The sequence below is a fragment of the Schistocerca gregaria genome, chromosome 10 (genome assembly GCF_023897955.1).
Source record: "Schistocerca gregaria isolate iqSchGreg1 chromosome 10, iqSchGreg1.2, whole genome shotgun sequence".
In the NCBI taxonomy this organism is placed as follows: domain Eukaryota; kingdom Metazoa; phylum Arthropoda; class Insecta; order Orthoptera; family Acrididae; genus Schistocerca; species Schistocerca gregaria.
The window spans coordinates 4,223,339-4,295,427 of record NC_064929.1 but is presented as its reverse complement, the minus strand read 5'-3'; positions in this window follow the sequence as shown (position 1 = coordinate 4,295,427).

The following is a 72,089-nucleotide window of genomic DNA, read 5'->3' as shown; positions in this document are numbered from 1 at the left end:
AAACACAGAAATTGCATCGGGATTGAATACAACAGTCACCATGCGCACTTTCCTCCATGGGAGTAGTGTCTCAAACAGTCTACGCTTTGATCGTTCCCTGGAAGACCACAAGTAGTTTCCGATGCACATCTGGAGGCATTCTGTAATCTGTGGACTATCAGAGTGTTGATGAAACACAGAAATTGTATCGGGATAGAATACAACAGTCACCATGCGCACTTTCCTCCATGTTAGTAATGTTTCAAACAGTCTACGCTTTGATCGTTCCCTGGAAGACCAGTAGTAGTTTCCGATGCACATCTGGAGGCATTCTGTAATCTGTGGACTATCATAGTGTTGATGAAACACAGAAATTGCATCGGGATTGAATACAACAGTCACCATGCGCACTTTCCTCCATGGGAGTAAAGTCTCAATTAGTCTACGCTTTGATCGTTCCCTGGAAGACCAGTAGTAGTTTCCGATGCACATCGGTAGGCATCCTGTAATCTGTGGACTATCAAAGTGTTGATGAAACACAGAAATTGCATCGGGATAGAATACAACAGTCTCCATGCGGACTTTCCTCCATGGGAGTAATGTCTCAAACAGTCTACGCTTTAATCGTTCCCTGGAAGACCAGTAGTAGTTTCCGATGCACATCGGGAGGCATTCTGTAATCTGTGGACTATCCGAATGTTGATGAAACACAGAAATTGCATCGGGATTGAATACAACACTCACCATGAGCACATTCCTCCATGGGAGTAATGTCTCAAACAGTCTACGCTTTGATCGTTCCCTGGAAGACCAGAAGTAGTTTCCGATGCACATCGGTAGGCATCCTGTAATCTGTGGACTATCAAAGTGTTGATGAAACACAGAAATTGCATCGGGATAGAATACAACAGTCTCCATGCGGACTTTCCTCCATGGGAGTAATGTCTCAAACAGTCTACGCTTTAGTCGTTCCCAGGAAGACCAGTAGTAGTTTCCGATGTACATCTGGTGGCATTCTGTAAACTGTGGACTATCGGAGAGTTCATAAAACACAGATATTGCATCGGGATTGAATACAACAGTCACCATGCGCACTTTCCCCTGTGGGAGTAATGTCTCAAACAGGCTACGCTTTGATCGTTCCCTGGAAGACCAGTAGTATTTTCCGATGCACGTCTGGCGGCATTCTGTAATCTGTGGACTATCAGAGAGTAGATGAAACACAGAAATTGCATCGGGATTGAATACAACAGTCACCATGCGCACTTTCCCCTATGGGAGTAATGTCTCAAACAGTCTACGCTTTGATCGTTCCCTGGAAGACCATAAGTAGTTTCTGATGCACATCTGGAGGCATTCTGTAATCTGTGGACTATCAGAGTGTTGATGAAACAAAGAAATTGCATCGGGATTGAATACAACAGTCACCATGCGCAATTTCCTCTATGACAGTAGTATCTGAAACAGTCTACGCTTTGATCGTTCCCTGGAAGACCAGAAGTAGTTTCCGATGCACATCTGGAGGCATCCTGTAATCTGTGGACTATCAGAGTGTTGATGAAACACAGAAATTGCATCGGGATAGAATACAACAGTCTCCATGCGCACTTTCCTCCATGGGAGTAATGTCTCAAACAGTCTACGCTTTAGTCGTTCCCAGGAAGACCAGTTGTAGTTTCCGATGTACATCTGGTGGCATTCTGTAAACTGTGGACTATCGGAGAGTTCATAAAACACAGAAATTGCATCGGGATTGAATACAACAGTCACCATGCGCACTTTCCCCTATGGGAGTAATGTCTCAAACAGGCTACGCTTTGATCGTTCCCTGGAAGACCAGAAGTAGTTTCCGATGCACATCAGGAAGCATCCTGTAATCTGTGGACTGTCAGAGTGTTGATGATACACAGAAATTGCATCGGGATAGGATACAACAGTCACCATGCGCACTTTCCTCCATGTTAGTAATGTCTCAAAGAGTCTACGCTTTGATCGTTCCCTGGAAGACCAGTAGTAGTTTCCGATGCACATCTGGAGGCATTCTGTAATCTGTGGACTATCATAGTGTTGATGAAACACAGAAATTGCATCGGGATTGAATACAACAGTCACCATGCGCAATTTCCTCCATGGGAGTAGTGTGTCAAACAGTCTACGATTTGATCGTTCCCTGGAAGACCAGAAGTAGTTTCCGATGCACATCTGGAGGCATTCTGTAATCTGTGGACTATCAGAGTGTTGATGAAACACAGAAATTGCATCGGGATAGAATACAACAGTCACCATGCGCACTTTCCTCCATGGGAGTAATGTATCAAACAGTCTACGCTTTGATCGTTCCCTGGAAGACCAGAAGTAGTTTCCGATGCACATCTGGAGGCATTCTGTAATCTGTGGACTATCATAGTGTTGATGAAAGACAGAAATTGCATCGGGATTGAATACAACAGTCACCATGCGCAATTTCCTCCATGGGAGTAGTGTGTCCAACAGTCTACGCTTTGATCGTTCCCTGGAAGACCAGAAGTAGTTTCCGATGCACATCTGGAGGCATTCTGTAATCTGAGGACCGTCAGAGTGTTGATGAAATACACAAATTGCATCGGGATTGAATACAACAGTCACCACGCGCACTTTTCTCCACAGGAGTAATGTCTCAAACAGTCTACGCTTTGATCGTTCCCTGGAAGACCAGAAGTAGTTTCCGATGCACGTCTGGTGGCATTCTGTAATCTGTGGACTATCAGAGTGTTGATGAAACACAGAAATTGCATCGGGATTGAATAAAACAGTCACCATGTACTCTTTCCTCCATGGGAGTAATGTCTCAAACATTCTACGCTTTGATTGTTCCCTGGAAGACCAGTAACAGATTCCGATGCACATATGGAGCCATTATGAAATCCGTGGACTAACTGAGTGTTGATGAAACACAGAAATTGCATCGGGATTAAATACAACAGTCACCATGCGCACTTTCCTCCACGGGAGTAATGTCTCAAACAGTCTACGCTTTGATTATTCCCTGGAAGACCAGTAGTAGTTTCCGTTGCACATCTGGTGGCATTCTGTAATCTGTGGACTATCAGAGTGTTGATGAAACACAGAATTTGCATCGGGATTGAATACAACAGTCACCATGCGCACTTTCCTCCACAGGAGTAATGTCTCAAACAGTCGACGCTTTGATCGTTCCCTGGAAGACCAGTAGTAGTTTCCGATGCACATCTGGTGGCATTCTGTAATCTGTGGACTATCAGAGTGTTGCTGAAACACAGAAATTGCATCGGGATTGAATACAACAGTCTCCATGCGCACTTTCCTAAATGGGAGTAATGTCTCAAATAGTCTACGCTTTGATCGTTCCCTGGAAGACCAGTAGTAGTTTCCGATGCACATCTGGATGCATTCTGTAATCTGTGGACCTTCAAAGTGTTGATGAAACACAGAAATTGCATCGGGATTTAATACAACAGTCACCATGCGCACTTGCCTCCATGTTAGTAATGTCTCAAACAGTCTACGCTTTGATCGCTCCCTGGAAGACCAGTGGTAGTTTCCGATGCACGTCTGGAGGCATTTTGTAATCTGTGGACTATCAGAGTGTTGATGAAACACAGAAATTGCATCGGGATAGAATACAACAATCTCCATGCGCACTTTCCTCCATGGGGGTAATGTCTCAAACAGTCTACGCTTTAGTCGTTCCCAGGAAGACCAGTAGTAGTTTCCGATGTACATCTGGTGGCATTCTGTAAACTGTGGACTATCGGAGAGTTCATAAAACACAGAAATTGCATCGGGATTGAATACAACAGTCACCATGCGCACTTTCCCCTATGGGAGTAATGTCTCAAACAGGCTACGCTTTGATCGTTCCCTGGAAGACCAGAAGTAGTTTCCGATGCACATCAGGAAGCATCCTGTAATCTGTGGACTGTCAGAGTGTTGATGAAACACAGAAATTGCATCGGGATTGAATACAACAGTCACCATGCGCACTTTCCTCTATGACAGTAGTATCTGAAACAGTCTACGCTTTGATCGTTCCCTGGAAGACCAGAAGTAGTTTCCGATGCACATCTGGAGGCATTCTGTAATCTGTGGACTATCAGAGTGTTGATGAAACAAAGAAATTGCATCGGGATTGAATACAACAGTCACCATGCGCAATTTCCTCTATGACAGTAGTATCTGAAACAGTCTACGCTTTGATCGTTCCCTGGAAGACCAGAAGTAGTTTCCGATGCACATCTGGAGGCATCCTGTAATCTGTGGACTATCAGAGTGTTGATGAAACACAGAAATTGCATCAGGATAGAATACAACAGTCTCCATGCGCACTTTCCTCCATGGGAGTAATGTCTCAAACAGTCTACGCTTTAGTCGTTCCCAGGAAGACCAGTAGTAGTTTCCGATGTACATCTGGTGGCATTCTGTAAACTGTGGACTATCGGAGAGTTCATAAAACACAGAAATTGCATCGGGATTGAATACAACAGTCACCATGCGCACTTTCCCCTATGGGAGTAATGTCTCAAACAGGCTACGCTTTGATCGTTCCCTGGAAGACCAGAAGTAGTTTCCGATGCACATCAGGAAGCATCCTGTAATCTGTGGACTGTCAGAGTGTTGATGAAACACAGAAATTGCATCGGGATTGAATACAACAGTCACCATGCGCACTTTCCTCCATGGGAGTAGTGTCTCAAACAGTCTACGCTTTGATCGTTCCCTGGAAGACCACAAGTAGTTTCCGATGCACATCTGGAGGCATTCTGTAATCTGTGGACTATCAGAGTGTTGATGAAACACAGAAATTGTATCGGGATAGAATACAACAGTCACCATGCGCACTTTCCTCCATGTTAGTAATGTCTCAAACAGTCTACGCTTTGATCGTTCCCTGGAAGACCAGTAGTAGTTTCCGATGCACATCTGGAGGCATTCTGTAATCTGTGGACTATCATAGTGTTGATGAAACACAGAAATTGCATCGGGATTGAATACAACAGTCACCATGCGCACTTTCCTCCATGGGAGTAAAGTCTCAATTAGTCTACGCTTTGATCGTTCCCTGGAAGACCAGTAGTAGTTTCCGATGCACATCGGTAGGCATCCTGTAATCTGTGGACTATCAAAGTGTTGATGAAACACAGAAATTGCATCGGGATAGAATACAACAGTCTCCATGCGGACTTTCCTCCATGGGAGTAATGTCTCAAACAGTCTACGCTTTAATCGTTCCCTGGAAGACCAGTAGTAGTTTCCGATGCACATCGGGAGGCATTCTGTAATCTGTGGACTATCCGAATGTTGATGAAACACAGAAATTGCATCGGGATTGAATACAACACTCACCATGAGCACATTCCTCCATGGGAGTAATGTCTCAAACAGTCTACGCTTTGATCGTTCCCTGGAAGACCAGAAGTAGTTTCCGATGCACATCGGTAGGCATCCTGTAATCTGTGGACTATCAAAGTGTTGATGAAACACAGAAATTGCATCGGGATAGAATACAACAGTCTCCATGCGGACTTTCCTCCATGGGAGTAATGTCTCAAACAGTCTACGCTTTAGTCGTTCCCAGGAAGACCAGTAGTAGTTTCCGATGTACATCTGGTGGCATTCTGTAAACTGTGGACTATCGGAGAGTTCATAAAACACAGATATTGCATCGGGATTGAATACAACAGTCACCATGCGCACTTTCCCCTGTGGGAGTAATGTCTCAAACAGGCTACGCTTTGATCGTTCCCTGGAAGACCAGTAGTATTTTCCGATGCACGTCTGGCGGCATTCTGTAATCTGTGGACTATCAGAGAGTAGATGAAACACAGAAATTGCATCGGGATTGAATACAACAGTCACCATGCGCACTTTCCCCTATGGGAGTAATGTCTCAAACAGTCTACGCTTTGATCGTTCCCTGGAAGACCATAAGTAGTTTCTGATGCACATCTGGAGGCATTCTGTAATCTGTGGACTATCAGAGTGTTGATGAAACAAAGAAATTGCATCGGGATTGAATACAACAGTCACCATGCGCAATTTCCTCTATGACAGTAGTATCTGAAACAGTCTACGCTTTGATCGTTCCCTGGAAGACCAGAAGTAGTTTCCGATGCACATCTGGAGGCATCCTGTAATCTGTCGACTATCAGAGTGTTGATGAAACACAGAAATGGCATCGGGATAGAATACAACAGTCTCCATGCGCACTTTCCTCCATGGGAGTAATGTCTCAAACAGTCTACGCTTTAGTCGTTCCCAGGAAGACCAGTTGTAGTTTCCGATGTACATCTGGTGGCATTCTGTAAACTGTGGACTATCGGAGAGTTCATAAAACACAGAAATTGCATCGGGATTGAATACAACAGTCACCATGCGCACTTTCCCCTATGGGAGTAATGTCTCAAACAGGCTACGCTTTGATCGTTCCCTGGAAGACCAGAAGTAGTTTCCGATGCACATCAGGAAGCATCCTGTAATCTGTGGACTGTCAGAGTGTTGATGAAACACAGAAATTGCATCGGGATTGAATACAACAGTCACCATGCGCACTTTCCTCCATGGGAGTAGTGTCTCAAACAGTCTACGCTTTGATCGTTCCCTGGAAGACCACAAGTAGTTTCCGATGCACATCTGGAGGCATTCTGTAATCTGTGGACTATCAGAGTGTTGATGAAACACAGAAATTGCATCGGGATAGAATACAACAGTCACCATGCGCACTTTCCTCCATGTTAGTAATGTCTCAAAGAGTCTACGCTTTGATCGTTCCCTGGAAGACCAGTAGTAGTTTCCGATGCACATCTGGAGGCATTCTGTAATCTGTGGACTATCATAGTGTTGATGAAACACAGAAATTGCATCGGGATTGAATACAACAGTCACCATGCGCAATTTCCTCCATGGGAGTAGTGTGTCAAACAGTCTACGATTTGATCGTTCCCTGGAAGACCAGAAGTAGTTTCCGATGCACATCTGGAGGCATTCTGTAATCTGAGGACCGTCAGAGTGTTGATGAAATACACAAATATCATCGGGATTGAATACAACAGTCACCATGCGCACTTTTCTCCACAGAAGTAATGTCTCAAAAAGTCTACGGATTGATCGTTCCCTGGAAGACCAGAAGTAGTTTCCGATGCCCGTCTGGAGGCATTCTGTAATCTGTGGACTATCAGAGTGTTGATGAAACACAGAAATTGCATCGGGATTGAATAAAACAGTCACCATGTACTCTTCCCTCCATGGGGGTAATGTCTCAAACATTCTACGCTTTGATTGTTCCCTGGAAGACCAGTAACAGATTCCGATGCACATATGGAGCCATTATGAAATCCGTGGACTAACTGAGTGTTGATGAAACACAGAAATTGCATCGGGATTAAATACAACAGTCACCATGCGCACTTTCCTCCACGGGAGTAAAGTCTCAAACAGTCTACGCTTTGATTATTCCCTGGAAGACCAGTAGTAGTTTCCGTTGCACATCTGGTGGCATTCTGTAATCTGTGGACTATCAGAGTGTTGATGAAACACAGAATTTGCATCGGGATTGAATACAACAGTCATCATGGGCACTTTCCTCCACAGGAGTAATGTCTCAAACAGTCGACGCTTTGATCGTTCCCTGGAAGACCAGTAGTAGTTTCCGATGCACATCTGGTGGCATTCTGTAATCTGTGGACTATCAGAGTGTTGCTGAAACACAGAAATTGCATCGGGATTGAATACAACAGTCACCATGCGCACTTTCCTAAATGGGAGTAATGTCTCAAATAGTCTACGCTTTGATCGTTCCCTGGAAGACCAGTAGTAGTTTCCGATGCACATCTGGATGCATTCTGTAATCTGTGGACCTTCAAAGTGTTGATGAAACACAGAAATTGCATCGGGATTTAATACAACAGTCACCATGCGCACTTGCCTCCATGTTAGTAATGTCTCAAACAGTCAACGCTTTTACCGCTCCCTGGAACACCAGTGGTAGTTTCCGATGCACATCTGGAGGCATTCTGTAATCTGTGGACTATCAGAGTGCTGATGAAACACAGAATTTGCATCGGGATTGAATACAACAGTCACCATGCGTACCTTCCTCCATGGGAGTAATGTCTCATACAGTCAACGCTTTGATCGTTCCCTGGAAGACCAGTAGTAGTTTCCGATGCACGTCTGGGGGGATTCTGTAATCTGTGGACTATCAGAGTGCTGATGAAACACAGAAATTGCATCGGGATTGAATACAACAGTCACCATTCGCACCTTCCTCCATGGGAGTAATGTCTCATACAGTCAACGCTTTGATCGTTCCCTGGAAGATCAGTAGTAGTTACCGATGCGCATCTCGATGCATTCTTTAATCTGTTGACCTTCAAAGTGTTGATGAGACACAGAAATTGCATCGGGATTGAATACAAGAGTCATCATGCGCACTTTCCTCAGTGGGAGTAATGTCTCTAACAGTCTACGCTTTGATCGTTCCCTGGAAGCCCATAAGTAGTTTCTGATGCACATCTGGAGGCATTCTGTAATCTGTGGACTATCAGAGTGTTGATGAAACACAGAAATTGCATCGGGATTTAATACAACAATCACCATGAGCAGTTTCCTCCATGGGAGTAATGTCTCAAACAGTCTACGCTTTGATCGTTCCCTGGAAGACCAGAAGTAGTTTCCGATGCACGTCTGGAGGCATTCTGTAATCTGTGGGCTATCGGAGTGTTGATGAAAAACAGAAATTGCATCGGGATTGAATAAAACAGTCACCATGTACACTTTCCTCCATGGGAGTAATGTCTCAAACATTCTACGCTTTGATTGTTCCCTGGAAGACCAGTAGTAGTTTCCGTTGCACATCTGGTGGCATTCTGTAATCTGTGGACTATCAGAGTGTTGATGAAACACAGAATTTGCATCGGGATTGAATACAACAGTCACCATGCGCACTTTCCTCCACAGGAGTAATGTCTCAAACAGTCGACGATTTAATCGTTCCCTGGAAGACCAGTAGTAGTTTCCGATGCACATCTGGTGGCATTCTGTAATCTGTGGACTATCAGAGTGTTGATGAAATACAGAAATTGCATCGGGATTGAATACAACAGTCACCATGCGCACTTGCCTCCATGTTAGTAATGTCTCAAACAGTCTACGCTTTTAGCGCTCCCTGGAAGACCAGTGGTAGTTTACGATGCACATCTGGAGGCATTCTGCAATCTGTGGACTATCAGAGTGTTGATGAAACACAGAAATTGCATCGGGATAGAATACAACAGTCACCATGCGCACTTACCTCCATGGGAGTAATGTCTCAAACAGTCTACGCTTTAATCGTTCCCTGGAAGACCAGTAGTAGTTTCCGATGCACATCGGGAGGCGTTCTGTAATCTGTGGACTATCGGAGAGTTCATGAAACACAGAAATTGCATCGGGATTGAATACAACAGTCACCATGAGCACATTCCTCCATAAGAGTCATGTCTCAAACAGTCTACGCTTTGATTGTTCATTGGAAGACCAGTAACAGATTCCGATGCACATATGGAGCCATTATGAAATCTGTGGACTAACTGAATGTTGATGAAACACAGATATTGCATCGGGATTAAATACAACAGTCACCATGCGCACTTTCCTCCACGGGAGTAATGTCTCAAACAGTCTACGCTTTGATCATTCCCTGGAAGACCAGTAGTAGTTTCTGATGCACATCGGGAGGCATTCTGTAATCTGTGGACAATCAGAGTGTTGATGAAACACAGAAATTGCATCGGGATTGAATACAACAGTCACCATGAGCAGTTTAATCCATGGGAGTAATGTCTCAAACTGTCTACGCTTTGATCGTTCCCTGGAAGACCGGAAGAGGTTTCCGATGCACGTCTGGAGGCATTCTGTAATCTGTGAACTATCAGAGTGTTGATGAAACACAGAAATTCCATCAGGATTGAATACAACAGTCACCATGCGTACCTTCCTCCATGGGAGTAATGTCTCATACAGTCAACGCTTTGATCGTTCCCTGGAAGACCAGTAGTAGTTTCCGATTCACGTCTGGGGGCATTCTGTAATCTGTGGACTATCAGAGTGCTGATGAAACACAGAAATTGCATCGGGATTGAATACAACAGTCACCATTCGCACCTTCCTCCATGGGAGTAATGTCTCATACAGTCAACGCTTTGATCGTTCCCTGGAAGATCAGTAGTAGTTACCGATGCGCATCTCGATGCATTCTTTAATCTGTTGACCTTCAAAGTGTTGATGAGACACAGAAATTGCATCGGGATTGAATACAAGAGTCATCATGCGCACTTTCCTCAGTGGGAGTAATGTCTCTAACAGTCTACGCTTTGATCGTTCCCTGGAAGACCAGTAGTAGTTTCCGATGCACATCGGGAGGCATTCTGTAATCTGTGGACAATCAGAGTGTTGATGAAACACAGAAATTGCATCGGGATTGAATACAACAGTCACCATGCGCCCTCTCCTCCATGGGAGTAATGTTTCAAACAGTCTACGCTTTAATCGTTCCCTGGAGGACCAGTAGTAGTTTCCGATGCACATCGGGAGGCATTCCGTAATCTGTCGACTATCCGAGTGTTGATGAAACACAGAAATTGCATCGGGATTGAATACAACAGTCACCATGAGCACATTCCTCCATGGGAGTAATGTCTCAAACAGTCTACGCTTTGATCGTTCCCTGGAAGACCAGAAGTAGTTTCCGATGCACATCTAGAGGCATCCTGTAATCTGTGGACTATCAGGGTGTTGATGAAACACAAAAATTGCATCGGGATAGAATACAACAGTCTCCATGCGCACTTTCCTCCATTGGAGTAATGTCTCAAACAGTCTACGCTTTAATCGTTCCCAGGAAGACCAGTAGTAGTTTCCGATGTACATCTGGTGGCATTCTGTAATCTGTGGACTATCGGAGAGTTCATGAAACACAGAAATTGCATCGGGATTGAATACAAGAGTCATCATGCGCACTTTTCTCCATGTTAGTAATGTCTCAAACAGTCTACGCTTTGATCGTTCCCTGGAAGAACAGTAGTAATTTCCGATGCACATCTAGAGGCATTCTGTAATCTGTGGACTATCAGAGTGTTGATGAAACACAGAAATATCATCGTGATTAAATACAACAGTCACCATGTGCACTTTCCTCTATGGGAGTAATGTCTCTAACAGCCTACGCTTTAATCGTTCCCTGGAAGACCATAAGTAGTTTCTGATGCACATCTGGAGGCATTCTGTAACCTGTGGACTGTCAGAGTGTTGATGAAACACAGAAATTGCATCGGGATTGAATACAACATTCACCATGAGCAGTTTCCTCCATGGGACTAATGTCTCAAACAGTCAACGCTTTGATCGTTTCCTGGAAAACCAGTAGTAGTTTCCGATGCACGTCTGGGGGCATTCTGTAATCTGTGGATTATCAGAGTGTTGATGAAACACAGAAATTGCATCGGGATTGAATACAACAGTCACCATGCGCACTTTCCTCCTTAAGAGTAATGTCTCAAACAGTCTACGATTTGATCGTTCCCTGGAAGACCAGTAGTAGTTACCGATGCACATCTCGATGCACTCTTTAATCTGTTGACCTTCAAAGTGTTGATGAGACACAGAAATTGCATCGGGATTGAACACAAGAGTCATCATGCGCTCTTTTCTCCATGTTAGTAATGTCTCAAACAGTCTACGCTTTGATCGTTCCCTGGAAGACCAGTGGTAATTTCCGATGCACATCTGGAGGCGCTCTGTAATCTGTGGACCATCAAAGTGATGATGAAACACAGAAATTTCATCGTGATTAAATACAACAGTCACCATGCGCACTTTCCTCTATGGGAGTAATGTCTCTAACAGTCTACGCTTTGATTGTTCCCTGGAAGACCTTAAGTAGTTTCTGATGCACATCTGGAGGCATTCTGTAATCTGTGGACTATCAGAGTGTTGATGAAACACAGAAATTGCATCGGGATTGAATACAACAGTCACCATGCGCATTTTCCTCCACAGGAGTAATGTCTCAAACAGTCGACGCTTTGATCGTTCCCTGGAAGACCAGTAGTAGTTTCCGACGCACATATGGTGGCATTCTGTAATCTGTGGACCTTCAAAGTGTTGATGAAACACAGAAATTGCATCGGGATTGAATACAACAGTCACCATGCGCACTTTCCTCCATGGGATTAGTGTCTCAATTAGTCTACGCTTTGATCGTTCCCTGGAAGACCAGTAGTAGTTTCCGATGCACATCTGGAGGTATTCTGTAATCTGTGGACTATCATAGTGTTGATGAAACACAGAAATTGCTTCGGGATTGAATACAACAGTCACCATGCGCAATTTCCTCCATGGGAGTAATGTGTCAAACAGTCTACGCTTTGATCGCTCCCTGGAAGACCAGAAGTAGTTTCCGAAGCACATCTGGAGGCATTCTGTAATCTGTGGACTGTCAGAGTGTTGATGAAATACAGAAATTGCATCGGGATTGAATACAACAGTCACCATGCGCACTTTCCTCCACGGGAGTAATGTCTCAAACAGTCTACGCTTTGATCATTCCCTGGAAGACCAGTAGTAGTTTCCGTTGCACATCTGGTGGCATTCTGTAATCTGTGGACAATCAGAGTGTTGATGAAACACAGAAATTGCATCGGGATTGAATACAACAGTCACCATGCGCCCTTTCCTCCATGAGAGTAATGTCTCAAACAGTCTACGCTTTAATCGTTCCCTGGAAGACCAGTAGTAGTTTCCGATGCACATCGGGAGGCATTCTGTAATCTGTAGACTATCCGAGTGTTGATGAAACACAGAAATTGCATCGGGATTGAATACAACACTCACCATGAGCACATTCCTCCATAGGAGTAATGTCTCAAACAGTCTACGCTTTGATCGTTCCCTGGAAGACCAGAAGTAGTTTCCGATGCACATCTGGAGGCATCCTGTAATCTGTGGACTATCAGAGTGTTGATGAAACACAGAAATTGCATCGGGATAGAATACAACAGTCTCCATGCGCACTTTCCTCCATGGGAGTAATGTCTCAAACAGTCTACGCTTTAGTCGTTCCCAGGAAGACCAGTAGTAGTTTCCGATGTACATCTGGTGGCATTCTGTAAACTGTGGACTATCGGAGAGTTCATAAAACACAGAAATTGCATCGGGATTGAATACAACAGTCACCATGCGCACTTTCCCCTATGGGAGTAATGTCTCAGACAGGCTACGCTTTGATCGTTCCCTGGAAGACCAGTAGTATTTTCCGATGCACGTCTGGGGGCATTCTGTAATCTGTGGACTATCAGAGAGTAGATGAAACACAGAAATTGCATCGGGATTGAATACAACAGTCACCATGCGCACTTTCCCCTATGGGAGTAATGTCTCAAACAGTCTACGCTTTGATCGTTCCCTGGAAGACCATAAGTAGTTTCTGATGCACATCTGGAGGCATTCTGTAATCTGTGGACTATCAGAGTGTTGATGAAACAAAGAAATTGCATTGGGATTGAATACAACAGTCACCATGAGCAGTTTAATCCATGGGAGTAATGTCTCAAACAGTCTACACTTTGATCGTTCCCTGGACGACCGGAAGAGGTTTCCGATGCACGTCTGGAGGCATTCTGTAATCTGTGAACTATCAGAGTGTTGATGAAACACAGAAATTCCATCAGGATTGAATACAACAGTCACCATGCGCACCTTCCTCCATGGGAGTAATGTCTCATACAGTCAACGCTTTGATCGTTCCCTGGAAGACCAGTAGTAGTTTCCGATGCACGTCTGGGGGCATTCTGTAATCTGTGTACTATCAGAGTGCTGATGAAACACAGAAATTGCATCGGTATTGAATACAACAGTCACCATGCGCACTTTCCTCCTTGGGAGTAATGTCTCAAACAGTCTACGATTTGATCGTTCCCTGGAAGATCAGTAGTAGTTACCGATGCGCATCTCGATGCATTCTTTAATCTGTTGACCTTCAAAGTGTTGATGAGACACAGAAATTGCATCGGGATTGAATACAAGTGTCATCATGCGCACTTTCCTCAGTGGGAGTAATGTCTCTAACAGTCTACGCTTTGATCGTTCCCTGGGAGCCCATAAGTAGTTTCTGATGCACATCTGGAGGCATTCTGTAATCTGTGGACTATCAGAGTGTTGCTGAAACACAGAAATTGCATCGGGATTGAATATAACAGTCACCATGTGCACTTTCCTAAATGGGAGTAATGTCTCAAATAGTCTACGCTTTGATCGTTCCCTGGAAGACCAGTAGTAGTTTCCGATGCACATCTGGATGCATTCTGTAATCTGTGGACCTTCAAAGTGTTGATGAAACACAGAAATTGCATCGGGATTTAATACAACAGTCACTATGCGCACTTGCCTCCATGTTAGTAATGTCTCAAACAGTCTACGCTTTGATCGCTCCCTGGAAGACCAGTGGTAGTTTGCGATGCACGTCTGGAGGCATTTTGTAATCTGTGGACTATCAGAGTGTTGATGAAACACAGAAATTGCATCGGGATAGAATACGACAGTCTCCATGCGCACATTCCTCCATGGGAGTAATGTCTCAAACAGTCTACGCTTTAATCGTTCCCAGGAAGACCAGTAGTAGTTTCCGATGCTCGTCAGGAGGCATTCTGTAATCTGTGGACTATCAGAGTGTTTATGAAACACAGAAATTGCATCGGGATTGAATAAAACAGTCACCATGTACTCTTTCCTCCATGGGAGTAATGTCTCAAACATTCTACGCTTTGATTGTTCCCTGGAAGACCAGTAACAGATTCCGATGCACATATGGAGCCATTATGAAATTCGTGGACTATCTGAGTGTTGATGAAACACAGAAATTCATCCGGATTAAATACAACAGTCACCATGCGCACTTTCCTCCACGGGATTAATGTCTCAAACAGTCTACGCTTTGATCATTCCCTGGAAGACCAGTAGTAGTTTCCGTTGCACATCTGGTGGCATTCTGTAATCTGTGGACTATCAGAGTGTTGATGAAACACAGAATTTGCATCGGGATTGAATACAACAGTCACCATGCGCATTTTCCTCCACAGGAGTAATGTCTCAAACAGTCGACGCTTTGATCGTTCCCTGGAAGACCAGTAGTAGTTTCCGACGCACATATGGTGGCATTCTGTAATCTGTGGACTATCAGAGTGTTGATGAAACACAGAATTTGCATCGGGATTGAATACAACAGTCACCATGCGCATTTTCCTCCACAGGAGTAATGTCTCAAACAGTCGACGCTTTGATCGTTCCCTGGAAGAACAGTAGTAGTTTCCGACGCACATATGGTGGCATTCTGTAATCTGTGGACTATCAGAGTGTTGATGAAACACAGAAATTGCATCGGGATAGAATACGACAGTCTCCATGCGCACTTTCCTCCATGGGAGTAATGTCTCAAACAGTCTACGCTTTAATCGTTCCCAGGAAGACCAGTAGTAGTTTCCGATGCTCGTCAGGAGGCATTCTGTAATCTGTGGACTATCAGAGTGTTTATGAAACACAGTAATTGCATCGGGATTGAATAAAACAGTCACCATGTACTCTTTCCTCCATGGGAGTAATGTCTCAAACATTCTACGCTTTGATTGTTCCCTGGAAGACCAGTAACAGATTCCGATGCACATATGGAGCCATTATGAAATTCGTGGACTATCTGAGTGTTGATGAAACACAGAAATTCATCCGGATTAAATACAACAGTCACCATGCGCACTTTCCTCCACGGTAGTAATGTCTCAAACAGTCTACGCTTTGATCATTCCCTGGAAGACCAGTAGTAGTTTCCGTTGCACATCTCGTGGCATTCTGTAATCTGTGGACTATCAGAGTGTTGATGAAACACAGAATTTGCATCGGGATTGAATACAACAGTCACCATGCGCATTTTCCTCCACAGGAGTAATGTCTCAAACAGTCGACGCTTTGATCGTTCCCTGGAAGACCAGTAGTAGTTTCCGACGCACATATGGTGGCATTCTGTAATCTGTGGACTATCAGAGTGTTGATGAAACACAGAATTTGCATCGGGATTGAATACAACAGTCACCATGCGCATTTTCCTCCACAGGAGTAATGTCTCAAACAGTCGACGCTTTGATCGTTCCCTGGAAGACCAGTTGTAGTTTCCGACGCACATATGGTGGCATTCTGTAATCTGTGGACTATCAGAGTGTTGATGAAAAACAGAATTTGCATCGGGATTGAATAAAACAGTCACCATGTACTCTTTCCTCCATGGGAGTAATGTCTCAAACATTCTACGCTTTGATTGTTCCCTGGAAGACCAGTAACAGATTCCGATGCACATATGGAGCGATTATGAAATTCGTGGACTATCTGAGTGTTGATGAAACACAGAAATTCATCCGGATTAAATACAACAGTCACCATGCGCACTTTCCTCCACGGGAGTAATGTCTCAAACAGTCTACGCTTTGATCATTCCCTGGAAGACCAGTAGTAGTTTCCGTTGCACATCTGGTGGCATTCTGTAATCTGTGGACTATCAGAGTGTTGATGAAACACAGAATTTGCATCGGGATTGAATACAACAGTCACCATGCGCATTTTCCTCCACAGGAGTAATGTCTCAAACAGTCGACGCTTTGATCGTTCCCTGGAAGACCAGTAGTAGTTTCCGACGCACATATGGTGGCATTCTGTAATCTGTGGACTATCAGAGTGTTGATGAAACACAGAATTTGCATCGGGATTGAATACAACAGTCACCATGCGCATTTTCCTCCACAGGAGTAATGTCTCAAACAGTCGACGCTTTGATCGTTCCCTGGAAGACCAGTAGTAGTTTCCGACGCACATATGGTGGCATTCTGTAATCTGTGGACCTTCAAAGTGTTGATGAAACACAGAAATTGCATCGGGATTGAATACAACAGTCACCATGCGCACTTTCCTCCATGGGAGTAGTGTCTCAATTAGTCAACGCTTTGACCGTTCCCTGGAAGACCAGTAGTAGTTTCCGATGCACATCTGGAGGTATTCTGTAATCTGTGGACTATCATAGTGTTGATGAAACACAGAAATTGCTTCGGGATTGAATACAACAGTCACCATGCGCAATTTCCTCCATGGGAGTAATGTGTCAAACAGTCTACGCTTTGATCGTTCCCTGGAAGACCAGAAGTAGTTTCCGATGCACATCTGGAGGCATTCTGTAATCTGTGGACTGTCAGAGTGTTGATGAAAAACACAAATTGCATCGGGATTCAATACAACAGTCACCATGCGCACTTTCCTCCACGGGAGTAATGTCTCAAACAGTCTACGCTTTGATCATTCCCTGGAAGACCAGTAGTAGTTTCCGTTGCACATCTGGTGGCATTCTGTAATCTGTGGACAATCAGAGTGTTGATGAAACACAGAAATTGCATCGGGATTGAATACAACAGTCACCATGCGCCCTTTCCTCCATGAGAGTAATGTCTCAAACAGTCTACGCTTTAATCGTTCCCTGGAAGACCAGTAGTAGTTTCCGATGCACATCGGGAGGCATTCTGTAATCTGTGGACTATCCGAGTGTTAATGAAACACAGAAATTGCATCGGGATTGAATACAACACTCACCATGAGCACATTCCTCCATAGTTGAATGTCTCAAACAGTCTACGCTTTGATCGTTCCCTGGAAGACCAGAAGTAGTTTCCGATGCACATCTGGAGGCATCCTGTAATCTGTGGAATATCAGAGTGTTGATGAAACACAGAAATTGCATCGGGATAGAATACAACAGTCTCCATGCGCACTTTCCTCCATGGGAGTAATGTCTCAAACAGTCTACGCTTTAGTCGTTCCCAGGAAGACCAGTAGTAGTTTCCGATGTACATCTGGTGGCATTCTGTAAACTGTGGACTATCGGAGAGTTCATAAAACACAGAAATTGCATCGGGATTGAATACAACAGTCACCATGCGCACTTTCCCCTATGTGAGTAATGTCTCAAACAGGCTACGCTTTGATCGTTCCCTGGAAGACCAGTAGTATTTTCCGATGCACGTCTGGGGGCATTCTGTAATCTGTGGACTATCAGAGAGTAGATGAAACACAGAAATTGCATGGGGATTGAATACAACAGTCACCATGCGCACTTTCCCCTATGGGAGTAATGTCTCAAACAGTCTACGCTTTGATCGTTCCCTGGAAGACCATAAGTAGTTTCTGATGCACATCTGGAGGCATTCTGTAATCTGTGGACTATCAGAGTGTTGATGAAACAAAGAAATTGCATCGGGATTGAATACAACAGTCACCATGAGCAGTTTAATCCATGGGAGTAATGTCTCAAACAGTCTACGCTTTGATCGTTCCCTGGAAGACTGGAAGAGGTTTCCGATGCACGTCTGGAGGCATTCTGTAATCTGTGAACTATCAGAGTGTTGATGAAACACAGAAATTCCATCAGGATTGAATACAACAGTCACCATGCGCACCTTCCTCCATGGGAGTAATGTCTCATACAGTCAACGCTTTGATCGTTCCCTGGAAGACCAGTAGTAGTTTCCGATGCACGTCTGGGGGCATTCTGTAATCTGTGGACTATCAGAGTGCTGATGAAACACAGAAATTGCATCGGGATTGAATACAACAGTCACCATGCGCACTTTCCACCTTGGGAGTAATGTCTCAAACAGTCTACGATTTGATCGTTCCCTGAAAGATCAGTAGTAGTTACCGATGCGCATCTCGATGCATTCTTTAATCTGTTGACCTTCAAAGTGTTGATGAGACACAGAAATTGCATCGGGATTGAATACAAGAGTCATCATGCGCACTTTCCTCAGTGGGAGTAATGTCTCTAACAGTCTACGCTTTGATCGTTCCCTGGAAGCCCATAAGTAGTTTCTGATGCACATCTGGAGGCATTCTGTAATCTGTGGACTATCAGAGTGTTGATGAAACACAGAAATTGCATCGGGATTTAATACAACAATCACCATGAGCAGTTTCCTCCATGGGAGTAATGTCTCAAACAGTCTACGCTTTGATTGTTCCCTGGAAGACCAGTAACAGATTCCGATGCACATATGGAGCGATTATGAAATTCGTGGACTATCTGAGTGTTGATGAAACACAGAAATTCATCCGGATTAAATACAACAGTCACCATGCGCACTTTCCTCCACGGGAGTAATGTCTCAAACAGTCTACGCTTTGATCATTCCCTGGAAGACCAGTAGTAGTTTCCGTTGCACATCTGGTGGCATTCTGTAATCTGTGGACTATCAGAGTGTTGATGAAACACAGAATTTGCATCGGGATTGAATACAACAGTCACCATGCGCATTTTCCTCCACAGGAGTAATGTCTCAAACAGTCGACGCTTTGATCGTTCCCTGGAAGACCAGTAGTAGTTTCCGACGCACATATGGTGGCATTCTGTAATCTGTGGACTATCAGAGTGTTGATGAAACACAGAATTTGCATCGGGATTGAATACAACAGTCACCATGCGCATTTTCCTCCACAGGAGTAATGTCTCAAACAGTCGACGCTTTGATCGTTCCCTGGAAGACCAGTAGTAGTTTCCGACGCACATATGGTGGCATTCTGTAATCTGTGGACCTTCAAAGTGTTGATGAAACACAGAAATTGCATCGGGATTGAATACAACAGTCACCATGCGCACTTTCCTCCATGGGAGTAGTGTCTCAATTAGTCAACGCTTTGACCGTTCCCTGGAAGACCAGTAGTAGTTTCCGATGCACATCTGGAGGTATTCTGTAATCTGTGGACTATCATAGTGTTGATGAAACACAGAAATTGCTTCGGGATTGAATACAACAGTCACCATGCGCAATTTCCTCCATGGGAGTAATGTGTCAAACAGTCTACGCTTTGATCGTTCCCTGGAAGACCAGAAGTAGTTTCCGATGCACATCTGGAGGCATTCTGTAATCTGTGGACTGTCAGAGTGTTGATGAAAAACACAAATTGCATCGGGATTCAATACAACAGTCACCATGCGCACTTTCCTCCACGGGAGTAATGTCTCAAACAGTCTACGCTTTGATCATTCCCTGGAAGACCAGTAGTAGTTTCCGTTGCACATCTGGTGGCATTCTGTAATCTGTGGACAATCAGAGTGTTGATGAAACACAGAAATTGCATCGGGATTGAATACAACAGTCACCATGCGCCCTTTCCTCCATGAGAGTAATGTCTCAAACAGTCTACGCTTTAATCGTTCCCTGGAAGACCAGTAGTAGTTTCCGATGCACATCGGGAGGCATTCTGTAATCTGTGGACTATCCGAGTGTTAATGAAACACAGAAATTGCATCGGGATTGAATACAACACTCACCATGAGCACATTCCTCCATAGTTGTAATGTCTCAAACAGTCTACGCTTTGATCGTTCCCTGGAAGACCAGAAGTAGTTTCCGATGCACATCTGGAGGCATCCTGTAATCTGTGGACTATCAGAGTGTTGATGAAACACAGAAATTGCATCGGGATAGAATACAACAGTCTCCATGCGCACTTTCCTCCATGGGAGTAATGTCTCAAACAGTCTACGCTTTAGTCGTTCCCAGGAAGACCAGTAGTAGTTTCCGATGTACATCTGGTGGCATTCTGTAAACTGTGGACTATCGGAGAGTTCATAAAACACAGAAATTGCATCGGGATTGAATACAACAGTCACCATGCGCACTTTCCCCTATGTGAGTAATGTCTCAAACAGGCTACGCTTTGATCGTTCCCTGGAAGACCAGTAGTATTTTCCGATGCACGTCTGGGGGCATTCTGTAATCTGTGGACTATCAGAGAGTAGATGAAACACAGAAATTGCATGGGGATTGAATACAACAGTCACCATGCGCACTTTCCCCTATGGGAGTAATGTCTCAAACAGTCTACGCTTTGATCGTTCCCTGGAAGACCATAAGTAGTTTCTGATGCACATCTGGAGGCATTCTGTAATCTGTGGACTATCAGAGTGTTGATGAAACAAAGAAATTGCATCGGGATTGAATACAACAGTCACCATGAGCAGTTTAATCCATGGGAGTAATGTCTCAAACAGTCTACGCTTTGATCGTTCCCTGGAAGACCGGAAGAGGTTTCCGATGCACGTCTGGAGGCATTCTGTAATCTGTGAACTATCAGAGTGTTGATGAAACACAGAAATTCCATCAGGATTGAATACAACAGTCACCATGCGCACCTTCCTCCATGGGAGTAATGTCTCATACAGTCAACGCTTTGATCGTTTCCTGGAAGACCAGTAGTAGTTTCCGATGCACGTCTGGGGGCATTCTGTAATCTGTGGACTATCAGAGTGCTGATGAAACACAGAAATTGCATCGGGATTGAATACAACAGTCACCATGCGCAGTTTCCACCTTGGGAGTAATGTCTCAAACAGTCTACGATTTGATCGTTCCCTGAAAGATCAGTAGTAGTTACCGATGCGCATCTCGATGCATTCTTTAATCTGTTGACCTTCAAAGTGTTGATGAGACACAGAAATTGCATCGGGATTGAATACAAGAGTCATCATGCGCACTTTCCTCAGTGGGAGTAATGTCTCTAACAGTCTACGCTTTGATCGTTCCCTGGAAGCCCATAAGTAGTTTCTGATGCACATCTGGAGGCATTCTGTAATCTGTGGACTATCAGAGTGTTGATGAAACACAGAAATTGCATCGGGATTTAATACAACAATCACCATGAGCAGTTTCCTCCATGGGAGTAATGTCTCAAACAGTCTACGCTTTGATCGTTCCCTGGAAGACCAGAAGTAGTTTCCGATGCACGTCTGGAGGCATTCTGTAATCTGTGGACTATCGGAGTGTTGATGAAAAACAGAAATTGCAACGGGATTGAATAAAACAGTCACCATGTACACTTTCCTCCATGGGAGTAATGTCTCAAACATTCTACGCTTTGATTGTTCCCTGGAAGACCAGTAGTAGTTTCCGTTGCACATCTGGTGGCATTCTGTAATCTGTGGACTATCAGAGTGTTGATGAAACACAGAATTTGCATCGGGATTGAATACAACAGTCACCATGCGCACTTTCCTCCACAGGAGTAATGTCTCAAACAGTCGACGATTTAATCGTTCCCTGGAAGACCAGTAGTAGTTTCCGATGCACATCTGGTGGCATTCTGTAATCTGTGGACTATCAGAGTGTTGATGAAACACAGAAATTGCATCGGGATTGAATACAACAGTCACCATGCGCACTTGCCTCCATGTTAGTAATGTCTCAAACAGTCTACGCTTTTATCGCTCCCTGGAAGACCAGTGGTAGTTTCCGATGCACATCTGGAGGCATTCTGCAATCTGTGGACTATCAGAGTGTTGATGAAACACAGAAATTGCATCGGGATAGAATACAACAGTCACCATGCGCACTTACCTCCATGGGAGTAATGTCTCAAACAGTCTACGCTTTAATCGTTCCCTGGAAGACCAGTAGTAGTTTCCGATGCACATCGGGAGGCGTTCTGTAATCTGTGGACTATCGGAGAGTTCATGAAACACAGAAATTGCATCGGGATTGAATACAACAGTCACCATGAGCACATTCGTCCATGGGAGTCATGTCTCAAACAGTCTACGCTTTGATTGTTCATTGGAAGACCAGTAACAGATTCCGATGCACATATGGAGCCATTATGAAATCTGTGGACTAACTGAATGTTGATGAAACACAGAAATTGCATCGGGATTAAATACAACAGTCACCATGCGCACTTTCCTCCACGGGAGTAATGTCTCAAACAGTCTAAGCTTTGATCATTCCCTGGAAGACCAGTAGTAGTTTCCGATGCACATCGGGAGGCATTCCGTAATCTGTCGACTATCCGAGTGTTGATGAAACACAGAAATTGCATCGGGATTGAATACAACAGTCACCATGAGCACATTCCTCCATGGGAGTAATGTCTCAAACAGTCTACGCTTTGATCGTTCCCTGGAAGACCAGAAGTAGTTTCCGATGCACATCTAGAGGCATCCTGTAATCTGTGGACTATCAGAGTGTTGATGAAACACAAAAATTGCATCGGGATAGAATACAACAGTCTCCATGCGCACTTTCCTCCATGAGAGTAATGTCTCAAACAGTCTACGCTTTAATCGTTCCCAGGAAGACCAGTAGTAGTTTCCGATGTACATCTGGTGGCATTCTGTAATCTGTGGACTATCGGAGAGTTCATGAAACACAGAAATTGCATCGGGATTGAATACAAGGGTCATCTTGCGCACTTTTCTCCATGTTAGTAATGTCTCAAACTGTCTACGCTTTGATCGTTCCCTGGAAGAACAGTAGTAATTTCCGATGCACATCTAGAGGCATTCTGTAATCTGTGGACTATCAGAGTGTTGATGAAACACAGAAATTTCATCGTGATTAAATACAACAGTCACCATGCGCACTTTCCTCTATGGGAGTAATGTCTCTAAGAGCCTACGCTTTAATCGTTCCCTGGAAGACCATAAGTAGTTTCTGATGCACATCTTGAAGCATTCTGTAATCTGTGGACTGTCAGAGTGTTGATGAAACACAGAAATTGCATCGGGATTGAATACAACAGTCACCATGAGCAGTTTCCTCCATGGGACTAATGTCTCAAACAGTCTACGCTTTGATCGTTCCCTGGAAGACCAGAAGTAGTTTCCGATGCACGTCTGGAGGCATTCTGTAATCTGTGGACTATCAGACTGTTGATGAAACACAGAAATTCCTTCGGGATTGAATACAACAGTCACCATGCGCACTTTCCTCCTTAAGAGTAATGTCTCAAACAGTCTACGATTTGATCGTTCCCTGGAAGACCAGTAGTAGTTACCGATGCACATCTCGATGTACTCTTTAATCTGTTGACCTTCAAAGTGTTGATGAGACACAGATATTGCATCGGGATTGAATACAAGAGTCGTCATGCGCACTTTTCTCCATGTTAGTAATGTCTCATACAGTCTACGCTTTGATAGTTCCCTGGAAGACCAGTGGTAATTTCCGTTGCACATCTGGAGGCGCTCTGTAATCTGTGGACTATCAGAGTGTTGATGAAACACAGAAATTTCATCGTGATTAAATACAACAGTCACCAAGCGCACTTTCCTCTATGGGAGTAATGTCTCTAACAGTCTACGCTTTGATTGTTCCCTGGAAGACCTTAAGTAGTTTCTGATGCACATCTGGAGGTATTCTGTAATCTGTGGACTATCAGAGTGTTGATGAAACACAGAAATTGCATCGGGATTTAATACAACAATCACCATGAGCAGTTTCCTCCACAGGAGTAATGTCTCAAACAGTCTACGCTTTGATCGTTCCCTGGAAGACCAGAAGTAGTTTCCGATGCACGTCTGGAGGCATTCTGTAATCTGTGGACTATCGGAGTGTTGATGAAAAACAGAAATTGCATCGGGATTGAATAAAACAGTCACCATGTACACTTTCCTCCATGGGAGTAATGTCTCAACACTCTACGCTTTGAATGTTCCCTGGAAGATCAGTAACAGATTCCGATGCACATATGGAGTCATTATGAAATCTGTGGACTAACTGAGTGTTGATGAAACACAGAAACTGCATCGGGATTAAATACAACAGTCACCATGCGCACTTTCCTCCACGGGAGTAATGTCTCAAACAGTCTACGGTTTGATCATTCCTTGGAAGACCAGTAGTAGTTTCCGTTGCACATCTGGTGGCATTCTGTAATCTGTGGACTATCAGAGTGTTGATGAAACACAGACTTTGCATCGGGATTGAATACAACAGTCACCATGCGCACTTTCCTCCACAGGAGTAATGTCTCAAACAGTCGATGCCTTGATCGTTACCTGGAATACCATTAGTAGTTTCCGATGCACATCTGGTGGCATTCTGTAATCTGTGGACTATCAGAGTGTTGATGAAACACAGAAATTGCATCGGGATTGAATACAACAGTCACCATGCGCACTTCCCTCCATGGGAGTAATGTCTCAAATAGTCTACGCTTTTATCGCTCCCTGGAAGACCAGTAGTAGTTTCCGATGCACATCTGGATGCATTCTGTAATCTGTGGACCTTCAAAGTGTTGATGAAACACAGAAATTGCATCGGGATTGAATACAACAGTCACCATGTGCACTTGCCTCCATGGGAATAATGTCTCAAACAGTCTACGCTTTTATCGCTCCCTGGAAGACCAGTGGTAGTTTCCGATGCACATCTGGAGGCATTCTGTAATCTGTGGACTATCAGAGTGTTGATGAAACACAGAAATTACATCGGGATTGAATACAACAGTCACCATGCGCCCTTTCCACCATGGGAGTAATGTCTCAAACAGTCTACGTTTTAATCGTTCCCTGGAAGACCAGTAGTAGTTTCCGATGCACATCGGGAGGCATTTTGTAATCTGTGGACTATCCGAGTGTTGATGAAACACAGAAATTGCATCGGGATTGAATACAACAGTCACCATGAGCACATTCCTCCATAGGAGTAATGTCTCAAACAGTCTACGCTTTGATCGTTCCCTGGAAGACCAGAAGTAGTTTCCGATGCACATCTGGAGGCATCCTGTAATCTGTGGACTATCAGAGTATTGACGAAACACAGAAATTGCATCGGGATAGAATTCAACAGTCTCCATGCGCACTTTCCTCCATGGGAGTAATGTCTCAAACAATCTACGCTTTAATCGTTCCCAGGAAGACCAGTAGTAGTTTCCGACGTACATCTGGTGGCATTCTGTAATCTGTGGACTGTCGGAGAGTTCATGAAACACAGAAATTGCATCGGGATTGAATACAACAGTCACCATGCGCACTTTCCTCTATGGGAGTAATGTCTCAAACAGGCTACGTTTTGATCGTTCCCTGGAAGACCAGTAGTAGTTTCCGATGCACGTCTGGGGGCATTCTGTAATCTGTGGACTATCAGAGTGTTGATGAAACACAGAAATTGCATCGGGATTGAATACAACTGTCACCATGAGCACTTTCCTCCTCGGGAGTAATGTCTCAAACAGTCTACGATTTGATCGTTCCCTGGAAGACCAGTAGTAGTTACCGATGCACATCTCGATGCAATCTTTAATCTGTTGACCTTCAAAGTGTTGATGAGACACAGAAATTGCATCGGGATTGAATACAAGAGTCATCATGCGCACTTTTCTCCATGTTAGTAATGTCTCAAACAGTCTACGCTTTGATCGTTCCCTGGAAGACCAGTGGTAATTTCCGATGCACATCTGGTGGCATTCTGTAATCCGTGGACTATCAGAGTGTTGATGAATCACAGAAATTGCATCGGGATTGAATACAACAGTCACCATGCGCACTTGCCTCCATGTTAGTAATGTCTCGAACAGTCTACGCTTTTATCGCTCCCTGGAAGACCAGTGGTGGTTTCCGATGCACCTCAGGAGGCATTCTGTAATCTGTGGACTATCAGAGTGTTGATGAAACACAGAAATTTCATCGTGACTAAATACAACAGTCACCATGCGCACTTTCCTCTATGGGAGTAATGTCTCTAACAGTCTACGCTTTGATCGTTCCCTGGAAGACCATAAGTTGTTTCTGATGCACATCTGGATGGATTCTGTAATCTGTGGACTATCAGAGTGTTGATGAAACACAGAAATTGCATCGGGATTGAATACAACAGTCACCATGCGCACTTTCCTCCACAGGAGTAATGTCTCAAACAGTCGACGATTTGATCGTTCCCTGGAAGACCAGTAGTAGTTTCCGATGCACATCTGGTGGCATTCTGTAATCCGTGGACTATCAGAGTGTTGATGAATAACAGAAATTGCATCGGTATTGAATACAACAATCACCATGCGCACTTGCCTCCATGTTAGTAATGTCTCGAACAGTCTACGCTTTTATCGCTCCCTGGAAGACCAGTGGTAGTTTCCGATGCACATCTGGAGGCATTCTGTAATCTGTGGACTATCAGAGTGTTGATGAAACACAGAAATTGCATCGGGATAGAATACAACAGTCACCATGCGCACTTTCTTCGTTGGGAGTAATGTCTCAAACAGTCTACGCTTTAATCGTTCCCTGGAAGACCAGTAGTAGTTTCCGATGCACATCGGGAGGCATTCTGTAATCTGTCGACTATCCGAGTGTTGATGAAACACAGAAATTGCATCGGGATTGAATACAACAGTCACCATGAGCACATTCCTCCATGGAAGTAATGTCTAAAACAGTCTACGTTTTGATTGTTCCCTTTAAGACCACTAACAGATTCCGATGCACATATGGAGCCATTATGAAATCTGTGGACTAACTGAATGTTGATGAAACACAGAAATTGCATCGGGATTAAGTACAACAGTCACCATGCGCACTTTCCTCCACGGGAGTAATGTCTCAAACAGTCTACGCTTTGATCATTCCCTGGAAGACCAGTAGTAGTTTCCGATGCACATCGGGAGGCATTCTGTAATCTGTGGACAATCAGAGTGTTGATGAAACACAGAAATTGGATCGGGATTGAATACAACAGTAACCATGCGCCCTTTCCTCCATGGGAGTAATGTTTCAAACAGTCTACGCTTTAATCGTTCCCTGGAAGACCAGTAGTAGTTTCCGATGCACAGCGGGAGGCATTCCGTAATCTGTGGACTATCCGAGTGTTGATGAAACACAGAAATTGCATCGGGATTGAATACAACAGTCACCATGAGCACATTCCTCCATGGGAGTAATGTCTCAAACAGTCTACGCTTTGATCGTTCCCTGGAAGACCAGAAGTAGTTTCCGATGCACATCTGGAGGCATCCTGTAATCTGTGGACTATCAGAGTGTTGATGAAACACAAAAATAGCATCGGGATAGAATACAACCGTCTCCATGCGCACTTTCCTCCATGGGAATAATGTCTCAAACAGTCTACGCTTTAATCGTTCCCAGGAAGACCAGTAGTAGTTTGCGATGTACATCTGGTGGCACTCTGTAATCTGTGGACTATCGGAGAGTTCATTAAACACAGAAATTGCATCGGGATTGAATACAAGGGTCATCTTGCGCACTTTTCTCCATGTTAGTAATGTCTCAAACTGTCTACGCTTTGATCGTTCCCTGGAAGAACAGTAGTAATTTCCGATGCACATCTAGAGGCATTCTGTAATCTGTGGACTATCAGAGTGTTGCTGAAACACAGAAATTTCACCGTGATTAAATACAACAGTCACCATGCGCACTTTCCTCTATGGGAGTAATGTCTCTAAGAGCCTACGCTTTAATCGTTCCCTGGAAGACCATAAGTAGTTTCTGATGCACATCTGGAAGCATTCAGTAATCTGTGGACTGTCAGAGTGTTGATGAAACACAGAAATTGCATCGGGATTGAATACAACAGTCACCATGAGCAGTTTCCTCCATGGGACTAATGTCTCAAACAGTCTACGCTTTGATCGTTCCCTGGAAGACCAGAAGTAGTTTCCGATGCACGTCTGGAGGCATTCTGTAATCTGTGGACTATCAGACTGTTGATGAAACACAGAAATTCCTTCGGGATTGAATACAACAGTCACCATGCGCACTTTCCTCCTTAAGAGTAATGTCTCAGACAGTCTACGATTTGATCGTTCCCTTTAAGACCAGTAGTAGTTACCGATGCACATCTCGATGCACTCTTTAATCTGTTGACCTTCAAAGTGTTGATGAGACACAGAAATTGCATCGGGATTGAATAGAAGAGTCATCATGCGCACTTTTCTCCATGTTAGTAATGTCTCAAACAGTCTACGCTTTTATCGTTCCCTGGAAGACCAGTGGTAATTTCCGATGCACATCTGGAGGCATCTGTAATCTGTAGACTATCAGAGTGTTGATGAAACACAGAATTTGCATCGGGATTGAATACAACAGTCACCATGCGCACTTTCCTCCACAGGAGTAATGTCTCAAACAGTCGACGCTTTGATCGTTCCCTGGAAGACCAGTAGTAGTTTCCGATGAACATCTGGTGGCATTCTGTAATCTGTGGACAATCAGAGTGTTGATGAAACACAGAAATTGCATCGGGATTGAATACAACAGTCACCATGCGCACTTCCCTCCATGGGAGTAATGTCTCAAACAGTCTACGGTTTGATCATTCCCTGGAAGACCAGTAGTAGTTTCCGTTGCACATCTGGTGGCATTCTGTAATCTGTGGACTATCAGAGTGTTGATGAAACACAGAATTTGCATCGGGATTGAATACAACAGTTACCATGCGCACTTTCCTCCACAGGAGTAATGTCTCAAACAGTCGACGCTTTGATCGTTCCCTGGAAGACCAGTAGTAGTTTCCGATGAACATCTGGTGGCATTCTGTAATCTGTGGACTATCAGAGTGTGGATGAAACACAGAAATTGCATCGGGATTGAATACAACAGTCACCATGCGCACTTCCCTCCATGGGAGTAATGTCTCAAATAGTCTACGCTTTGATCGTTCCCTGGAAGACCAGTAGTAGTTTCCGATGCACATCTGGATGCATTCTGTAATCTGTGGACCTTCAAAGTGTTGATGAAACACAGAAATTGCATCGGGATTGAATACAAAAGTCACCATGTGCACTTGCCTCCATGTTAGTAATGTCTCAAACAGTCAACGCTTTTACCGCTCCCTGGAACACCAGTGGTAGTTTCCGATGCACATATGGAGGCATTCTGTAATCTGTGGACTATCAGAGTGTTGATGAAACACAGAAATTGCATCGGGATTGAATACAACAGTCACCATGAGCACATTCCTCCATGGAAGTAATGTCTAAAACAGTCTACGTTTTGATTGTTCCCTTTAAGACCACTAACAGATTCCGATGCACATATGGAGCCATTATGAAATCTGTGGACTAACTGAATGTTGATGAAACACAGAAATTGCATCGGGATTAAGTACAACAGTCACCATGCGCACTTTCCTCCACGGGAGTAATGTCTCAAACAGTCTACGCTTTGATCATTCCCTGGAAGACCAGTAGTAGTTTCCGATGCACATCGGGAGGCATTCTGTAATCTGTGGACAATCAGAGTGTTGATGAAACACAGAAATTGGATCGGGATTGAATACAACAGTAACCATGCGCCCTTTCCTCCATGGGAGTAATGTTTCAAACAGTCTACGCTTTAATCGTTCCCTGGAAGACCAGTAGTAGTTTCCGATGCACAGCGGGAGGCATTCCGTAATCTGTGGACTATCCGAGTGTTGATGAAACACAGAAATTGCATCGGGATTGAATACAACAGTCACCATGAGCACATTCCTCCATGGGAGTAATGTCTCAAACAGTCTACGCTTTGATCGTTCCCTGGAAGACCAGAAGTAGTTTCCGATGCACATCTGGAGGCATCCTGTAATCTGTGGACTATCAGAGTGTTGATGAAACACAAAAATAGCATCGGGATAGAATACAACCGTCTCCATGCGCACTTTCCTCCATGGGAATAATGTCTCAAACAGTCTACGCTTTAATCGTTCCCAGGAAGACCAGTAGTAGTTTGCGATGTACATCTGGTGGCACTCTGTAATCTGTGGACTATCGGAGAGTTCATTAAACACAGAAATTGCATCGGGATTGAATACAAGGGTCATCTTGCGCACTTTTCTCCATGTTAGTAATGTCTCAAACTGTCTACGCTTTGATCGTTCCCTGGAAGAACAGTAGTAATTTCCGATGCACATCTAGAGGCATTCTGTAATCTGTGGACTATCAGAGTGTTGCTGAAACACAGAAATTTCACCGTGATTAAATACAACAGTCACCATGCGCACTTTCCTCTATGGGAGTAATGTCTCTAAGAGCCTACGCTTTAATCGTTCCCTGGAAGACCATAAGTAGTTTCTGATGCACATCTGGAAGCATTCAGTAATCTGTGGACTGTCAGAGTGTTGATGAAACACAGAAATTGCATCGGGATTGAATACAACAGTCACCATGAGCAGTTTCCTCCATGGGACTAATGTCTCAAACAGTCTACGCTTTGATCGTTCCCTGGAAGACCAGAAGTAGTTTCCGATGCACGTCTGGAGGCATTCTGTAATCTGTGGACTATCAGACTGTTGATGAAACACAGAAATTCCTTCGGGATTGAATACAACAGTCACCATGCGCACTTTCCTCCTTAAGAGTAATGTCTCAGACAGTCTACGATTTGATCGTTCCCTTTAAGACCAGTAGTAGTTACCGATGCACATCTCGATGCACTCTTTAATCTGTTGACCTTCAAAGTGTTGATGAGACACAGAAATTGCATCGGGATTGAATAGAAGAGTCATCATGCGCACTTTTCTCCATGTTAGTAATGTCTCAAACAGTCTACGCTTTTATCGTTCCCTGGAAGACCAGTGGTAATTTCCGATGCACATCTGGAGGCATCTGTAATCTGTAGACTATCAGAGTGTTGATGAAACACAGAATTTGCATCGGGATTGAATACAACAGTCACCATGCGCACTTTCCTCCACAGGAGTAATGTCTCAAACAGTCGACGCTTTGATCGTTCCCTGGAAGACCAGTAGTAGTTTCCGATGAACATCTGGTGGCATTCTGTAATCTGTGGACAATCAGAGTGTTGATGAAACACAGAAATTGCATCGGGATTGAATACAACAGTCACCATGCGCACTTCCCTCCATGGGAGTAATGTCTCAAACAGTCTACGGTTTGATCATTCCCTGGAAGACCAGTAGTAGTTTCCGTTGCACATCTGGTGGCATTCTGTAATCTGTGGACTATCAGAGTGTTGATGAAACACAGAATTTGCATCGGGATTGAATACAACAGTTACCATGCGCACTTTCCTCCACAGGAGTAATGTCTCAAACAGTCGACGCTTTGATCGTTCCCTGGAAGACCAGTAGTAGTTTCCGATGAACATCTGGTGGCATTCTGTAATCTGTGGACTATCAGAGTGTGGATGAAACACAGAAATTGCATCGGGATTGAATACAACAGTCACCATGCGCACTTCCCTCCATGGGAGTAATGTCTCAAATAGTCTACGCTTTGATCGTTCCCTGGAAGACCAGTAGTAGTTTCCGATGCACATCTGGATGCATTCTGTAATCTGTGGACCTTCAAAGTGTTGATGAAACACAGAAATTGCATCGGGATTGAATACAAAAGTCACCATGTGCACTTGCCTCCATGTTAGTAATGTCTCAAACAGTCAACGCTTTTACCGCTCCCTGGAACACCAGTGGTAGTTTCCGATGCACATATGGAGGCATTCTGTAATCTGTGGACTATCAGAGTGTTGATGAAACACAGAAATTGCATCGGGATTGAATACAACAGTCACCATGCGCCCTTTCCTCCATGGGAGTAATGTTTCAAACAGTCTACGCTTTAATCGTTCCCTGGAAGACCAGTAGTAGTTTCCGATGCACATCGGGAGGCATTACGTAATCTGTGGACTATCCGAGTGTTGATGAAACACAGAAATTGCATCGGGATTGAATACAACAGTCACCATGAGCACATTCCTCCATGGGAGTAATGTCTCAAACAGTCTACGCTTTGATCGTTCCCTGGAAGACCAGAAGTAGTTTCCGATGCACATCTGGAGGCATCCTGTAATCTGTGGACTATCAGAGTGTTGATGAAACACAAAAATAGCATCGGGATAGAATACAACAGTCTCCATGCGCACTTTCCTCCATGGGAATAATGTCTCAAAGAGTCTACGCTTTGATCGTTCCCTGGAAGAACAGTAGTAATTTCCGATGCACATCTAGAGGCATTCTGTAATCTGTCGACTATCAGAGTGTTGATGAAACACAGAAATTTCATCGTGATTAAATACAACAGTCACCATGCGCACTTTCCTCTATGGGAGTAATGTCTCTAAGAGCCTACGCTTTAATCGTTCCCTGGAAGACCATAAGTAGTTTCTGATGCACATCTAGGAGCATTCTGTAATCTGTGGACTGTCAGAGTGTTGATGAAACACAGAAATTGCATCGGGATTGAATACAACAGTCACCATGAGCAGTTTCCTCCATGGGACTAATGTCTCAAACAGTCTACGCTTTGATCGTTCCCTGGAAGACCAGAAGTAGTTTCCGATGCACGTCTGGAGGCATTCTGTAATCTGTGGACTATCAGACTGTTGATGAAACACAGAAATTCCTTCGGGATTGAATACAACAGTCACCATCCGCACCTTCCTTCATGGGAGTAATGTCTCACACAGTCAACTCTTTGATCGTTTCCTGGAAAACCAGTAGTAGTTTCCGATGCACGTCTGGGGGCATTCTGTAATCTGTGGACTATCAGAGTGTTGATGAAACACAGAAATTGCATCGGGATTGAATACAACAGTCACCATGCGCACTTTCCTCCTTAAGAGTAATGTCTCAAACAGTCTAGTATTTGATCGTTCCCTGGAAGACCAGTAGTAGTTACCGATGCACATCTCGATGCACTCTTTAATCTGTTGACCTTCAAAGTGTTGATGAGACACAGAAATTGCATCGGGATTGAATAGAAGAGTCATCATGCGCACTTTTCTCCATGTTAGTAATGTCTCAAACAGTCTACGCTTTTATCGTTCCCTGGAAGACCAGTGGTAATTTCCGATGCACATCTGGAGGCATTCTGTAATCTGTGGACTATCAGAGTGTTAATGAAACACCGAAATTTCATCGTGATTAAATACAACAGTCACCATGCGCACTTTCCTCTATGGGAGTAATGTCTCAAACAGTCTACGGTTTGATCATTCCCTGGAAGACCAGTAGTAGTTTCCGTTGCACATCTGGTGGCATTCTGTAATCTGTGGACTATCAGAGTGTTGATGAAACACAGAATTTGCATCGGGATTGAATACAACAGTCACCATGCGCACTTTCCTCCACAGGAGTAATGTCTCAAACAGTCGACGCTTTGATCGTTCCCTGGAAGACCAGTAGTAGTTTCCGATGCACATCTGGTGGCATTCTGTAATCTGTGGACAATCAGAGTGTTGATGAAACACAGATATTGCATCGGGATTGAATACAACAGTCACCATGCGCACTTCCCTCCATGGGAGTAATGTCTCGAATAGTCTACGCTTTGATCGTTCCCTGGAAGACCAGTAGTAGTTTCCGATGCACATCTGGATGCATTCTGTAATCTGTGGACCTTCAAAGTGTTGTTGAAACACAGAAATTGCATAGGGATTGAATACAAAAGTCACCATGTGCACTTGCCTCCATGTTAGTAATGTCTCAAACAGTCAACGCTTTTACCGCTCCCTGGAACACCAGTGGTAGTTTCCGATGCACATCGGGAGGCATTCTGTAATCTGTGGACTATCAGAGTGTTGATGAAACACAGAAATTGCATCGGGATTGAATACAACAGTCACCATGCGCCCTTTCCTCCATGGGAGTAATGTCTCAAACAGTCTACGCTTTGATCGTTCCCTGGAAGACCAGAAGTAGTTTCCGATGCACATCTGGAGGCATCCTGTAATCTGTGGACTATCAGAGTGTTGATGAAACACAAAGATAGCATCGGGATAGAATACAACAGTCTCCATGCGCACTTTCCTCCATGGGAATAATGTCTCAAACAGTCTACGCTTTAATCGTTCCCAGGAAGACCAGTAGTAGTTTGCGATGTACATCTGGTGGCATTCTGTAATCTGTGGACTATCGGAGAGTTCATGAAACACAGAAATTGCATCGGGATTGAATACAAGGGTCATATAGCGCACTTTTCTCCATGTTAGTAATGTCTCAAACTGTCTACGCTTTGATCGTTCCCTGGAAGAACAGTAGTAATTTCCGATGCACATCTAGAGGCATTCTGTAATCTGTGGACTATCAGAGTGTTGATGAAACACAGAAATTTCATCGTGATTAAATACAACAGTCACCATGCGCACTTTCCTCTATGGGAGTAATGTCTCTAAGAGCCTACGCTTTAATCTTTCCCTGGAAGACCATAAATAGTATCTGATGCACATCTGGAAGCATTCTGTAATCTGTGGACTGTCAGAGTGTTGATGAAACACAGAGATTGCATCGGGATTGAATACAACAGTCACCATGAGCAGTTTCCTCCATGGGGCTAATGTCTCAAACAGTCTACGCTTTGATCGTTGCCTGGAAGACCAGAAGTAGTTTCCGATGCACGTCTGGAGGCATCCTGTAATCTGTGGACTATCAGACTGTTGTTGAAACACAGAAATTCCTTCGGGATTGAATACAACAGTCACCATGCGCACCTTCCTTCATGGGAGTAATGTCTCACACAGTCAACTCTTTGATCGTTTCCTGGAAAACCAGTAGTAGTTTCCGATGCACGTCTGGGGGCATTCTGTAATCTGTGGACTATCAGAGTGTTGATGAAACACAGAAATTGCATCGGGATTGAATACAACAGTCACCATGCGCACTTTCCTCCTTAAGAGTAATGTCTCAAACTGTCTACGATTTGATCGTTCCCTGGAAGACCAGTAGTAGTTACCGATGCACATCTCGATGCACTTTTTAACCTGTTGACCGTCAAAGTGTTGATGAGACACAGAATTTGCATCGGGATTGAATAGAAGAGTCATCATGCGCACTTTTCTCCATGTTAGTAATGTCTCAAACAGTCTACGCTTTTATCGTTCCCTGGAAGACCAGTGGTAATTTCCGATGCACATCTGGAGGCATTCTGTAATCTGTGGACTATCAGAGTGTTGATGAAACACAGAAATTTCATCGTGATTAAATACAACAGTCAGCATGCGCACTTTCCTCTATGGGAGTAATGTCTCAAACAGTCTACGGTTTGATCATTCCCTGGAAGACCAGTAGTAGTTTCCGTTGCACATCTGGTGGCATTCTGTAATCTGTGGACTATCAGAGTGTTGATTTAACACAGAATTTGCATCGGGATTGAATACAACAGTCACCATGCGCACTTTCCTCCACAGGAGTAATGTCTCAAACAGTCGACGATTTGATCGTTCCCTGGAAGACCAGTAGTAGTTTCCGATGCACATCTGGTGGCATTCTGTAATCTGTGGACTATCCGAGTGTTGATGAAACACAGATATTGCATCGGGATTGAATACAACAGTCACCATGAGCACATTCCTACATTCCTCCATGGGAGTAATGTCTCAAACAGTATACGCTTTGATTGTTCCCTGGAAGACCAGTAACAGATTCCGATGCACATATGGAGCCATTATGAAATCTTTGGACTAACTGAGTGTTGATGAAACACAGAAATTGCAGCGGGATTAAATACAACAGCGCACCATGCGCACTTTCCTCCACGGGAGTAATGTCTCAAACAGTCTACGGTTTGATCATTCCCTGGAAGACCAGTAGTAGTTTCCGATGCACATCGGGAGGCATTCTGTAATCTGTGGACAATCAGAGTGTTGATGAAACACAGAAATTGCATCGGGATTGAATACAACAGTCACCATGCGCACTTTCCTCCATGGGAGTAGTGTCTCAAACAGTCTACGATTTTATCGTTCCCTGGAAGACCACAAGTAGTTTCCGCTGCACATCGGGAGGCATTTTGTAATCTGTGGACTATCCGAGTGTTGATGAAACACAAAAATTGCATCGGGATTTTAATACAACAGTCACCATGAGCACATTCCTCCATAGGAGTAATGTCTCAAACAGTCTACGCTTTGATCGTTCCCAGGGAGACCAGAAGTAGTTTCCGATGCACATCTGGGGGCATCCTGTAATCTGTGGACTACCAGAGTGTTGATGAAACACAGAAATTGCATCGGGATTGAATTCAACAGTCACCATGCGCACTTCCCTCCATAGAAGTAATGTCTCAAATTGACTACGCTATGATCGTTCCCTGGAAGACCAGTAGTAGTTTCCGATGCACATCTGGATGCATTCTGTAATCTGTGGACCTTCAAAGTGTTGATGAAACACAGATATTGCATCGGGATTGAATACAACAGTCACCATGCGCACTTGCCTCCATGTTAGTAATGTCTCAAACAGTCTACGCTTTGATCGCTCCCTGGAAGACCAGTGGTAGTTTCCGATGCACATCTGGTGGCATTCTGTAATCTGTGGACTATCAGAGTGTTGATGAAACACAGAAATGGCATCGGGATTGAATACAACAGTCACCATGCGCACTTCCCTTAATGGGAGTAATGTCCCAAATAGTCTACGCTTTGATCGTTCCCTGGAAGATCAGTAGCAGTTTCCGATGCACGTCTGGTGGCATTCTGTAATCTGTGGACTCTCAGAGTGTTGATGACAGACCGAAATTGCATCGGGATTGAATACAACAGTCACCATGCGCACTTTCCTCCATGGGAGTAATGTCTCAAACACTCTTCGCTTTGATCGTTCCCTGGAAGACCAGTAGTAGTTTCCGATGCACATCTGAAGGCATTCTGTAATCTGTGGACTATCAGAGTGTTGATGAAACAGATCAATTGTATCGGGATTGAATACAACAGTCACCATGCGCACTTTAATCCATGAGAGTAGTGTCTCAAACAGTCTACGCTTTGATCGTTCCCTGGAAGACCAGTAGTAGTTTCTGATGTACATCTGGTGGCATTCTGTAATCTGTGGACTGTCAGAGTGTTGATGAAACACGGAAATTGCATCGGGATTAAACACAACAGTCACTATGCGCACTTTCCTCCATGGGAGTAATGTCTCTAACAGTCTACACTGTGATCGTTCCCTGGAAGACCAGTAGTAGTTTCCGATGCACATCGGGAGGCATTCTGTAATCTGTGGACTATCCGAGTGTTGATGAAACACAGAAATTGCATCGGGATTGAATACAACAGTCACCATGAGCACATTCCTCCATGGGAGTAATGTCTCAAACAGTCTACGCTTTGATTGTTCCCTGGAAGACCAGTAACAGATTCCGATGCACATATGTAGCCATTATGAAATCTGTGGACTAACTGAGTGTTGATGAAACACAGAAATTGCATCGGGATTAAATACAACAGTCACCATGCGCACTTTCCTCCACGGGAGTAATGTCTCAAACAGTCTACGCTTTGATCATTCCCTGGAAGACCAGTAGTAGTTTCCGATGCACATCGGGAGGCATTCTGTAATCTGTGGACAATCAGAGTGTTGATGAAGCACAGAAATTGCATCGGGATTGAATACAACAGTCACCATGCGCCCTTTCCTCCATGGGAGTAATGTCTCAAACAGTCTACGCTTTGATCGTTCCCTGGAAGACCAGAAGTAGTTTCCGATGCACGTCTGGAGGCATTCTTTAATCTGTGGACTATCGGAGTGATGATGACAAACAAAAATTGCATCGGGATTGAATAAAACAGTCACCATGTACACTTTCCTCCATGGGAGTAATGTTTCAATCATTCTACACTTTGATTGTTCCCTGGAAGACCAGTAACAGATTCCGATGCACATATGGAGCCATTATGAAAACTGTGGACTAACTGAGTGTTGATGAAACACAGAAATTGCATCGGGATTCAATACAACAGTCATCATGCGCACTTTTCTCCACGGGAGTAATGTCTCAAACAGTCTACTTTTTGATCGTTCCCTGGTAGACCAGTAGTAGTTTCCGATGCACATCTGGTGGCATTCTGTAATCTGTGGACTATCAGTGTGTTGATGAAACACAGAAATTGCATCGGGATGGAATACAACAGTCACCATGCGCACTTTCCTCCACGGGAGTAATGTCTCAAACAGTCTACGCTTTGATCATTCCCTGGAAGACCAGTAGTAGTTTCCGATGCACATCTGGTGGCATTCTGTAATCTGTGGACTATCAGAGTGTTGATGAAACACAGAAATTTCATCGTGATTAAATACAATAGTCACCATGCGCACCTTCCTCCATGGGAGTAATGTCTCATACAGTCAACGCTTTGATCGTTCAGTAAAAGACCAGCAGTAGTTTCCGATGCACGTCTGGGGGCATTATGTAATCTATGGACCAACAGAGTGTTGATGAAACACAGAAATTGCATCGGGATTGAATACAACAGTCACCATGTGCACTTCCCTCCATGGGAGTAATGTCTCAAACACTCTACGCTTTGATTGTTCTCTGGAAGACCAGTAACAGATTCCGATGTACATATGGAGGCATTATGAAATCTGTGGACTAACTGAGTGTTGATGAAACACAGAAATTGCATCGGTATGGAATACAACAGTCACCATGCGCACTTTCCTACACGGGAGTAATGTCTCAAACAGTCTACGCTTTGATCATTCCTTGGAAGACCAGTAGTAGTTTCCGATGCACATCTGGTGGCATTCTGTTATCTGTGGACTATCAGAGTGTTGATGAAACACAGAAATTTCATCGTGATTAAATACAACAGTCACCATGCGCACCTTCCTCCATGGGAGTAATGTCTCATACAGTCAACGCTTTGATCGTTCCCTTGAAGACCAGTAGTAGTTTCCGATGCACGTCTGGGGGCATTCTGTAATCTGTGGACTAACGGAGTGTTGATGAAACACAGAAATTGCATCGGGATTGAATACAACAGTCACCATGCGCACTTTCCTCCTTGGGAGTAATGTCTCAAACAGTCTACGATTTGATCGTTCCCTGGAAGACCAGTAGTAGTTACCGATGCACATCTCGATGCATTCTTTAATCTGTTGACCTTCAAAGTGTTGATGAGACACAGAAATTGCATCGGGATTGAATACAAGAGTCATCATGCGCACTTTTCTCCATGTTAGTAATGTCTCAAACAGTCTACGCTTTGATCGTTCCCTGGAAGACCAGTGGTAGTTTCCGATGCACATCTGGATGCATTCTGTAATCTGTGGACCTTCAAAGTGTTGATGAAACACAGAAATTGCATCGGGATTGAATACAACTGTCACCATGCGCACTTGCCTCCATGTTAGTAATGTCTCAAACAGTCTACGCTTTAATCGCTCCCTGGAAGACCAGTGGTAGTTTCCGATGCACATCTGGAGGCATTGTGTAATCTGTGGACTATCATAGTGTTGATGAAACACAGAAATTGTATCGGGATAGAATACAACAGTCACCATGCGCACTTTCCTCCATGGGAGTAATGTCTCAAACAGTCTACGTTTTGATCGTTCCCTGGAAGACCAGTAGTAGTTTCCGATGCACATCTGGAGGCATTATGTAATCTGTCGACTATCACAGTGTTGATGAAACACATAATTTGCATCGGGATTGAATACAACAATCACCATGCACACTTTCTTCCATGAGAGTAGTGTCTCAGACAGTCTACGCTTTGATCGTTCCCTGGAAGACCAGTAGCAGTTTCCGATGCGCGTCTGGTGGCATTCTGTAATCTGTCGACTATCAGAGTGTTGATGAAACAACGAAATTGCATCGGGATTTAATACAACAGTCACCATGCGCACTTTCCTACATGGGATTAATGTCTCAAACACTCTTCGCTTTGATCGTTCCCTGGAAGACCAGTAGTAGTTTCCGATGCACATCTGGAGATATTCTGTAATCTGTGGACTATCAGAGTGTTGATGAAACACGGAAATTGCATCGGGATTGAATACAACAGTCACCATCCGCACTTTAATCAATGAGAGTAGTGTCTCAAATAGTCTACGCTTTGATCGTTCCCTGGAAGACCAGTAGTAGTTTCCGATGCACGTCTGGTGGCATTCTGTAATCTGTGGACTATCAGGGTGTTGATGAAACACAGAAATTGCATCGGGATTGAATACAACAGTCACCATGCGCACTTTCCTCCTTGGGAGTAATGTCTCAAACAGTCTACGATTTGATCGTTCCCTGGAAGACCAGTAGTAGTTACCGATGCACATCTCGATGCATTCTTTAATCTGCTGACCTTCAAAGTGTTGATGAGACACAGAAATTGCATCGGGATTGAATACAAGAGTCATCATGCGCACTTTTCTCCATGTTAGTAATGTCTCAAACAGTCTACGCTTTGATCGTTCCCTGGAAGACCAGTGGTAGTTTCCGATGCACATCTGGATGCATTCTGTAATCTGTGGACCTTCAAAGTGTTGATGAAACACAGAAATTGCATCGGGATTGAATACAACAGTCACCATGCGCACTTGCCTCCATGTTAGTAATGTCTCAAACAGTCTACGCTTTAATCGCTCCCTGTAAGACCAGTGGTAGTTTCCGATGCACATCTGGAGGCATTCTGTAATCTGTGGACTATCATAGTGTTGATGAAACACAGAAATTGTATCGGGATAGAATACAACAGTCACCATGCACACTTTCCTCCATGGGAGTAATGTCTCAAACAGTCTACGCTTTGATCGTTCCCTGGAAGACCAGTAGTAGTTTCCGATGCACATCTGGAGGCATTATGTAATCTGTCGACTATCACAGTGTTGATGAAACACATAATTTGCATCGGGATTGAATACAACAATCACCATGCGCACTTTCTTCCATGAGAGTAGTGTCTCAGACAGTCTACGCTTTGATCGTTCCCTGGAAGACCAGTAGCAGTTTCCGATGCGCGTCTGGTGGCATTCTGTAATCTGTCGACTATCAGAGTGTTGATGAAACAACGAAATTGCATCGGGATTTAATACAACAGTCACCATGCGCACTTTCCTACATGGGATTAATGTCTCAAACACTCTTCGCTTTGATCGTTCCCTGGAAGACCAGTAGTAGTTTCCGATGCACATCTGGAGATATTCTGTAATCTGTGGACTATCAGAGTGTTGATGAAACACGGAAATTGCATCGGGATTGAATACAACAGTCACCATCCGCACTTTAATCAATGAGAGTAGTGTCTCAAATAGTCTACGCTTTGATCGTTCCCTGGAAGACCAGTAGTAGTTTCCGATGCACGTCTGGTGGCATTCTGTAATCTGTGGACTATCAGGGTGTTGATGAAACACAGAAATTGCATCGGGATTGAATACAACAGTCACCATGCGCACTTTCCTCCTTGGGAGTAATGTCTCAAACAGTCTACGATTTGATCGTTCCCTGGAAGACCAGTAGTAGTTACCGATGCACATCTCGATGCATTCTTTAATCTGTTGACCTTCAAAGTATTGATGAGACACAGAAATTGCATCGGGATTGAATACAAGAGTCATCATGCGCACTTTTCTCCATGTTAGTAATGTCTCAAACAGTCTACGCTTTGATCGTTCCCTGGAAGACCAGTGGTAGTTTCCGATGCACATCTGGATGCATTCTGTAATCTGTGGACCTTCAAAGTGTTGATGAAACACAGAAATTGCATCGGGATTGAATACAACAGTCACCATGCGCACTTGCTTCCATGTTAGTAATGTCTCAAACAGTCTACGCTTTAATCGCTCCCTGGAAGACCAGTGGTAGTTTCCGATGCACATCTGGAGGCTTTCTGTAATCTGTGGACTATCATAGTGTTGATGAAACACAGAAATTGTATCGGGATAGAATACAACAGTCACCATGCGCACTTTCCTCCATGGGAGTAATGTCTCAAACAGTCTACGCTTTGATCGTTCCCTGGAAGACCAGTAGTAGTTTCCGATGCACATCTGGAGGCATTATGTAATCTGCCGACTATCACAGTGTTGATGAAACACATAATTTGCATCGGGATTGAATACAACAATCACCATGCGCACTTTCTTCCATGAGTGTAGTGTCTCAGACAGTGTACGCATTGATCGTTCCCTGGAAGACCAGTAGCAGTTTCCGATGCGTGTCTGGTGGCATTCTGTAATCTGTCGACTAACAGAGTGTTGATGAAACAACGAAATTGCATCGGGATTTAATACAACAGTCACCATGCGCACTTTCCTACATGGGATTAATGTCTCAAACACTCTTCGCTTTGATCGTTCCCTGGAAGACCAGTAGTAGTTTCCGATGCACATCTCGATGCATTCTTTAATCTGTTGACCTTCAAATTGTTGATGAGACACAGAAATTGCATCGGGATTGAATACGAGAGTCATCATGCGCACTTTTCTCCACAGGAGTAATGTCTCAAACAGTCTACGCTTTGATCGTTCCCTGGAAGACCAGTGCTAATATCCGATGCACATCTGGAGGCATTCTGTAATCTGTGGACTATCACAGTGTTGATGAAACACAGAAATTTCATCGTGATTAAATACAACAGTCACCATGCGCACTTTCCTCTATGGGAGTAATGTCTCTAACAGTCTACGCTTTGATCGTTCCCTGGAAGACCATAAGTAGTTTCTGATGCACATCTGGAGGCATTATGTAATCTGTGGACTATCGGAGTGTTGATGACAAACAGAAATTGCATCGGGATTGAATAAAACAGTCACCATGTACACTTTCCTCCATGGGAGTAATGTTTCAAGCATTCTACGCTTTGATTTTTCCCTGGAAGACCAGTGACAGATTCCGATGCACATATGGAGCCATTATGAAAACTGTGGAATAACTGAGTGTTGATGAAACACAGAAATTGCATCGGGATTAAATACAACAGTCACCATGCGCACTTTAATTCACGGGAGTAATGTCTCAAAGAGTCTACGCTTTGATCATTCCCTGGAAGACCAGTAGTAGTTTCCGTTGCACATCCTGTGGCATTCTGTAATCTGTGGACTATCAGAGTGTTGATGAAACACAGAATTTGTATCGGGATTGAATACAACAGTCATCCTGCGCACTGTAATCCATGAGAGTAGTGTCTCAAACAGTCTACGCTTTGATCGGTCCCTGGAAGACCAGTAGTAGTTTCCGTTGTACATCTGGTGGCATTCTGTAATCTGTCTACTATCAGAGTTTTGATGAAACACGGAAATTGCATCGGGATTAAATTTAACAGTCACCATGCGCACTTTCCTCCATGGGAGTAATGTCTCTAACAGTCTACTCTGTGATCGTTCCCTGGAATACCAGTAGTAGTTTCCAATGCACATCTGGTGGCATTCTGTAATCAGTGGACTATCATAGTGTTGATGAAACACAGAAATTGCATCGGGATTAAATACAACAGTCACCATGCGCAATTTCCTCCACGGGAGTAGTGTGTCAAACAGTCTACGCTTTGATCGTTTCCTGGAAGACCAGAAGTAGTTTCCGATGCACATCTGGAGGCATTCTGTAATCTGTGGACTATCAGAGTGTTGATGAAACACATAAATTGCATCGGGATTGAATACAACAGTCACCATGCGCACTTTAATCCATGAGAGTAGTGTCTCAAACATTGTACACTTTGATTGTTCCGTGGAAGACCAGGAACAGATTCCGATGCACATATGGAGGCATTATGAAATCTGTGGACTAACTTAGTGTTGATGAAACACAGAAATTGCATCGGGATTCAATACAACAGTCATCATGCGCACTTTTCTCCACGGGAGTAATGTCTCAAACAGTCTACTTTTTGATCGTTCCCTGGTAGACCAGTAGTAGTTTCCGATGCACATCTGGTGGCATTCTGTAATCTGTGGACTATCAGTGTGTTGATGAAACACAGAAATTGCATCGGGATGGAATACAACAGTCACCATGCGCACTTTCCTCCACGGGAGTAATGTCTCAAACAGTCTACGCTTTGATCATTCCCTGGAAGACCAGTAGTAGTTTCCGATGCACATCTGGTGGCATTCTGTAATCTGTGGACTATCAGAGTGTTGATGAAACACAGAAATTTCATCGTGATTAAATACAATAGTCACCATGCGCACCTTCCTCCATGGGAGTAATGTCTCATACAGTCAACGCTTTGATCGTTCAGTGGAAGACCAGCAGTAGTTTCCGATGCACGTCTGGAGGCATTATGTAATCTATGGACTAACAGAGTGTTGATGAAACACAGAAATTGCATCGGGATTGAATACAACAGTCACCATGTGCACTTCCCTCCATGGGAGTAATGTCTCAAACACTCTACGCTTTGATTGTTCTCTGGAAGACCAGTAACAGATTCCGATGCACATATGGAGGCATTATGAAATCTGTGGACTAACTGAGTGTTGATGAAACACAGAAATTGCATCGGGATGGAATACAACAGTCACCATGCGCACTTTCCTACACGGGAGTAATGTCTCAAACAGTCTACGCTTTGATCATTCCTTGGAAGACCAGTAGTAGTTTCCGATGCACATCTGGTGGCATTCTGTTATCTGTGGACTATCAGAGTGTTGATGAAACACAGAAATTTCATCGTGATTAAATACAACAGTCACCATGCGCACCTTCCTCCATGGGAGTAATGTCTCATACAGTCAACGCTTTGATCGTTCCCTTGAAGACCAGTAGTAGTTTCCGATGCACGTCTGGGGGCATTCTGTAATCTGTGGACTAACAGAGTGTTGATGAAACACAGAAATATCATCGGGATTGAATACAACAGTCACCATGCGCACTTTCCTCCTTGGGAGTAATGTCTCAAACAGTCTACGATTTGATCGTTCCCTGGAAGACCAGTAGTAGTTACCGATGCACATCTCGATGCATTCTTTAATCTGTTGACCTTCAAAGTGTTGATGAGACACAGAAATTGCATCGGGATTGAATACAAGAGTCATCATGCGCACTTTTCTCCATGTTAGTAATGTCTCAAACAGTCTACGCTTTGATCGTTCCCTGGAAGACCAGTGGTAGTTTCCGATGCACATCTGGATGCATTCTGTAATCTGTGGACCTTCAAAGTGTTGATGAAACACAGAAATTGCATCGGGATTGAATACAACAGTCACCATGCGCACTTGCCTCCATGTTAGTAATGTCTCAAACAGTCTACGCTTTAATCGCTCCCTGGAAGACCAGTGGTAGTTTCCGATGCACATCTGGAGGCATTCTGTGATCTGTGGACTATCATAGTGTTGATGAAACACAGAAATTGTATCGGGATAGAATACAACAGTCACCATGCGCACTTTCCTCCATGGGAGTAATGTCTCAAACAGTCTACGCTTTGATCGTTCCCTGGAAGACCAGTAGTAGTTTCCGATGCACATCTGGAGGCATTATGTAATCTGTCGACTATCACAGTGTTGATGAAACACATAATTTGCATCGGGATTGAATACAACAATCACCATGCGCACTTTCTTCCATGAGAGTAGTGTCTCAGACAGTCTACGCTTTGATCGTTCCCTGGAAGACCAGTAGCAGTTTCCGATGCGCGTCTGGTGGCATTCTGTAATCTGTCGACTATCAGAGTGTTGATGAAACAACGAAATTGCATCGGGATTTAATACAACAGTCACCATGCGCACTTTCCTACATGGGATTAATGTCTCAAACACTCTTCGCTTTGATCGTTCCCTGGAAGACCAGTAGTAGTTTCCAATGCACATCTGGAGATATTCTGTAATCTGTGGACTATCAGAGTGTTGATGAAACACGGAAATTGCATCGGGATTGAATACAACAGTCACCATCCGCACTTTAATCAATGAGAGTAGTGTCTCAAATAGTCTACGCTTTGATCGTTCCCTGGAAGACCAGTAGTAGTTTCCGATGCACGTCTGGTGGCATTCTGTAATCTGTGGACTATCAGGGTGTTGATGAAACACAGAAATTGCATCGGGATTGAATACAACAGTCACCATGCGCACTTTCCTCCTTGGGAGTAATGTCTCAAACAGTCTACGATTTGATCGTTCCCTGGAAGACCAGTAGTAGTTACCGATGCACATCTCGATGCATTCTTTAATCTGTTGACCTTCAAAGTGTTGATGAGACACAGAAATTGCATCGGGATTGAATACAAGAGTCATCATGCGCACTTTTCTCCATGTTAGTAATGTCTCAAACAGTCTACGCTTTGATCGTTCCCTGGAAGACCAGTGGTAGTTTCCGATGCACATCTGGATGCATTCTGTAATCTGTGGACCTTCAAAGTGTTGATGAAACACAGATATTGCATAGGGATTGAATACAACAGTCACCATGCGCACTTGCCTCCATGTTAGTAATGTCTCAAACAGTCTACGCTTTAATCGCTCCCTGGAAGACCAGTGGTAGTTTCCGATGCACATCTGGAGGCATTCTGTAATCTGTGGACTATCATAGTGTTGATGAAACACAGAAATTGTATCGGGATAGAATACAACAGTCACCATGCGCACTTTCCTCCATGGGAGTAATGTCTCAAACAGTCTACGCTTTGATCGTTCCCTGGAAGACCAGTAGTAGTTTCCGATGCACATCTGGAGGCATTATGTAATCTTTCGACTATCACAGTGTTGATGAAACACATAATTTGCATCGGGATTGAATACAACAATCACCATGCGCACTTTCTTCCATGAGAGTAGTGTCTCAGACAGTGTACTCATTGATCGTTCCCTGGAAGACCAGTAGCAGTTTCCGATGCGTGTCTGGTGGCATTCGGTAATCTGTCGACTATCAGAGTGTTGATGAAACAACGAAATTGCATCGGGATTTAATACAACAGTCACCATGCGCACTTTCCTACATGGGATTAATGTCTCAAACATTCTTCGCTTTGATCGTTCCCTGGAAGACCAGTAGTAGTTTCCGATGCACATCTGGAGATATTCTGTAATCTGTGGACTATCAGAGTGTTGATGAAACACGGAAATTGCATCGGGATTGAATACAACAGTCACCATCCGCACTTTAATCAATGAGAGTAGTGTCTCAAATAGTCTACGCTTTGATCGTTCCCTGGAAGACCAGTAGTAGTTCCCGATGCACGTCTGGTGGCATTCTGTAATCTGTGGACTATCAGGGTGTTGATGAAACACAGAAATTGCATCGGGATTGAATACAACAGTCACCATCCGCACTTTCCTCCACGGGAGTAATGTCTCAAACAGTCTACGCTTTGTGCGTTCCCTTGAACAGCAGTAGTAGTTTCCGATGCACATCCGGTTCATTCTGTAATCTGTGGACTATTAGAGTGTTGATGATACACAGATATTGCATCGGAATAGAATACAACAGTCAATATCTGCACTTCCCTCCGTGGGAGTAATGTCTCAAACACTCTACGCTTTGATTGTTCTCTGGAAGACCAGTAACAGATTCCGATGTACATATGGAGGCATTATGAAATCTGTGGACTAACTGAGTGTTGATGAAACACGGAAATTGAATCGGGATGGAATACAACAGTCACCATGCGCACTTTCCTACACGGGAGTAATGTCTCAAGCAGTCTACGCTTTGATCATTCCCTGGAAGACCTGTAGTAGTTTCCGATGCACATCTGGTGGCAGTCTGAAATCTGTGGACTATCAGAGTGTTGATGAAACACCGAATTTGCATAGGGATTGAATACAACAGTTACCATGCGCACTTTCATCTATGGGAGTAATGTCTCAAACAGTTTACGCATTGATCCTTCCCTGGAAGACCAGTAGTAGTTTCCGATGCACATCTTTAGGCATTCTGTAATCTGTGGACTATCAGTGTGTTGATGAAACACAGAAATTGCATCGGGATTGAATACAACAGTCACCATGAGCACTTTCCTCCATGGGAGTTATCTCTCAAACAGTCTACGCTTTGATCGTTCCCTGGAAGACCAGAAGTAGTTATCGATGCACATCTGGTTGCATTCTGTAATCTGTGGACTATCAGAGTGTTGACGAAACACAGAAAATGCATCGGGATTGAATACAACAGTCACCACGCGCACTTTCCTCCATGGGAGTAATGTCTCAAATAGTCTACGCTTTGATCCTTCCCAGAGACACCAGTAGTAGTTTCCGATGCACATATGGAGGCATTCTGTAATCTGTGGTGTATCAGAGTGTTGTTCAAACACAGAAATTCCATCGGGATTGAATACAACAGTCACCATGCGCACCTTCCTCCATGGGAGTAATGTCTCAAACAGACAACGCTTTTATCGTTCCCTGGAAAACCAATAGTAGTTTCCGATGCACGTCTGGGGGCATTCTTTAAACTGTTGACCTTCAAAGTGTTGATGAGACAGAGAAATAGTATCGGGATTGAATACAAGAGTCATCTATCGCACTTCTCCCCATGTTAGTAATGTCTCAAACAGTCTACGCTTTGATCTTTCCCTGGAAGACCAGTGGTAATTTCCGATGCACATCTGGAGGCATTCTGTAATCTGTGGACTATCAGAGTGTTGATGAAAGACAGAAATTGCATCGGGATTGAATACAACAGTCACCATGCGCACTTTCCTCCACGGGAGTAATGTCTCAAACAGTCTACGATTTGATCGTTAACTGGAAGACCAGTAGTAGTTACCGATGCACATCTGGATGCATTCTTTAATCTGTTGACCTTCAAAGAGTTGATGAGACACAGAAATAGTATCGGGATTGAATACAAGAGTCATCTATCGCACTTCTCCCCATGTTAGTAATGTCTCAAACAGTCTACGCTTTGATCGTTCCCTGGAAGACCAGTGGTAATTTCCGATGCACATCTGGAGGCATTCTGTAATCTGTGGACTATCAGAGTGTTGATGAAACACAGAAATTGCATCGTGATTAAATACAACAGTCACCATGCGCACTTTCCTCTATGGGAGTAATGTCTCTAACAGTCTACCTTTTGATCGTTCCCTGGAAGACCAGTAGTAGTTTCCGATGCACATCTGGTTGCATTCTGTAATCTGTGGACTATCAGAGTGTTAATGAAACACAGAAATTGCATCGGGATTGAATACAACAGTCACCACGCGCACTTTCCTCCATGGGAGTAATGTCTCAAACAGTCTACGCTTTGATCCTTCCCAGGAAGACCAGTAGTAGTTTCCGATGCACGTCTGGTGGCATTCTGTAATCTGTGGACTATCAGGGTGTTGATGAAACAGAGAAATTGCATCGGGATTGAATACAACAGTCACCATCCGCACTTTCCTCCACGGGAGTAATGTCTCAAACAGTCTACGCTTTGATCGTTCCCTTGTACATCAGTAGTAGTTTCCGATGCACATCCGGTTCATTCTGTAATCTGTGGACTATCAGAGTGTTGATGAAACACAGATATTGCATCGGAATTGAATACAACAGTCAATATGTGCACTTCCCTCAATGGGAGTAATGTCTCAAACACTCTACGCTTTGATTGTTCTCTGGAAGACCAGTAACAGATTCCGATGTACATATGGAGGCATTATGAAATCTGTGGACTAACAGAGTTTTGATGAAACACAGAAATTGCATCGGGATGGAATACAACAGTCACCATGCGCACTTTCCTACACGGGAGTAATGTCTCAAGCAGTCTACGCTTTGATCATTCCCTGGAAGACCAGTTGTAGTTTCCGATGCACATCTGGTGGCATTCTGTAATCTGTGGACTATCAGTGTGTTGATGAAACACAGAAATTGCATCGCGATTGAATACAACAGTCACCATGAGCACTTTCCTCCATGGGAGTTATGTCTTAAACAGTCTACGCTTTGATCGTTCCCTGGAAGACCAGAAGTAGTTTCAGATGCACATCTGGTTGCATTCTGTAATCTGTGGACTATCAGAGTGTTGACGAAACACAGAAAATGCATTGGGATTGAATACAACAGTCACCATGCGCACTTTCCTCCACGGGAGTAATGTCTCAAACAGTCTACGATTTGACCGTTAACTGGAAGACCAGTAGTAGTTACCGATGCACATCTGGATGCATTCATTAATCTGGTGACCCTCAAAGTGTTGATGAGACACAGAAATAGTATCGGGATTGAATACAAGAGTCATCAATCGCACTTTTCCCCATGTTAGTAATGTCTCAAACAGTCTACGCTTTGATCGTTCCCTGGAAGACCAGTGGTAATTTCCGATGCACATCTGGAGGCATTCTGTAATCTGTGGACTATCAGAGTGTTGATGAAACACAGAAATTGCATCGTGATTAAATACAACAGTCACCATGCGCACTTTCCTCTATGGGAGTAATGTCTCTAACAGTCTACATTTTGATCGTTCCCTGGAAGACCATAGGTAGTTTCCGATGCACATCTGGTTGCATTCTGTAATCTGTGGACTATCAGAGTGTTAATGAAACACAGAAAACGCATCGGGTTTGAATACAACAGTCACAACGCGCACTTTCCTCCATGGGAGTAATGTCTCAAACAGTCTACGCTTTGATCCTTCCCAGAAAGACCAGTAGTAGTTTCCGATGCACGTCTGGTGGCATTCTGTAATCTGTGGACTATCAGGGTGTTGATGAAACAGAGAAATTGCATCGGGATTGAATACAACAGTCACCAGCCGCACTTTCCTCCACGGGAGTAATGTCTCAAACAGTCTACGCTTTGATCGTTCCCTTGAACAACAGTAGTAGTTTCCGATGCACATCCGGTTCATTCTGTAATCTGTGGACTATCTGAGTGTTGATGAAACACAGATATTGTATCGGGATTGAATACAACAGTCACCACGCGCACTTTTCTCTATGGGAGTAATGTCTCAAACAGTATACGCTTTGATCCTTCCCTGGAAGACCAGTAGTAGTTTCCGATGCACATCTTTAGGCATTCTGTAAACTGTGGACTATCAGTGTGTTGACGTAACACAGAAATTGCATCGGGATTGAATACAACAGTCACCATGAGAACTTTCCCCCATGGGAGTTACGTCTCAAACAGTCTACGCTTTGATCGTTCCCTGGAAGACCAGAAGTAGTTTCCGATGCACATCTGGTTGCATTCTGTAATCTGTGGACTATCAGAGTGTTGATGAAACACAGAAAATGCATCGGGATTGAATACAACAGTCACCACGCGCATTTTCCTCCAAGGGAGTAATGTCTCAAACAGTCTACGCCTTGATCCTTCCCAGGAAGACCAGTAGTAGTTTCCGATGCACATCTGGAGGCATTCTGTAATCTGTGGTGTATCAGAGTGTTGATGAAACACTGAAATTCCATCGGGTTGAATACAACTGTCACCATGCACACCTTCCTCCATGGGAGTAATGTCTCAAACAGACAACGCTTTTATCGTTCCCTGGAAAACCAATAGTAGTTTCCGATGCACCTCTGGGGGCATTCTGTAATCTGTGGACTATCAGAGTGTTGATGAAAGACAAAAATTGCATCGGGATTGAATACAGTCACCATGCGCACTTTCCTAAACGGGAGTAATGTCTCAAACAGTCTACGATTTGATCGTTAACTGGAAGACCAGTAGGAGTTACCGATGCACATCTTGATGCATTCTTTAATCTGTTGACCTTCAAAGTGTTGATGAGACACAGAAATAGTATCGGGATTGAATACAAGAGTCATCATGCGCACTTTTCTCCATGTTTGTAATGTCTCAAACAGTCTACGCTTTGATCGTTCCCTGGAAGACCAGTGGTAATTTCCGATGCACATCTGGAGGCATTCTGTAATCTGTGGACTATCAGAGTGTTGATGAAACACAGATATTGCATCGGAATTAAATACAACAGTCAATATGTGCACTTCCCTCCATGGGAGTAATGTCTCAAACACTCTACGCTTTGCTTGTTCTCTGGAAGACCAGTAACAGATTCCGATGTACATATGGAGGCATTATGAAATCTGTGGACTAACTGAGTGTTGATGAAACACAGAAATTGCATCGGGATGGAATACAACAGTCACCATGCGCACTTTCCTACACGGGAGTAATGTCTCAAGCAGTCTACGCTTTGATCATTCCCTGGAAGACCAGTAGTAGTTTCCGATGCACATCTGGTGGCATTCTGTAATCTGTGGACTATCAGAGTGTTGATGAAACACAGAATTTGCATAGGGATTGAATACAACAGTCACCATGCGCACTTTCATCTATGTGAGTAATGTCTCAAACAGTTTACGCATTGATCCTTCCCTGGAAGACCAGTAGTAGTTTCCGATGCACATCTTTATGCATTCTGTAATCTGTGGACTATCAGTGTGTTGATGTAACACAGAAATTGCATCGGGATTGAATACAACAGTCACCATGAGCACTTTCCTCCATGGGAGTTATGTCTCAAACAGTCTACGCTTTGATCGTTCCCTGGAAGACCAGAAGTAGTTTCAGATGCACATCTGGTTGCATTCTGTAATCTGTGGACTATCAGAGTGTTGACGAAACACAGAAAATGCATTGGGATTGAATACAACAGTCACCATGCGCACTTTCCTCCACGGGAGTAATGTCTCAAACAGTCTACGCTTTGATCGTTCCCTTGAACAACAGTAGTAGTTTCCGATGCACATCCGGTTCATTCTGTAATCTGTGGACTATCAGAGTGTTGATGAAACACAGATATTGCATCGGGATTGAATACAACAGTCACCATGTGCACTTCCCTCCATGGGAGTAATGTCTCAAACACACTACGCTTTGATTGTTCTCTGGAAGACCAGTTACAGATTCCGATGTACATATGGAGGCATTATGAAATCTGTAGACTAACTGAGTGTTGATGAAACACAGAAATTGCATCGGGATGGAATTCAAGAGTCACCATGCGTACATTCCTACACGGGAGTAATGTCTCAAAGAGTCTACGCTTTGATCATTCCCTGGAAGACCAGTAGTAGTTTCCAATGCACATCTGGTGGCATTCTGTAATTTGTGGACAATCAGTGTGTTGATGAAACACAGAATTAGCATAGGGATTGAATACAACAGTCACCACGCGCACTTTTCTCTATGGGAGTAATGTCTCAAACAGTATACGCTTTGATCCTTCCCTGGAAGACCAGTAGTAGTTTCCGATGCACATCTTTAGGCATTCTGTAATCTGTGGACTATCAGTGTGTTGATGAAACACAGAAATTGCATCGGGATTGAATACAACAGTCACCATGAGAACTTTCCCCCATGGGAGTTACGTCTCAAACAGTCTACGCTTTGATCGTTCCCTGGAAGACCAGAAGTAGTTTCCGATGCACATCTGGTTGCATTCTGTAATCTGTGGACTATCAGAGTGTTGATGAAACACAGAAATTGCATCGGGATTGAATACAACAGTCACCACGCGCATTTTCCTCCAAGGAAGTAATGTCTCAAACAGTCTACGCTTTGATCCTTCCCAGGAAGACCAGTAGTAGTTTCCGATGCACATCTGGAGGCATTCTGTAATCTGTGGTGTATCAGAGTGTTGATGAAACACAGAAATTCCATCGGGATTGAATACAACTGTCACCATGCACACCTTCCTCCATGGGAGTAATGTCTCAAACAGACAACGCTTTTATCGTTCCCTGGAAAACCAATAGTAGTTTCCGATGCACCTCTGGGGGCATTCTGTAATCTGTGGACTATCAGAGTGTTGATGAAAGACAAAAATTGCATCGGGATTGAATACAACAGTCACCATGCGCACTTTCCTTAACGGGAGTAATGTCTCAAACAGTCTACGATTTGATCGTTAACTGGAAGACCAGTAGTAGTTACCGATGCACATCTTGATGCATTCTTTAATCTGTTGACCTTCAAAGTGTTGATGAGACACAGAAATAGTATCGGGATTGAATACAAGAGTCATCATGCGCACTTTTCTCCATGTTTGTAATGTCTCAAACAGTCTACGCTTTGATCGTTCCCTGGAAGACCAGTGGTAATTTCCGATGCACATCTGGAGGCATTCTGTAATCTGTGGACTATCAGAGTGTTGATGAAACACAGAAATTGCATCGTGATTAAATACAACAGTCACCATGCGCACTTTCCTCAATGGGAGTAATGTCCCTAACAGTCTACCCTTTGATCGTTCCCTGGAAGACCATAAGTAGTTTCCGATGCACATCTGGTTGCATTCTGTAATCTGTGGACTATCAGAGTGTTGATGAAACACAGAAAATGCATCGGGATTGAATACAACAGTCACCACGCGCACTTTCCTCCATGGGAGTAATGTCTCAAACAGTCTACGCTTTGATCCTTCCCAGGAAGACCAGTAGTAGTTTCCGATGCACGTCTGGTGGCATTCTGTAATCTGTGGACTATCAGAGTGTTGATGAAACTCAGATATTGCATCGGGATTGAATACAACAGTCATCATGTGCACTTCCCTCCATGGGAGTAATGTCTCAAACACTCTACGCTTTGATTGTTCTCTGGAAGACCAGTAACAGATTCCGATGTACATATGGAGGTATTATGAAATCTGTGGACTAACTGAGTGTTGATGAAACACAGAAATTGCATTGGGATGGAATACAACAGTCACAAAGCGCACTTTCCTACATGGGAGTAATGTCTCAAAGAGTCTAAGCTTTGATCGTTCCCTGGAAGACCAGAAGTAGTTTCCGATGCACATCTGGTTGCATTCTGCCATCTGTGGACTATCAAAGTGTTGATGAAACACAGAAAATGCATCGGGATTGAATACAACAGTCACCACGAACACTTTCCTCCATGGGAGTAATGTCTCAAACAGTCTACGCTTTGATCCTTCCCAGGAAGACCAGTAGTAGTCTCCGATGCACATCTGGAGACATTCTGTAATCCGTGGTGTATCAGGGTGTCGATGAAACACAGAAATTCCATCGGGATTGAATACAACAGTCACCATGCGCACCTTCCTCCATGGGAGTAATGTCTCAAACAGTCAACGCTTTAATCGTTCCCTGGAAAACCAATAGTTGTTTCCGATGCACGTCTGGGGGCATTCTGTAATCTGTGGACTATCAGAGTGTTGATGAAAGACAGAAATTGCATCGGGATTGAATACAACAGTCACCATGCGCACTTTCCTCCACGGGAGTAATATCGCAAACAGTCTACGATTTGATCGTTCCCTGGAAGACCAGTAGTTGTTACCGATGCACATCTGGATGCATTCTTTAATCTGGTGACCCTCAAAGTGTTGATGAGGCACAGAAATAGTTTCGGGATTGAATACAAGAGTCATCAATCGCACTTTTCCCCATGTTAGTAATGTCTCAAACAGTCTACGATTTGATCGTTCCCTGGAAGACCAGTAGTAGTTACCGATGCACATCTCGATGCATTCTTTAATCTGTTGACCTTCAAAGTGTTGATGAGACACAGAAATTGCATCGGGATTGAATACAAGATTCATCATGCGCACTTTTCTCCATGTTAGTAATGTCTCAAACAGTCTACGCTTTGATCGTTCCCTGGAAGACCAGTGGTAGTTTCCGATGCACATCTGGATGCATTCTGTAATCTGTGGACCTTCAAAGTGTTGATGAAACACAGAAATTGCATCGGGATTGAATACAACAGTCACCATGCGCACTTGCCTCCATGTTAGTAATGTCTCAAACAGTCTACGCTTTAATCGCTCCCTGGAAGACCAGTGGTAGTTTCCGATGCACATCTGGAGGCATTCTGTAATCTGTGGACTATCATAGTGTTGATGAAACACAGAAATTGTATCGGGATAGAATCCAACAGTCACCATGCGCACTTTCCCCCATGGGAGTAATGTCTCAAACAGTCTACGCTTTGATCGTTCCCTGGAAGACCAATAGTAGTTTCCGATGCACATCTGGAGGCATTATGTAATCTGTCGACTATCAGAGTGTTGATGAAACACATAATTTGCATCGGGATTGAATACAACAGTCACCATGCGCACTTTCTTCCATGAGAGTAGTGTCTCAGACAGTCTACGCTTTGATCGTTCTCTGGAAGACCAGTAGCAGTTTCCGATGCACGTCTGGTGGCATTCTGTAATCTGTGGACTATCAGAGTGTTGATGAAACAACGAAATTGCATCGGGATTTAATACAACAGTCACCATGCGCACTTTCCTACATGGGATTAATGTCTCAAACACTCTTCGCTTTGATCGTTCCCTGGAAGACCAGTAGTAGTTTCCGATGCACATCTGGAGATATTCTGTAATCTGTGGACTATCAGAGTGTTGATGAAACACGGAAATTGCATCGGGATTGAATACAACAGTCACCATCCGCACTTTAATCCATGAGAGTAGTGTCTCAAATAGTCTACGCTTTGATCGTTCCCTGGAAGACCAGTGGTAATTTCCGATGCACATCTGGAGGCATTCTGTAATCTGTGGACTATCAGAGTGTTGATGAAACACAGATATTGCATCGGAATTAAATACAACAGTCAATATGTGCACTTCCCTCCATGGGAGTAATGTCTCAAACACTCTACGCTTTGATTGTTCTCTGGAAGACCAGTAACAGATTCTGATGTACATATGGAGGCATTATGAAATCTGTGGACTAACTGAGTGTTGATGAAACACAGAAATTGCATCGGGATGGAATACAACAGTCACCATGCGCACTTTCCTACACGGGAGTAATGTCTCAAGCAGTCTACGCTTTGATCATTCCCTGGAAGACCAGTAGTAGTTTCCGATGCACATCTGGTGGCATTCTGTAATCTGTGGACTATCAGAGTGTTGATGAAACACAGAATTTGCATAGGGATTGAATACAACAGTCACCATGCGCACTTTCATCTATGTGAGTAATGTCTCAAACAGTCTACGCTTTGATCGTTCCCTTGAACAACAGTAGTAGTTTCCGATGCACATCCGGTTCATTCTGTAATCTGTGGACTATCAGAGTGTTGATGAAACACAGATATTGCATCGGGATTGAATACAACAGTCACCATGTGCACTTCCCTCCATGGGAGTAATGTCTCAAACACACTACGCTTTGATTGTTCTCTGGAAGATCAGTAACAGATTCCGATGTACATATGGAGGCATTATGAAATCTGTGGACTAACTGAGTGTTGATGAAACACAGAAATTGCATCGGGATGGAATTCAAGAGTCACCATGCGTACATTCCTACACGGGAGTAATGTCTCAAAGAGTCTACGCTTTGATCATTCCCTGGAAGACCAGTAGTAGTTTCCAATGCACATCTGGTGGCATTCTGTAATTTGTGGACAATCAGTGTGTTGATGAAACACAGAATTAGCATAGGGATTGAATACAACAGTCACCACGCGCACTTTTCTCTATGGGAGTAATGTCACAAACAGTATACGCTTTGATCCTTCCCTGGAAGACCAGTAGTAGTTTCCGATGCACATCTGGAGGCATTATGTAATCTGTCGACTATCAGAGTGTTGATGAAACACATAATTTGCATCGGGATTGAATACAACAGTCACCATGCGCACTTTCTTCCATGAGAGTAGTGTCTCAGACAGTCTACGCTTTGATCGTTCCCTGGAAGACCAGTAGCAGTTCCGATGCACGTCTGGTGGCATTCTGTAATCTGTGGACTATCAGAGTGTTGATGAAACAACGAAATTGCATCGGGATTGAATACAACAGTCACCATCCGCACTTTAATCCATGAGAGTAGTGTCTCAAATAGTCTACGCTTTGATCGTTCCCTGGAAGACCAGTAGTAGTTTCCGATGCACGTCTGGTGGCATTCTGTAATCTGTGGACTATCAGGGTGTTGATGAAACACAGAAATTGCATCGGGATTGAATACAACAGTCACCATCCGCACTTTCCTCCACGGGAGTAATGTCTCAAACAGTCTACGCTTTGATCGTTCCCTTGAACAGCAGTAGTAGTTTTCGATGCACATCCATTTCATTCTGTAATCTGTGGACTATCAGAGTGTTGATGTTACACAGATATTGCATCGGAATTGAATACAACAGTCAATATGTGCACTTCCCTCCATGGGAGTAATGTCTCAAACACTCTACGCTTTGATTGTTCTCTGGAAGACCAGTAACAGATTCCGATGTACATATGGAGGCATTATGAAATCTGTGGACTAACTGAGTGTTGATGAAACACAGAAATTGAATCGGGATGGAATACAACAGTCACCATGCGCACTTTCCTACACGGGAGTAATGTCTCAAGCAGTCTACGCTTTGATCATTCCCTGGAAGACCAGTAGTAGTTTCCGATGCACATCTGGTGGCAGTCTGAAATCTGTGGACTATCAGAGTGTTGATGAAACACCGAATTTGCATAGGGATTGAATACAACAGTCACCATGCGCATTTTTAACCAAGGGAGTAATGTCTCAAACAGTTTACGCATTGATCCTTCCCTGGAAGACCAGTAGTAGTTTCCGATGCACATCTTTAGGCATTCTGTAATCTGTGGACTATCAGTGTGTTGATGAAACACAGAAATTGCATCGGGATTGAATACAACAGTCACCATGAGCACTTTCCTCCATGGGAGTTATGTCTCAAACTGTCTACGCTTTGATCGTTCCCTGGAAGACCAGAAGTAGTTTCCGATGCACATCTGGTTGCATTCTGTAATCTGTGGACTATCAGAGTGTTGACGAAACACAGAAAATGCATCGGGATTGAATACAACAGTCACCACGCGCACTTTCCTCCATGGGAGTAATGTTTCAAACAGTCTACGCTTTGATCCCTCCCAGGAAGACCAGTAGTAGTTTCCGATGCACATATGGAGACATTCTGTAATCTGTGGTGTATCAGAGTGTTGTTCAAACACAGAAATTCCATCGGGATTGAATACAACAGTCACCATGCGCACCTTCCTCCATGGGAGTAATGTCTCAAACAGACAACGCTTTTATCGTTCCCTGGAAAACCAATAGTAGTTTCCGATGCATGTCTGGGGGCATTCTGTAATCTGTGGACTATCAGAGTGTTGATGAAAGACAGAAATTGCATCGGGAATGTATACAACAGTCACCATCCGCACTTTCCTCCACGGGAGTAATGTCTCAAACAGTCTACGATTTGATCGTTAACTAGAAGACCAGTAGTAGTTACCGATGCACATCTGGATGCATTCTGTAATCTGTGGACTGTCAGGGTGTTGATGAAACAGAGAAATTGCATCGGGATTGAATACAACAGTCACCATGCGCACTTTCCTCTATGATAGTAATGTCTCTAACAGTCTACCTTTTGATCGTTCCCTGGAAGACCAGTAGTAGTTTCCGATGCACATCTGGTTGCATTCTGTAAACTGTGGACTATCAGAGTGTTAATGAAACACAGAAAATGCTCGGGATTGAATACAACAGTCACCACGCGCACTTTCCTCCATGGGAGTAATGTCTCAAACAGTCTACGCTTTGATCCTTCCCAGGAAGACCAGTAGTAGTTTCCGATGCACGTCTGGTGGCATTCTGTAATCTGTGGACTGTCAGGGTGTTGATGAAACAGAGAAATTGCATCGGGATTGAATACAACAGTCACCATCCGCACTTTCCTCCACGGGAGTAATGTCTCAAACAGTCTACGCTTTGATCGTTCCCTTGTACAGCAGTAGTAGTTTCCGATGCACATCCGGTTCATTCTGTAATCTGTGGACTATCAGAGTGTTGATGAAACACAGATATTGCATCGGAATTGAATACAACAGTCAATATGTGCACTTCCCTCCATGGGAGTAATGTCTCAAACACTCTACGCTTTGATTGTTCTCTGGAAGACCAGTAACAGATTCCGATGTACATATGGAGGCATTATGAAATCTGTGGACTAACTGAGTGTTGATGAAACACAGAAATGGCATCGGGATGGAGTACAACAGTCACCATGCGCACTTTCCTACACGGGAGTAATGTCTCAAGCAGTCTACGCTTTGATCATTCCCTGGAAGACCAGTAGTAGTTTCCGATGCACATCTGGTGGCATTCTGTAATCTGTGGACTATCAGAGTGTTGATGAAACACAGAATTTGCATAGGGATTGAATACAACAGTCACCATGCGCACATTCATCTATGTGAGTAATGTCTCAAACAGTTTACGCATTGATCCTTCCCTGGATGACCAGTAGTAGTTTCCGATGCACATCTTTATGCATTCTGTAATCTGTGGACTATCAGTGTGTTGATGAAACACAGAAATTGCATCGGGATTGAATACAACAGTCACCATGAGCACTTTCCTCCATGGGAGTTATGTCTCAAACAGTCTACGCTTTGATCGTTCCCTGGAAGACCAGAAGTAGTTTCAGATGCACATCTGGTTGCATTCTGTAATCTGTGGACTATCAGAGTGTTGACGAAACACAGAAAATGCATTGGGATTGAATACAACAGTCACCATGCGCACTTTCCTCCACGGGAGTAATGTCTCAAACAGTCTACGATTTGATCGTTAACTGGAAGACCAGTAGTAGTTACCGATGCACATCTGAATGCATTCTTTAATCTGGTGACCCTCAAACTGTTGATGAGACACAGAAATAGTATCGGGATTGAATACAAGAGTCATCAATCGCACTTTTCCCCATGTTAGTAATGTCTCAAACAGTCTACGCTTTGATCGTTCCCTGGAAGACCAGTGGTAATTTCCGATGCACATCTGGAGGCATTCTGTAATCTGTGGACTATCAGAGTGTTGATGAAACACAGAAATGGCATCGTGATTAAATACAACAGTCACCATGCGCACTTTCCTCTATGGGAGTAATGTCTCTAACAGTCTACCATTTGATCGTTATCTGGAAGACCATAGGTAGTTTCCGATGCACATCTGGTTGCATTCTGTAATCTGTGGACTATCAGAGTGTTAATGAAACACAGAAAACGCTTCGGGATTGAATACAACAGTCACCACGCGCACTTTCCTCCATGGGAGTAATGTCTCAAACAGTCTACGCTTTGATCCTTCCCAGGAAGACCAGTAGTAGTTTCCGATGCACGTCTGGTGGCATTCTGTAATCTGTGGACTATCAGGGTGTTGATGAAACACAGAAATTGCATCGTGATTAAATACAACAGTCACCATGCGCACTTTCCTCTATGGGAGTAATGTCTCTAACAGTCTACATTTTGATCGTTCCCTGGAAGACCATAGGTAGTTTCCGATGCACATCTGGTTGCATTCTGTAATCTGTGGACTATCAGAGTGTTAATGAAACACAGAAAACGCATCGGGATTGAATACAACAGTCACCACGCGCACTTTCCTCCATGGGAGTAATGTCTCAAACAGTCTACGCTTTGATCCTTCCCAGGAAGACCAGTAGTAGTTTCCGATGCACGTCTGGTGGCATTCTGTAATCTGTGGACTATCAGGGTGTTGATGAAACAGAGAAATTGCATCGGGATTGAATTCAAGAGTCACCATGCGCACTTTCCTACATGGGAGTAATGTCTCAAAGAGTCTAAGTTTTGATCGTTCCCTGGAAGACCAGAAGTAGTTTCCGATGCACATCTGGTTGCATTCTGCAATCTGTGGACTATCAAAGTGTTGATGAAACACAAAAAATGCATCGGGATTGAATACAACAGTCACCACGCCCACTTTCCTCCATGGGAGTAATGTCTCAAACAGTCTACGCTTTGATCCTTCCCAGGAAGACCAGTAGTAGTCTCCGATGCACATCTGGAGACATTCTGTAATCTGTGGTGTATCAGAGTGTTGATGAAACACAGAAATTCCATCGGGATTGAATACAACAGTCACCATGCGCACCTTCCTCCATGGGAGTAATGTCTCAAACAGTCAACGCTTTTATCGTTCCCTGGAAATCCAATAGTTGTTTCCGATGCACGTCTGGGGGCATTCTGTAATCTGTGGACTATCAGAGTGTTGATGAAACACGGAAATTGCATCGGGATTGAATACAACAGTCACCATGCGCACATTCCTCCATGGGAGTAATGTCTCAAACAGTCTACGCTTTGATCGTTCCCTGGAAGACCAGTAGTAGTTTCCATTGCACATCTGGATGCATTCTGTAATCTGTGGACCTTCAAAGTGTTGATGAAACACAGAAATTGCATCGGGTTTGAATGCAACAGACACCAAGCGCACTTGCCTCCATGTTAGTAATGTCACAAACAGTCTACGCTTTAATCGCTCCCTGGAAGACCAGTGGTAGTTTCCGATGCACATCTGGAGGCATTCTGTAATCTGTGGACTATCAGAGCGTTGATGAAACACAAAAATTGCATCGGGATACAATACAACAGTCACCATGCGCACTTTCCTCCATGGGAGTGTTGTCTCAAACAGTCCACGCTTTGATCGTTCCCTGGAAGACCAGTAGTAGTTTCCGATGCACATCTGGAGGCATTCTGTAATCTGTTTACTATCAGAGTGTTGATGAAACACACAATTTGCATCGGGATTGAATACAACAGTCACCATCTACACTTTCCTCCACGGGAGTAATGTCTCAAACAGTCTACGCTTTGATCGTTCCCTTGAACAGCAGTAGTAGTTTCCGATGCACATCCGGTTCATTCTGTAATCTGTGGACTATCAGAGTGTTGATGAAACACAGAAATTGCATCGGGATTGAATACAACAGTCACCATGTGCACTTTCCTACTCGGGAGTAATGTCTGAAACAGTCTACGCTTTGATCGTTCCCTGTAAGACCGGTAGTGGTTTCCGATGCACAACTGGTGGCATTCAGTAATCTGTGGACTATCAGAGTGTTGACGAAACACAGAATTTGAATCGGGATTGAATACAACAGTTACCATGCGCACTTTCCTCCATGGGAGTAATGTCTCTAACAGTCGACGATTTGATCGTTCCCAGGAAGACCAGTAGTAGTTTCCGATGCACATCTGGAGGCATTCTGTAATCTGTGGAGTATCAGAGTGTTGATGAAACACAGAAATTGCAACGGGATTGAATAGAACAGTCACCATGCGCACTTTCCTCCACGGGAGTAATGTCTCAAACAGTCTACGCTTTGATCGATCCCTGGAAGACCAGTAGTAGTTTCCGATGTACATCTGGTGGCTTTCTGTAATCTGTGGACTATCAGAGTGTTGATGAAACACAGAAATTGCATCGGGATTGAATACAACAGTCACCAAGCTCACTTTCCTCCACAGAAGTAATGTCTCAAACAGTCTACGCTTTGATCGTTCCCTGGAAGACCAGTAGTAGTTTCCGATGCACGTCTGGTGGCATTCTGTAATCTTCGGACTATCAGAGTGTTGATGAAACACAGAAATTGTATCGGGATAGAATACAACAGTCACCATGCGCACTTTCCTCCATGGGAGTAATGTCTCTAAGAGTCTACGTTTTGATTGTTCCCTGGAAGACCAGTCGTAGTTTGCGATGCACATCTTGAGGCATTCTGTAATCTGTGGACTATCAGAGTGTTGATGAAACACAGTAATTGCATCTGGATTGAATAAAACAGTCACCATGCGCACTTTCCTCCACGGGAGTAATGTCTCAAACAGTCTACGATTTGATCGTTCCCTGGAAGACCAGTAGTAGTTTCCGATGCACATCTGGAGGCATTCTGTAATCTGTGGACTATCAGAGTGTTGATGAAACACAGAAATTGCATTGGGATTGAATACAACAGTCACCATGTGCACTTTCCTCCATGGGAGTAATCTCTCAAACAGTCTTCGCTTTGATCGTTCCCTGGAAGACAAGTAGTAGTTTCCGATGCACATCTGGAGGCATTCTGTAATCTTTGGACTATCAGAGTGTTGATGAAACACAGAAATTGCATCGGGATTGAATACAACAGTCAGCATGCGTACTTTAATCCATGAGAGTAGTGTCTCAAACAGTCTACGCTTTGATCGTTCCCTGGAAGACCAGTAGTAGTTTCCGATGCACGTCTGGTGGCATTCTGTAATCTGTGGACTATCAAGGTGTTGATGAAACACAGAAATTACATCGGGATTGAATACAACAGTCACCATCTACACTTTCCTCCACGGGAGTAATGTCTCAAACAGTCTACGCTTTGATCGTTCCCTTGAACAGCAGTAGTAGTTTCCGATGCACATCCAGTTCATTCTGTAATCTGTGGACTATCAGAGTGTTGATGAAACACAGAAATTGCATCGGGATTGAATACAACAGTCACCATGTGCACTTTCCTACTCGGGAGTAATGTCTGAAACAGTCTACGCTTTGATCGTTCCCTGTAAGACCGGTAGTGGTTTCCGATGCACAACTGGTGGCATTCAGTAATCTGTGGACTATCAGAGTGTTGACGAAACACAGAATTTGAATCGGGATTGAATACAACAGTTACCATGCGCACTTTCCTCCATGGGAGTAATGTCTCTAACAGTCGACGATTTGATCGTTCCCAGGAAGACCAGTAGTAGTTTCCGATGCACATCTGGAGGCATTCTGTAATCTGTGGAGTATCAGAGTGTTGATGAAACACAGAAATTGCAACGGGATTGAATAGAACAGTCACCATGCGCACTTTCCTCCACGGGAGTAATGTCTCAAACAGTCTACGCTTTGATCGATCCCTGGAAGACCAGTAGTAGTTTCCGATGTACATCTGGTGGCTTTCTGTAATCTGTGGACTATCAGAGTGTTGATGAAACACAGAAATTGCATCGGGATTGAATACAACAGTCACCAAGCTCACTTTCCTCCACAGAAGTAATGTCTCAAACAGTCTACGCTTTGATCGTTCCCTGGAAGACCAGTAGTAGTTTCCGATGCACGTCTGGTGGCATTCTGTAATCTTCGGACTATCAGAGTGTTGATGAAACACAGAAATTGTATCGGGATAGAATACAACAGTCACCATGCGCACTTTCCTCCATGGGAGTAATGTCTCTAAGAGTCTACGTTTTGATTGTTCCCTGGAAGACCAGTCGTAGTTTTCGATGCACATCTTGAGGCATTCTGTAATCTGTGGACTATCAGAGTGTTGATGAAACACAGTAATTGCATCTGGATTGAATAAAACAGTCACCATGCGCACTTTCCTCCACGGGAGTAATGTCTCAAACAGTCTACGATTTGATCGTTCCCTGGAAGACCAGTAGTAGTTTCCGATGCACATCTGGAGGCATTCTGTAATCTGTGGACTATCAGAGTGTTGATGAAACACAGAAATTGCATTGGGATTGAATACAACAGTCACCATGTGCACTTTCCTCCATGGGAGTAATCTCTCAAACAGTCTTCGCTTTGATCGTTCCCTGGAAGACAAGTAGTAGTTTCCGATGCACATCTGGAGGCATTCTGTAATCTTTGGACTATCAGAGTGTTGATGAAACACAGAAATTGCATCGGGATTGAATACAACAGTCAGCATGCGTACTTTAATCCATGAGAGTAGTGTCTCAAACAGTCTACGCTTTGATCGTTCCCTGGAAGACCGGTAGTAGTTTCCGATGCACGTCTGGTGGCATTCTGTAATCTGTCGACTATCAAGGTGTTGATGAAACACAGAAATTGCATCGGGATTGAATACAACAGTCACCATCCGCACTTTCCTCCACGGGAGTAATGTCTCAAACAGTCTACGCTTTGATCGTTCCCTTGAACAGCAGTAGTAGTTTCCGATGCACATCCGGTTCATTCTGTAATCTGTGGACTATCAGAGTGTTGATGAATCACAGAAATTGCATCGGGATTGAATACAACAGTCACCATGTGCACTTTCCTACTCGGGAGTGATGTCTGAAACAGTCTACGCTTTGATCGTTTCCTGTAAGACCGGTAGTGGTTTCCGATGCACAACTGGTGGCATTCAGTAATCTGTGGACTATCAGAGTGTTGACGAAACACAGAATTTGAATCGGGATTGAATACAACAGTTACCATGCGCACTTTCCTCCATGGGAGTAATGTCTCTAACAGTCGACGATTTGATCGTTCCCAGGAAGACCAGTAGTAGTTTCCGATGCACATCTGGAGGCATTCTGTAATCTGTGGAGTATCAGAGTGTTGATGAAACACAGAAATTGCAACGGGATTGAATAGAACAGTCACCATGCGCACTTTCCTCCACGGGAGTAATGTCTCAAACAGTCTACGCTTTGATCGATCCCTGGAAGACCAGTAGTAGTTTCCGATGTACATCTGGTGGCTTTCTGTAATCTGTGGACTATCAGAGTGTTGATGAAACACAGAAATTGCATCGGGATTGAATACAACAGTCACCAAGCTCACTTTCCTCCACAGAAGTAATGTCTCAAACAGTCTACGCTTTGATCGTTCCCTGGAAGACCAGTAGTAGTTTCCGATGCACGTCTGGTGGCATTCTGTAATCTTCGGACTATCAGAGTGTTGATGAAACACAGAAATTGTATCGGGATAGAATACAACAGTCACCATGCGCACTTTCCTCCATGGGAGTAATGTCTCTAAGAGTCTACGTTTTGATTGTTCCCTGGAAGACCAGTCGTAGTTTGCGATGCACATCTTGAGGCATTCTGTAATCTGTGGACTATCAGAGTGTTGATGAAACACAGTAATTGCATCTGGATTGAATAAAACAGTCACCATGCGCACTTTCCTCCACGGGAGTAATGTCTCAAACAGTCTACGATTTGATCGTTCCCTGGAAGACCAGTAGTAGTTTCCGATGCACATCTGGAGGCATTCTGTAATCTGTGGACTATCAGAGTGTTGATGAAACACAGAAATTGCATTGGGATTGAATACAACAGTCACCATGTGCACTTTCCTCCATGGGAGTAATCTCTCAAACAGTCTTCGCTTTGATCGTTCCCTGGAAGACAAGTAGTAGTTTCCGATGCACATCTGGAGGCATTCTGTAATCTTTGGACTATCAGAGTGTTGATGAAACACAGAAATTGCATCGGGATTGAATACAACAGTCAGCATGCGTACTTTAATCCATGAGAGTAGTGTCTCAAACAGTCTACGCTTTGATCGTTCCCTGGAAGACCAGTAGTAGTTTCCGATGCACGTCTGGTGGCATTCTGTAATCTGTGGACTATCTAGGTGTTGATGAAACACAGAAATTGCATCGGGATTGAATACAACAGTCACCATCCGCACTTTCCTCCACGGGAGTAATGTCTCAAACAGTCTACGCTTTGATCGTTCCCTTGAACAGCAGTAGTAGTTTCCGATGCACATCCGGTTCATTCTGTAATCTGTGGACTATCAGAGTGTTGATGAATCACAGAAATTGCATCGGGATTGAATACAACAGTCACCATGTGCACTTTCCTACTCGGGAGTGATGTCTGAAACAGTCTATGCTTTGATCGTTTCCTGTAAGACCGGTAGTGGTTTCCGATGCACAACTGGTGGCATTCAGTAATCTGTGGACTATCAGAGTGTTGACGAAACACAGAATTTGAATCGGGATTGAATACAACAGTTACCATGCGCACTTTCCTCCATGGGAGTAATGTCTCTAACAGTCGACGATTTGATCGTTCCCTGGAAGACCAGTAGTAGTTTCCGATGCACATCTGGAGGCATTCTGTAATCTGTGGAGTATCAGAGTGTTGATGAAACACAGAAATTGCAACGGGATTGAATAGAACAGTCACCATGCGCACTTTCCTCCACGGGAGTAATGTCTCAAACAGTCTACGCTTTGATCGATCCCTGGAAGACCAGTAGTAGTTTCCGATGTACATCTGGTGGCTTTCTGTAATCTGTGGACTATCAGAGTGTTGATGAAACACAGAAATTGCATCGGGATTGAATACAACAGTCACCAAGCTCACTTTCCTCCACAGAAGTAATGTCTCAAACAGTCTACGCTTTGATCGTTCCCTGGAAGACCAGTAGTAGTTTCCGATGCACGTCTGGTGGCATTCTGTAATCTTCGGACTATCAGAGTGTTGATGAAACACAGAAATTGTATCGGGATAGAATACAACAGTCACAATGCGCACTTTCCTCCATGGGAGTAATGTCTCTAAGAGTCTACGTTTTGATTGTTCCCTGGAAGACCAGTCGTAGTTTGCGATGCACATCTTGAGGCATTCTGTAATCTGTGGACTATCAGAGTGTTGATGAAACACAGTAATTGCATCTGGATTGAATAAAACAGTCACCATGCGCACTTTCCTCCACGGGAGTAATGTCTCAAACAGTCTACGATTTGATCGTTCCCTGGAAGACCAGTAGTAGTTTCCGATGCACATCTGGTGGCATTCTGTAATCTGTGGACTATCAGAGTGTTGATGAAACACAGAAATTGCATTGGGATTGAATACAACAGTCACCATGTGCACTTTCCTCCATGGGAGTAATCTCTCAAACAGTCTTCGCTTTGATCGTTCCCTGGAAGACAAGTAGTAGTTTCCGATGCACGTCTGGTGGCATTCTGTAATCTGTGGACTATCAAGGTGTTGATGAAACACAGAAATTGCATCGGGATTGAATACAACAGTCACCATCCGCACTTTCCTCCACGGGAGTAATGTCTCAAACAGTCTACGCTTTGATCGTTCCCTTGAACAGCAGTAGTAGTTTCCGATGCACATCCGGTTCATTCTGTAATCTGTGGACTATCAGAGTGTTGATGAATCACAGAAATTGCATCGGGATTGAATACAACAGTCACCATGTGCACTTTCCTACTCGGGAGTGATGTCTGAAACAGTCTACGCTTTGATCGTTCCCTGTAAGACCGGTAGTGGTTTCCGATGCACAACTGGTGGCATTCAGTAATCTGTGGACTATCAGAGTGTTGACGAAACACAGAATTTGAATCGGGATTGAATACAACAGTACCATGCGCACTTTCCTCCATGGGAGTAATGTCTCTAACAGTCGACGATTTGATCGTTCCCAGGAAGACCAGTAGTAGTTTCCGATGCACATCTGGAGGCATTCTGTAATCTGTGGAGTATCAGAGTGTTGATGAAACACAGAAATTGCAACGGGATTGAATACAACAGTCACCATGCGCACTTTCCTCCATGGGAGTAATGTCTCAAACAGTTTACGCTTTAATCTTTCCCTGGAAGACCAGTAGTAGTTTCCGATGCACATCTGGAGGCATTCTGTAATCTGTGGGCTGTCAGAGTGTTGATGAAACACAGAAATTGCATCGGGATTGAATACAACAGTCACCATGCGCACTTTTCTCCATTGGTGTAACGTCTCAAACAGTGTACGCTTTGATCGTTCCCTGGAAGAGCAGTAGTAGTTTCCGATGCACATCTGGATGCATTGTGAAATCTGTGGAATTTCAAAGTGTTGATGAAACACAGAAATTGCATCGGGATTGAATACAACAGTCACCATGCGCACATTCCTCCATGTTAGTAATGTCTCAAACATTCTACGCTTTGATCGTTCCCTGGAAGACCAGTGGTAGTTTCCGATGCACATCTGGAGGCATTCTGTAATCTGCGGACCATCAGAGTGTTGATGAAACACAGTAATTGCATCGGGATTGAATAAAACAGTCACCATGCGCACTTTCCTCCACGGGAGTAATGTCTCAAACAGTCTACGATTTGATCGTTCCCTGGAAGACCAGTAGTAGTTTCCGATGCACATCTGGTGGCATTCTGTAATCTGTGGACTATCAGAGTGTTGATGAAACACAGAAATTGCATTGGGATTGAATACAACAGTCACCATGTGCACTTTCCTCCATGGGAGTAGTGTCTCAAACAGTCTACGCTTTGATCGTTCCCCGGAGAACCAGAAGTAGTTTTCGATGCACATCTGGTGGCATTCTGTAGTCTGTGGACTATCAGAGTGTTGATGAAACACAGAAATTGCATCGGGATTGAATACAACAGTCACCATGTGCACTTTTCTCCATAGGAGTAATGTCTCAAACAGTCTACGTTTTAATCCTTCCCTGGAAGACCAGTAAGAGTTTCCGATGCACGTCTGGTGGCATTCTGTAATCTGTGGACTATCAGAGTGTTGATGAAACACAGAAATTGCATCGGGATTGAATACAACAGCCACCATGCGCACTTTCCTCCATGGGAGTAATGTAACAAACAGGCTACGTTTGATCGTTCCCTGGAAGACCAGTAGTAGTTTCCGATGCACATCTGGAGGCATTCTGAAATCTTTGGACTAACTGAGTGTTGATGTTGTTGTTGTTGTTGTTGTTGTCTTCAGTCCTGAGACTCGTGTGATGCAGCTCTCCGTGCTACTCTATCCTGTGCAAGCTGCTTCATCTCCCAGTACCTACTGCAACCTACATCCTTTTGAATCTGCTTAGTGTACTCATCTCTCGGTCTCCCTCTACGAATCTTACCCTCCAAGCTGCCCTCCGACGCTAATTTTGTGATCCTTTGATGCCTCAAAACATGTCCTACCAACCGATCCCTTCTTCTAGTCAAGTTGTGCCACAAACTTCTCTTCTCCCCAAACCTATTCAATACCTCCTCATTGGTTACGTGATCTATCCACCTTATCTTCAGTATTCTTCTGTAGCACCAGATTTCGAAAGCTTCTATTCTCTTCTTGTCCAAACTAGTAATCGTCCATGTTTCACTTCCATACATGGCTACACTCCTAACAAATACTTTCAGAAACGACTTCCTGATACATAAATCTATATTCGATGTTAACAAATTTCTCTTCTTCAGAAACGCTTTCCTTGCCATTGCCAGACTACATTTTATATCCTCTCTACTTCGACTATCATCAGTTATTTCACTTCCTAAATAGCAAAACTCCTTTACTACTTTATGTATCTCATTTCCTAATCTAATTCCCTCAGCATCACCCGATTTAATTTGACTACATTCCATTATCCTCGTTTTGCTTTTGTTGATGTTCATCAAATATCCTCCTTTCAAGACACTGTCCATTCCGTTCAACTGCTCTTCCAAGTCCTTTGCCGTCCCTGACAGAATTACAATGTCATCGGCGAACTTCAAAGTTTTTACTTCGTCTCCATGAATTTTAATACCTACTCCAAATTTTTCTTTTGTTTCCTTTACTGCTTGCTCAATATACAGGTTGAATAACAGCGGGGAGAGGCTACAAACCTGTCTCACTCCTTTCCCAACCACTGCTTCCCTTTCATGCCCCTCGACTTTTATGACTGCCATCTGGTTTCTGTACAAATTGTAAATAGCCTTTCGCTCCCTGTATTTTACCCCTGCCACCTTTAGAATTTGAAAAAGAGTATTCCAGTCAACATTGTCAAAAGCTTTCTCTAAGTCTACAAATGCTAGAAACGTAGGTTTGCCTTTTCTTAATCTTTCTTCTAAGATAAGTCGTAAGGTCAGTATTGCCTCACGTGTTCCAACATTTCGACGGAATCCCAACTGATCCTCCCCGAGGTCCGCATCGACCAGTTTTTCCATTCGTCTGTAAAGAATTCGCGTTAGTATTTTGCAGCTGTGACTTTTTAAACTGATAGTTCGGTAATTTTCACATCTGTCAACACCTGGTTTCTTTGGGATTGGAATTATTATATTCTTCTTGAAGTCTGAGGGTATTTCGCCTGTCTCATACATCTTGCTCACCAGCTGGTAGAGTTTTGTCATGACTGGCTCTCGAAAGGCCGTCAGTAGTTCTAATGGAATGTTGTCTACTCCGGGGGCCTGGTTTCGACTCAGGT